The following is a 72,089-nucleotide window of genomic DNA, read 5'->3' as shown; positions in this document are numbered from 1 at the left end:
ATCCACACTGAGCGCATAACGTGGCACCTGTCTCTTGTTGTTGTGACTTCCCTCTTCTTGATGGCTTACTTACTTGCCATTTGCCCCCGACACACACATCCTCCAACTTCACCCGTTGCATGGGGGCTTCTAACTTGCGCTGCTGCCTGGAGATGTCCATGGCCGGGGCACGCACCTCCCCCAGCTCCTGTGCGCAGCCCAGTTCTAGGATCCCGTCCAGACTCAGCCCTGGATCCCTGAGGACCTGCTTCCGCAGCTTGGCAGAGCTACCGCCATAAATTATCTGAGCCCAGACCTTGTCATCCTCAAATTTGCCCAGAGCGCAGGACAACGCGATGCTCCGCAGCTTACCATGAAACGCATCTAGGCTCTCCAATTCCTCTTGCCTCATGCATCTCACCCTGAACCGTTCATAATCCTGGTTGACCATGGGCATAAAGTACTCATTCGGTGTGGCAATAGCTGCAGTATACGATTGGTCTCTGGGCAGCAAAGTCATAAACAGTTTCTGCACTGCTGGGCCTGCTGAATATAGCAGAGTTGGCCTTTTGGCCCTTTCCTTAATCTCGACTGCCTCAAAGCACAGCTCAAGTTTCTCCACTCAAGCCGTCCACTGGGGTCCTACACTGGCAGGTTCTCCTACCACATCAAAGACATGCAGTGGTGCAAGCTGTCCATTCTACTGATACGCCCCTTGGGCGTCATTTTCCTCATCCCCCATGATGGGTTTGTGATGTTGCACGGAGTCCTGTCACACGGGTGCGCAAGCACCCCCCTGGGAGCCGCAACCATGTGCCCAGCGCAGCCTTCAGGGTCCCTGGGTTCGACCACTTGACGTCACTTGAACCTGCAGAGTGTAGTCCTCCCCAGCGCCTCAGCACCAAGCTCAGGCCTGTATTTGCCCCTCTTACTGCACACTCCACCTGGAAAAAAACGTTCACCCTCCCTCTCAGATATGGGCAAGAGGGGCGTGGGCTCTTCTACCCTTCAGTCTTTGCACCACCCCAGGGCCAAGGGCACTCACCACCAGACAGCCCGGCTAAATAGCTGGATTTAGTGTCCTTTTCCTTGGAACTGTTGGCTCAATGTCCCAGCACCCAGCAGCCACACCGCTGGCTGCAGTGTCTGTTTGTCTCACCGCCGCTCGGCCTGGACATGGAGATGGGCCCAAGCGAGACATGTGGCTCCTCCGTGTTGGTGTAATTTCTTTCCATGCTCCAGGGACTGCTGGCTACCCTGATTCCCATGAAAACAGCCACCCCTGGGTGTGGGTATAGCTTGCGCACACACGTGGCTCCTCCTAGTGCGTGCGCCTACTGGCGTACCGCAAATGAGGACTTCAGGCCCTCATGTGTTTTTCTCCAACAATCCGGGGACGGCTTGCATCACTTCTCAAAGCTCTAGTACGGAGAGCGTACCTTCCCGGGGGTGGGTGCTCATACACGCGGCTTCTGCTTTCACTGCCGGTGGGCCACAGGCAGGGGCCTACGGACAGGCCACAGTCACATGGCAGACACACCTTTCATAAAGACTCAAGACACAGAGTTGCTGCTTCCTGGGTCTCGGCTGCAGTTCCTGACTCGTATTCTTAAAGGGCCAACATGCCCCAGTTAAAGGGGCAACACACAACACCTACATCCTATTATTGCTTTACTACTCTAGCTTTCACTACAAGTAATCCTAGCTACCCTCTAACCGCAAACATTTCCTTCCCAGCTATTGAAAACCAGTGGTATTGCTCCTGGCGCTTCAAATTCCAATAGCAGAATGTTCCGAGTTTCTACTTGCATAGCTTCATTTGGACACAAGTTCAAACTGGTAGCAGCACGTATCTCTAATTTCATGGAAAGCACAAAACGTTCTTCCTGTTTGAACCAGTTGAAATTCTAGGGGTTTGGTTTTACACATCCTTTTGGGCTCAGGATTGGCATGTTGAATAGGTCCCTTTTTGTCGCATAGCTACTCTGTAATACATTACTGAGGGCATGATGATGAAACCTCAGGTATAATGTCAGACATTTTGTAGAAGCTAGTGGAACTATGTTGGTTCGGGAGACAGCTGCGTTAGGGATGTGACTGTGATAGATGAAGTGCTACAATGGAGGCAGAGAAAGTGAGGGGCAGAGACAGGTTGGCAGCGAGGGAAACATGTTAGCTAGAAGGCAGATGAGAGGTAGGTTAATGCCGTAACTCAGAGGCGAGGACATAGGCTTTTAGTTTGGTTTTGAACAAATCAGTGTGGACTGTTTCTGCGATGTCCGGGATAAGATAATTTCGATTCAGGTGTAGCAAAAACAGAGAAAGAGCAGAAGGTAAGACACGGAGGGTGAGGTGCCACAAGGGGAGTCGAGGAGGCAGAGCGGAGATAATGAGAAGGCATGTAGAGATGGATACAGTGGTGCCTTATCATGGATAGATTTGTGAACCAGGACAAGATATTTAAATCTGACACTGTTTTTTATCATCACCCATCCAGCCCACTGACAAAACGAGGAACTAGGTGTGAAGTGAGGGAGTTCAAAGGGGGTCCTGGTAGCAAAGGTAAATAATCTTGTCGACAGGACAGAAATCATAGTTGCTGAGAACAATGAGAATGCTGGCACATTAGTCCTGTTTAGAGAAGACAGAAGTGGTTAAGAGAAAGGACGGAGGTGCCTGATTTTCCTAATATTTAGGAAGTTGAGGCGAGCTGCCATTTCCTATTTGGAGATAAGTCTCCAAGTAGAGAGGATGTCGGAAGGGTCATAGATGACGCAGAGGTTTCTAGCTGAAGAGGAGTGGATAGAGTGTCAGGTGAGTACTGGATAGGGAAGGAAAGGGATCAGATGGAGTACTTCACAGGGAAGAAGAGCACCTCTGTGTTGGTAGAGTTGAACATCAGAGAGTGCAAAGCGATCCAATATTTAAAGACGGAGAGACAGCTGGAAAACTTTGATAGAGAGATCAGAGCACAGTTCAAGAAAACAGAAGAAGATTTGTGTGTTGCTTGAGGAGAGTTGGTACGAGAACCTAAAGGAGGAGATTAGTGACCAAGAGCAGGGGAGTAGAGTGTAAAGAGGAGGGGCCCAAGACAGAGCCTTCTGGAACACCAACAGTTAGAGGAGTGAGTTGAGAGGTGTTGTTTTTCCAGGAGACAGAGAATTGGTGAGGTGCCAGGTAAGATTCAATCCAGGGAAGGCTTGATTGCGAATCCCATGAAAAGAGAGTATTTAGGAGATCAGAGTGATTGCCCGTGTCAAAGGCTGCAGACAAGTCAACGAGAATTAGGATAAAGGATAGGTTGAAGTGCTTAGCAGAGGCGATGAAGTTGAAGACATTCATGAGAGCAATTTCTATGGAATGAAAGGATGGGAAACCTGCTTGTAGGGGGTCTCAAAGGTTGTGGATATCTAAGATCTTTGTAAGATGGATGAACACAACCCTTTCGAGTACTTTGGAGTAGTGCAGATGGAAAGACACAGGGCAAAGTTTAGCCGATACTTTCGGGACAGCCCTTGGCTTTTTAAGGAGAGAGATGACCAGAGCCGGTTTGAAAATAGAGGAAAAGCAAGCAAGTTTGAAGAGTTCAGCGAAGTGAGAGGCCACAAACGGGGCAATAGGCTTGACTAGATGTGGAGCAAGCAGGTCTGATGGACATCCTGTCCTCACTCTCCTCCTATCAACTCGCTCCCTCTATCCCCTGCTCTTCCTTTGGCCTTTCTGCTACAACCCCCCTCCCTCCCTCTTTCCCTTTCCCCTTTTTTCTGCAGACAAGGTTTCTCGACAAGTCCGATCTATGAAAGTCTCATCAAAACAGGTTCACCCCTGTTCCTCCAAAACTATCAAGGACCACATTGACTCCCTGCCTCCTGCCCTGGCTGATTTCTGCAATCGCTCCTTCACCGCTGGAGTCTTCCCATCCCCCCTGAAGCACTCCCTTGTGTACCCTCTTCTTAAGAAACCCTCTGCTGACCCCTCCTGCCTGGCTAACTATAGCCCAATCTCCATCACTCCCTTCCTGGGCAAGCTCCTGGAGAAATTGGCCATCTCCCATCTTAATCCCCACACCAAATCTGTTGGTTGTCTTCATGACCATCGTTCTGGCTTCAGGGCTGCCAGAAGCATGGAAACTGCTCTCCTGAACATCTGTGAAGACCTTCTCTCTAACCTCGACTCCAACACCCCGTGTGTCCTTATCTTGCTTGATCTCTCTTCTGCCTTTGACGCTGCCAACCACGCTATCCTGCTCAACCGTCTCCGTGATAACCTGGGTATCACTGGACAGGCTGTGGTGTGGTTGACTTCTTTCCTCTCCGACCGACCCTCCCAGGTCCAACTTGGGTCCTTCCTCTCCGATATCTTTTTTTCTACCTGTGGCGTTCCCCAGGGTTCTAACCTCTCTCCTTTGCTGTTCAACCAATAACTGGCACCCCTTGTCCACCGTATCACTGCTCTCTGCCCAAATTTTCAGTGCTATGTGAATGATACCCAGCTCATTCTCAGGCTACCCTCGGCCTCCTCCTCTCCTTCCCTCATCTCTGACTGTCTGTCTTCTATCTAGGAGTGGTGTGCTGCCAATGACCTCTGCCTTAATGCCAGTAAGACCAAGATTCTACTCATCGGCACTCCCTCTCCCTCCTTCCCTTTAGCTCTCTGGCCGGCCTCTCTTGGCCCTCTTCCTGCTCCCACCTGCAAAGCTAAAAACCTCGGGGTCATCTTGAACTCCACACTCTCCTTCTCTCCCCACATCTCTGACGTCTCTAAGAAGTCACACTACCAGCTGCACCTCCTCAGAGGTATTCTTCCTCTCCTCTCCTTCCCCCAGAAGCTCACCGTCTCCAGAGCCCTGGTTCTCTATAAGTTGGACTATTGCAACAGCCTCTATCTAAATCTGCCTGCCTCTACTTTCCACCCTTTGCAATTTATCAAAACAGGACTGCGAGACTTGTCCTTGGCCTCAAGCCCAGGGATCGTATCTCTCCAGGACTGAAATCTCTGCACTGGCTCCCAGTGGCTGCAGGGATTAAGTTCAAAACCCTCTTCATTATCCACAAGGCCTTCTGTGGCCTGGGGCCGCATTACTTCAACTCTCACTTCCTAAATACCTTCCTTCTCGGGCTCTTCGCTCATCTGCCTCCAACTCCCTCAGGGTTAGCCGCTTCTCCAAGCAACGAGTTGGTGGTCGATCTCTCTCCTCGGCTGGGGCCTCCCTCTGGAAGAGCCTTCCGGCCTCCCTGAAACTTGAGGAGAACCATCTCTGGTTCCGGAAATACCTCATAACATTCCTCTTTGCTTCTGCTTTCTCTGCCTCTCTCCCCTACTGAAATTTCTGCAGATTCTGCACTGGTTACCTGGTCACCCTTCCTGATCTTTGGTCAGGTCCCACCTTTGAACTCCTCCCCTGCCTCCCTGACAACCCCCTGCACTTAGGGACTGTTTCGGTATCCCTTCAGTCCCCTTCCAGCACTTATGTCTGCTCTTAGCTTGCACTTGCCACCATCCGGCCGTTTTATTTATCGTATTTATTCTTCTTTCCCATGTACTGCACTTTCCCCTTTCCCCTTCCCCCTGGCACTCTTCCCTTTCTCCCTACCCTCGCACTTGCGCGATCTGATTGACACCTGGCCTAGTAGGATCGTTGTCTGTCTTCCACTGTTTTCCCCTCCCATGCCTCGTTGCGCCTTGAAACACTGCGCCATATCATATCATATCACAAGAAGTGGTAGCCTTCATCAGTAGAGATAGGACTTTGTCAGTATTAGTGTAACTAAAGTGGGGCATAGAGTCAGAGGAAAATGGTAGGTGGAGTGGAGAATGTAGGAGATGGGAGTGTGAGGGAAGTCAGGAGAGAGTCTCTAGTTTGAGAAATGTATTCAGCTAGGTAATTATCTGTGAGAGTGGATTTGATAGTCATAAGTTTAAAATTTAAATTTAAATGTTTTTTTATTTATAGCTCTGAAGAGCTTTAACATACTTTACATTACAAAAAGTCGAGAGAAAAAAAGTTATTTCATTATATATACAGACACTGACAATATCATCAGCAATGACTCTCAGAGGATAAGCTTAATTACGTTTTATAAACTTTCCAGTAGCCAACAGAAAGGGTCCCAGCAGCGTCATATACAAGGGTCCATGTTCCTGACACTCTGTAAGAATGTGTCGGCCAGTTTCAAGTTTTTGTTTTAAGCCGCATAAGCGGCAGAACCTGACCTCTTTTGGTGTACCATGTTCAAGACCACTAACTGCAAGCACAGGTAATTTATATACATGTAAAATTAACAAGACATTCTTTAGCTCAGCAGATCGGCACAGTTTCAGATAAGTTTGTGGGATCTTAAATGTATGTATGAAATTCTATATTGGAATATGATAGCTTTAAAACGATGCATCATTTTTAGAATTGGCATACCAGTCCCACTGTTCCAATTTTGATATCATCCCCCCAATGGTGTGGAAGTTATCCTCCCAATTTGGTTTCCACGCGATCATCTCAAAGGTCTTATTGTCCGACATCTCAAGTGTAGAGCAAGCAGGACGCCCATGTTTCCCCATCAATTGGAGCAGAGGGCAAAGTGGACTTTTCTTTGATTTCAAGTATAATACGTACCTCCTTTTGGGTGTCATGGTGCTTAATACTATTAGCCGAGTTCAAGCTGTATTCTTTCCATCGGGATAAGGGATAATAGGCCCCAACTGTAGGATTCCATACCAAAACGTGCCTTCAATTACCCTGCGCCAGGAGAGACCGCCAATGCATAGAGCATCTAACCCGTAGAACACAGTGGCACAAAAGCTTGGTTTATACATAGTTAGTATACCCAATAAGCTAAAACTAGATGCTGCACCAACACCTCTATATATCGCGTTCATTAACGCGATTGCCTTTTGTGTCTTTCCCACAATTATAGTCTGGTAACCCCCCCCTCGAAATGTCATCTCCAATCCTAGGTATTTGAAACAAGTAATGTCTTCAATATGTTTGCCATTGATGTTCAAATGCGCATAGTATCCCTTTCGGATGGCAAGCCTAGACATATTTTTGATTATTAATGCGTCTATGCCATCAGCCGTCAAATAAGAAGCCTGTTCCAATAGGCATTCAGCATTTTCAAGATGAAACTCATTTGCTGCATTAATGCTCCTAGCAGTCCAAGCCAGCCTGTTACCACCAGTATTAATGTCTAGATCACTCTCACTCACCTGGTTATTAAGGTCATGATGTGCACCACATTCTATTTGGAGGGTAAGCAGGGAATGATCACTGAAAAGAGTTTCCTTCACCTCTAGTTGTCTAATGTATAGTAGGGCGAGCTCATTATAGAAGAAATAACCCAAGGTAGAAGACCTTAGACCATTCTTCCAGTTTTTTCTGCCGGGACTGTCCCCTTTCACGCGCCCCTTCAACAAACAGCAGTCCAATTCAGAGAGCATTTCCATCCAAGCATTAGCTTTCAAAGACGTTTCCAGCTTATTCAAATCAGACATGCTAAGCACATAATCAGTGTCAGTTAGTGTATGACGGCAACACCAGCGCGCATTAAAGTTGCCACCTATAATAACTATTTCCTGTTCAGCGTAGCTTTCAAGTTCAGAAATTAGTTCTATGACTAACTCTGAAATACCCTCAGTCTCTAATGAACCAGCGGGGTCAAACACAGTCAGGATGACTAATTCTGAGTGCTAGGATGGATGGATTTTCAGCAGAAAGTTTTATCCTCTCGGCCCTCCAATTTTTCATTACGCCAATCACGACCCTTATTTGCTAAAATTTGAAAAAAGTGAAAGCCATTCAGCCTAAGATCAGAGAGCAGCCAGCATTCTTTTAGGAAAAAAATATCCTTTTGTGATAATTGTTTTAAAGACCCATCTGCATTCAGTAAAAGTGTGAATCTGCAAGTATTCCAAGAACATATTCCGTTTTCAGAAGTAGAAGGAGAGTTAGTGTTTTGCAAAAGCCAAGTTAAAATCCCCATGATGTTTTCCTGTATCTTGTTGCCGTTATTTGCCTTTCCCACACCGCCATTCTTCAATTTGAAAGTATCCCACACAGCCTGCATACGTAGCGTGTCATTCCTATCTATGGACTCAATTTCCTCCTTGGCATCAAGTTCAAATCCAAGTTCCAAGTACCTAGTTTTGTACAACGTTATCAAAATTGCTGTTTCGCTGAAGCAGCAATGTACCCTACTAGATTGATATTAAGTATTTTTAATAGGCTTGAAAAACTCAAAATCCTTGCCTGTTTCCCTCCATTTGCTTCCCAACTCCTACCTTTCATCAATCCCGCACTCCTCACTGCCCCTGCCGGCCTTCCTGGGCATTGATTGGTCGTGGGTACTCCAGGTGTTCAAAACAGTGATATGTCAAATGGCCATGAAGATCTCCTCTCTAACCTTAATTCTAACCTTCCTTCTGTCCTCATTCTCCTCAATCTTTCTTCTGCCTTTGATATGGTCAACTATGCCATCCTACTCAGTCACCTCTGTGATAACCTGGATATCACTGATCAGTCTCTGGACTGGCTGAACTAATTTCTCACTGACCGACCCTCCCAGGTCCAACTGGGGTCTTTCCTCTCCTCTATCTCTCTCTACTTGTGTTCCACTCAGGGGTCTAATCTCTCTCCATGGCTTTTCAACCAATACCTGGCACCTCTTGCTCAATGCATTGCTTACTTCTGCTCCAACTTTTAGTGTTATGCAGGTAGCACCCAGCTTTCCTTCAGACTCCCCTCAGTTGCCTCTTTTCCTTCTCTCATTCCAGATTGTCTGACCACAATTTAGGAATGGTGTGCTGCCAATGATCTCTACCTTAATGCCTAGTGACTGGATTTCCTGCATCAGGTGACAGGATTTTCTGCATCTGGTGACTGGATTTCCTGCATACGTTGACAAGATTTCATGCATCTGGTGATTGGATTTCATTCATCTGGTGACAGGATTTCATTCGTATGGTGACCGGATTTCATTAATCTGGTGACAGGATTTTCTGCATCCGGTGACAGGATTTCCTGCATCTGGTGACTGGATTTCCTGCATCTGGTGGCAGGATTTCATTCATCTGGTGACAGGATTTTATGCATATTGTGACTGGATTTCATTCATCTGGTGACAGGATTTTGTGCATCTGGTGATTGGATTTCATTCATCTGGTGACTGGATTTAATACATCTGGTGATTGGAATTGCTTCATCTAGTGATTGGATTTGCTTCATCTGGTGTCATGAATTCATGCATCTGGTAACTGGATTTCCTGCATATGTTGACAGGATTTCATGCATATGGTGACGGGATTTCCTGCATTTGGTGACAGGATTTCCTGCATCTGGTGACTGGATTTCCAGCATCTGGTGACAGGATTTCATGCACCTGGTAACTGGATTTTCTGCATCTGGTGACAAGATTTCCTGCATCTGTTGACAGGATTTCATGCATATCGTGACTGGATTTACTGCATTTGGTGACAGGTTTCCTGCATCTGGTGACTGGATTTCATGCATATGGTGACAGGATTTCATCCATCTAGGACCTTAGTTGCATGAACAGCAGCCCTCACCAGACAATACCAATAAAAGCTGGCCCATTTATTAAAAGGCTCCATTGTGTGCTTCAGAGCTGGAGTCAACAAACTTCTCATTGTTAAAGAGTCTAGTGTCCGTTTCCATTTATTGGACCCTGCAGAACATCCGTTACCGCACAATTGCTTCCTTCATCTGGACTCGCCGGACTCCTCAAGTCCTTTCCGCTGCCTTTGCGACTCTCTTACTCTTTCTATCCTGCCCTCTGGCCCCACACACAATGCGGGCCACAACTTGGATGCTCTCATCTCTACTGACATCTCTCTTTATTGCTCTCACTACCTCCCTCTCTTGGACTGACCACTCTCTTCTCTCAACACACCTGAAGCTCTCCTCTCCTCTTGCAGCAATACATCCGGCACAGCCACTAGGCTTCAAAGTCACCAGACCCATGAAAAAAGTGACAGTGGCTGCCTTTGCCGCCTCCTACTCTCCACTACCCACCATTCGGCTGACTCCCACCCTGCCACAGCCCTCTCTAACCTCATTCTCTCTATCTCCAACACTCTTGACATTCTTGCCCCTGTCATGAGGGTCCGACTGAAGCCTTCCAAAAAGTGCAACTCTTGGTACAACTCTGACCTGGCTGCCCATAAAGGCAAGTGTAGGGCAGCTGAACGGAAATGGAATGTGTCGGGCGACCCATCTGACAAACTGGCCCGCCCTCTCCTGCAAAGGCATTATCGACTCTGCATCCGCACCAAGAAAAGAGACTTTATTCAAGACTGCATCTCCGCGGCATCAAACAACATGGCCAAACTTTTCAAAGTCTGTAAGGAACCGCCCAATCCTGCAGCAGCCTCTTCTCATGTCACACCCACCCAGGATCTTTGCTCGGCCCTGGCTGCACATTTCACCACAAAAACCCAAGTCATCCTTTGCACCCTCTCTATCACCCCACAGCCCCCACCATCAACGGAGCCTCCCTAGAGCCCCTCCTCCACTTACCCTCTCTTCTCTCTCACCCGTCACACCTGATGAGGTCAGAGACAAGTCCAGTCTATGAAGGCTCCATCCAAACAGGTGGACCCCTGCTCCTCCAAAATCATTAAAGACAATATCGACTCCCTCGCCCCAGCCTTGGCTGATCTCTGCAATCTCTCCTTTTCCACTGGAGGTTTCCCAATGGCCCTGAAGCACTCCCTTGTGCACCCTCTGCTCAAAAAACCCTCTGCCGACCCCACGCCTCCGGCAAACTACCGCCCTATCTCCATCACTCCTTTCTTGGGCAGACTCCTGGAGAAACTGGCTATCTCTCAGCTGACCCTCCACACTGAATCTATTGGTTGCTTCCATGACCATCAATCTGGCTTTAGAGCATCCTGAGGCACGGAAACTGCCCATCTGATCACCCGTGAAGACCTGCTCTCAAATCTTGACACTAACACCCTATCTTTCCACATTCTCCTTGACCTCTCCTCTGCCTTCGAAACAGTAAACCACGACATCCTGATTGCACGTCTCTGTGACATCCTAGGTATCACAGGTCAGGCTCTGGCGCAGTTAACCTCCTTCCTCTCCGACCGACCATCCCAGAACGAACTCTCAGCCTTTCACTCGACTATCACTCTCTCAACCTGTGGCATTCCCCAGGGATCTAACCTATCCCCCTGGTTCTTCAACGTCTATATAGCTAGCCTGGCATGTATGACTGCCACTTCCACCTCTAACTTCCAGTGCTACTTGGAAGAAGCACAACTATCTTTCAGGCTATCCTCAGCTGCCTCTTCCTCCTCGCTCTTATCTGACTGTCCACTATTCAGTCATGGTGTGCTGCAAACAACCTCTGCCTCAATGCTATGAAGATTGAGATTGTTCGCTTTGGGACCCCTGCACCCGCTTTCCCACTCTCGCTCTGGTCGGTCTTTCTTGGCCCTGCGCATGCACCCAAATGCGAAGCAAGAAACCTGGGGGTCATCTTTGAGTCCACTCTCTCCTTCTCCTCTCACATTTCAGAGACCTCTAAAAAATCAAACTACCAGCTTCACCTCCTCAGAGGTACTCTACCTTTTCTCACTTTCCCCAGAGGCTCACTATCTCCAGAGCACTGGTTCTCTCCAGTCTGGACTATTGTAACAGCCGCTTACTCGCCCTCCTTGCCTCTGCTCTGCACCCTCTGCAACTCATCCAGAACAGAACCGCAAGTCTTATCCTTGGCCTCAAGCCCAGGGACTGCATCTCTCTGGCGCTGAAATCCCACCCCTGGCTTCCTGTGGCTGCAAGGATCAAGTTCAAGACCCTCTGCATTGTCCACAAGGCTTTCTGGGGCCTGGGACCTACCTCCCTGCAACACTGCCTATCTAAATACTGTCCCTCACAAGCCCTCCGCTCATCTACCTCCAACCTTCTGTGAGTGAGCCGCTTCTCCAGCAGAGATTTGGAGGGAGATCCTTATCCTCAGCAGGTGCCTCCCTCTGGAAAAGCCTCCCTGCCGCCCTCCGTCTTGAGCCGGATCTCCTTAAATTCAAGAAAATCCTCAAGACTTTCTTCTCCCTTTCCTTCTCTCTCCCTCTACCCTGCTAAGCCAGTTCTGTTTTCCCTCTCTCCCCTCATCTTCCTTACAGCACGCTGAATGGCCGTCGGGTGTACCTCAGAGTCTCACTGGTCCCTGGCACCCCGCCAGTCCTCTTTCGCACTTGCCTCAGGGCCCTACACCTCACCCACACTCATTGCACTTGAGAAATGTACCCTAGAGAGTGGCTCACTATGCCCCAGTCTCAACCGACCTAGTGCACTTGATCCTCCCTTCCCACCTCTGTGACCCTCTGTGCACTTGCTCGACCCGCACGCACCACGCCTGAAGATCGTATGTCTGTTCTCCCTTTTCCTCAGCCCTTAATTGAACTCTTAAAGCTGCATAATCGCCGCCAGGCCTATTTGCTTTCTCCCAAACAGTTAAATGTATTTTTTACTCACTTACTCTGCCTGTGCAGAGTATTATCGCCTCAGAATTTCAAGAGCGACTGTTGTTTTTTCCCCGTGTTCCCACCATCCTTGAGCGCTTTGAAACACTTGCCTGTGTATAGGAGCTATATAAATAAACAATACCATACCATAACGGGTGCTGCCGCGTGAAGGGGAAATGTTTGGGCAAACAGCCAGGCCAAAAGCTTACGATGAAAAACAGAAAAAGAAGGGCCAAGACGTATATCCAGCGGGAGGGAGTTCCAGGGAGCAAGGCCCAGAACTGAGAATCTGTTTTTTTGCTGTAACAGATTCATTTGCGTATTTGTCTGTTTTCGTTTTGCTTTGTTTGTTTTTTGTCTCTTCGTGTCCTATTGCTGGCGTTAAGCGCCCCTATGCCTACAGGCCCCCAAGATGATGCTATATAAATAAATTACATTAAAAGGCGTGACCTCCCTTCAAGTACGCGTTGATATTTGGGCAGAATAACAAGCTTTAAACAAGAAGAATGCAAAGTTCTTACAAGAAGAATGCAAAGTTCTTGTTGGGGAATATGGCATAATTCTTATAAATGGAATAGTGTGGGCTGTTGCAAAGAGGCTGTGTAAGATAGCACCCCGACTCTTGAAATGGGAGGCAGGACGTTTAGAGTCAAGCCGCAGCTGTGTTGTGTAATAAGCAGGTTGGGTAATTCGCTCTGGCACAAGAGTGGGCACAGACCGGTGATGCCAGTACACGTGTCTCTCTTTGCAAACAGTTGCCCTGCATCACAAACAATCACCGTCCTGTTCTCACGGCCATACATCGCCTTATTGTGTTTTTAAGTAGTGCGTTATGACGGTTTGTATCCAATGTAGGGCTTATGTAATGTTGTGGCGATGTTACACTCCATGAAGGTCTAAGAGCAGCGCCTTATAGGTTTTCTTTAGTGTCAGTTCCCTGTTTCTTAGTCCATGTCTTCAGTTCAGCTCTTTTATGTACATTCTGGTCCTGGGACCCCCACCCCACTTGCCCCCCCTGCACTAGTTCTCAGAATAGTCTCAGTTCAGCTCTTTTATATACATTCTGCTCCTGGGACCCCGGCCCCACTGTCCCCTCTCCACTCTAGTTCTCAGAATAGTCTCAGTTCAGCTCTTTTATATACATTCTGCTCCTGGGACCCCGCCCCACTGTCCCCTCTGCATTAGTTCTCAGAATAGCCTCAGTTCAGCTCTTTTATATACATTCTGCTCCTGGGACCCCCTGCCCCACCTTCCCCTCCGCACTAGTTGTTTATATGCACATTATTTGGAGGCCATGGATTTGTGAACTTTAGTATTCCAATTGTTTGCAAATATTCTAATAATACAGCGTTCTGGCTTTTGCTGTGGACTACTACCTGGTAACCCTTAGGGAGATTAAGACCAGCGTGCCCCCCGCCCCCACACAAGCAATTCACATGCCCTAATAAGCCTTTCGCTTATGTTACAGGGGGCCCGCTATGGACATCAAGTGGGCTCCCGTAGTGCCATGAACACCAGAACTAGACAGGCCCAATGCCTGTGGGGTTTGGACCCTGTCCTGGTCATCCAGCAGGCCCCATGGTGCTATTGGACTCCAGCACCATTGGGGGAGGGGGCACAGCCAGCCATGCCCATGACCATGCTGACCTCTGCCACCGTACTAGCATGAGGGTCCCACTGCATCAGGGCATGCAGGCCCGTGCCTCCACGTGTAGGCCTGAAGGCCTACATAAATGAGACACAGTCTCAGTCGTTCCCCTTGGGAGTCTGCAGCCGTTCTGGTGCACGTTTCTGCAGAGGCTCCTTTTATTAGCTTGGACCATGATACAGTCATGGCCCATGTTAAAAGGGCAATACACGGGAGGGACACATTCCCCTTAAAGGGTCAACACACTTGGGGAGGATCAAACACCACACTCCTCCTTTTCCATACAAACAAACAAATGTTACTAAAACATAAACAATCCCCTCCGCCTGTTGCAGAACGACATTACTTAGGCTACTTCCGAAACATAGGACCAACACCACTAGGAAATGCCACTGCTACAACAGGAGATCACACAACACATATCAACACATAAACCGCAGGTTGTCGGACTGCCGGTGGAGATGATGACAGTTCAACCACATACTTCAAACCCTTTATTAACCTGGGGACAGTGGAACTTCCACCACTGAATGATGCAATTTCTAGCTCCGGGCACCATTTAAAAGATGCCTACAATCTTACGGGAATACAGCAGCACATTAATTTAACTAGACTACATGAAACACATGCTTTCCATAAAGGCCTCCATTATTTAACTCATGGTTACTGCATCCTCTCTGGGTGCTTGCAGGATTGCAGGCGACCAGTTCACGGTGTTCCAGTGTCCATTCAGGATAGTAATTCCCACAGGTCCAGGTGTGTTGATGTTATAGTTCAAAACCGGTAAAGCCGCACCTGGTGGCACCAGGGGGCACCTCGGCTTAGTCCCTTGATGTTGGGGAAGTCAGCACTATGCCAGTAGCAGGGTAACCCGGTGATCCTTCCCTCTGTCCCTCCTCACCTTGGTCTTCTGATGGACTTCCTGAAATGTCTGTCTTCTTTCCTTTTTTCTTGAAGAGATAAGGGCGAGCTCCCCAGGAGGCCACCTTGCCCGAGTTGTGAACACTATTAGCTATTAGCGCCATGGTTCATGCCGGTAAAATACCGGCACCGCCTTGGCAGAAAGGGGAATTACCGCCCCATTCCAAGGTTGGCGGGGCGGTAATTCCCCCTTCCACCATTGCCCTTCCCCATTCCCATTTTTACCCCATAGGGCTCAATGGGAATGGGGAAGTTGCTAATTACGGTACCGCAAATTGTGGTACCGTAATTAGGTCCCTGGGTCCCTTTGTGGGTTGGTTTTTAAGGCCTGCAAAAAGCAGGCGTTAAATCCCCCAACCCGCAAAGGGACCTCGTAGTAAGGCGGTAAGGATTTACCGGTACCGGTAAATCCTTACCGCCATCCGTGTAATGAGGCCCTATGAGCGCAATGACCTGTGAAACATGGGTTGCAACGGTCGGAGCCTCATACTGACGGCTGGTAAATAATGGCAGTGGCCATCTTGGAAATAAGCTAGACTGCTCATCTCGCAACGTGAACGATGTTGCCACATAATGCAATGGAGCTGCCAGCGCTTCCAAAGCTGTCATGGGCGGAATATGACACCCGGCTGCACCAGATGATGATGACGACCGGGCAGGGGTGGCAGCGCTTTGTTCACTCCCCTCTTCCTTGGCCATGGTCCCCAAACAGGAGTGTCTTGTCACAGGAGGGTACACAAGCACTCGTACTAAGCTGTAGCCCTCTCTTGTTCATAGCACTTCTTCTTCCAGGTGGTGGACTTGAAGTCTGCGTTGGCCGGACACCGATGACTGGGTGTAGCCGGGTGTCTGGGCCACTTTACTGTCCATCTGGCTCCCACATGGAGCACATTCTAGTCCACCACCATTTCGGCCCCGGGATCATCAGTTGGAGCAGGGGCCTTCCTTTGATCATCACTAGCACCGACATGGAAGCCTTACCCCCTGCATTGCAGGTTGCTGCATTTCTTGTCCGTCTCTGTCCTTGATGTGGGGCGCTTCGGGATGCCCGGGAACCCTGCAAGGGTTTGCCTGTTCCTTTGTTTTGCCTTCATAGTGCCGACGTGCAGCGCTTTATTTTCACCCTCACATTGGCCCGGCCATGCTGCAGCTGGGGCTACTGGCCCAGCAGAGTGCTGCCTGTGTTGCTGTTGAAGGCGGGCATCTTCTGCGCACTGCTCTCACTGCTTGGTGAACCGGGCTATTGCCAGGGCTCCTGTGCTTCCAGCCCTGACACTAGAGTACCCTTTGTTCAGCAATTTACAGATGTCGCTCTTGAATTGGCAGATCATAAAATGCAGGCAAAACCAAACAGCATGCAGTAATTTAGGATAGACCCACACTCCGCAGCCAGAGCACTAAGTAGGGAGGACAAATTATGGCAATGACTTCCTCCTCTCCTGCATGCTTGATAAGGTACATGTCACCGCTCCCAGGGTCCCGGGACACTGCAGGAGCACAAACAAACGGCTGAACCCCTTGGCATCAGCAACCGGGCTACTACTGTGTTTGCAAGTGTGGCTGATCATGTTTACGGGCCACTGCCCCGGGGCCGCTTTTGCAGGGTTGTCACATTTGCTTTGTATGCTTGGCATAGATGGCATTAATTTGCTTCTTCAGTTTGAGGATTTCCTCGGCATGGATGGCAATGTCTGTGGCCTGACCCTGCATGCCGCCTGATGGCTGGTGGATCGTGATACGGGAGTTTGGTAGAGAGTGTCACATGCTCATAGATCCTGCAGCGAGATGCAGAGACCCCATTCTGGCCGCCTGCCCCACCCACCATGTACAGATGGGGTTCAGGATGTACTGCATCGTGTCATAGATCGCTAAGCATGATGTCACAGAACCACCCGGGCTGCCGATGTACATGCGGATAGGCTTCTTGTTGCTTTCAGAATGCAGACAAAGAGTTGTGCGGTCACTAGACTGGCCAAGGAGTCATCGATCGGGCCCATAAGACAGATGATACTTTCCCTCAGCAGCCTGGAGCAGACATTGTTTGCCCGCTCTCTGTGCCCCGTCTACTCCGCCATGATGGCGATGAGTGGTCTGCGGCATAGTGAGGTCTGATGCAGCTTCCAACATGGTGACCCAGCAAGGCTCCCTTGCTGGATACCCTAAGCACTCCCAACATCACGCAGCCGCCGCTCATTCACCTCTATCTCTTTCACTGCGCTTGTTGTGGAGCGCTATCTTCTTTATTTCACTGCAGGGTGGCCCAGGAGGATCTGTCCTGGGCAGTAGGGTCTTCATTTTAACTGCTGGCGGCCCAGGCATGTCGGTTTCATAGGTCTGACCCCGGATCATCTTTCACTTCAGCTCCGACATGGAGCTGCTGTACTTACAGTGCCGGCGGCCCGCCGCATAGCCACTCTCTGCCCCATCTTTCAGTGCTACGCGGATGACACTCAGCTCATTTTCAGGCTCCCCTCAGCCACCTCTTCTCCTTCTCTCATCTCTGACTGTCTGTCCGCCATCCAGGGGTGGTGTGCCGCCAATGATCACTGCCTCAACGCCAGCAAGACAGAGATTCTCCTCATTGGCACTCCTGCTCCCTCCTTCCCTGTCTCTCTCTGGCTGGCCGCTCTTGGCCCTCTTCCTGCTCCCACCTGTGAGGCCAAACACCTTGGGGTAATCTTCGACTCCAAACTTTCCTTTTCTCCTCACATCTCTAAGAAGTCACACTACCAACTGCACATCCTCAGAGGTATTCTTCCTTTCCTCTCCTTCCCCCAGAAGCTCACTGTCTCCAGAGCTCTGGTTCTCTCTAGGCTGGACTACTGCAACACCCTCTTTTTAATCTCTGCACTGGCTCCCTGTGGCGGCAAGAATTAAGTTGAAAACCCTCTGCATTGTCCACAAGGCCTTCTGGGGCCTGGAACCGCAATACCTTCAACTTTCTCTCTCTAAATGCCTTTCTTCTCGAGCACTTTGCTCATCCACCTCCAACTCCCTCAGGGTTAGTCGCTTCTCCAAGCAGCAAGTTGGTGGTATATCTCTTTCCTCTGCTGGGGCCTCCCTCTGGAACAGCCTCCCTGCCTCTTTGAAATTTGAGGAGAACCATCTCCGGTTCCGGAAGCACCTCAATACCTTCTTCTTTGCTTTTGCTTTCTCTCCCCCTCTCCCTTGCTGATCTCCTGGCCGAATCTGAAACTGCACTGGTTTACCTGGCTGCCCTCTGGTCTTGGGCCCAGGTGCCCTCCCCCCCCGGCCAGTTGCACACCTGCACTGCCCTCCTGGCAACTTTTGCACTCAAGGACTGTTTCTGTATCCCTACAGCCCCTACTAGCACTTGACACCTTATGCCTGCACTTACTCTTGCACTTGCCACCAGCTGGCTGCACTTCTTATCCTATTTATTCTATTCATTATCCCCATTAATTCACTGTTCATCCCATGTTCTGCACTGCCCCCCCTTGCACTTTTCTCCTTCCCCCCTCCACCGCACTTGCGCGATCTCAATGTCATCTGGCCTAGTAGGATCGCTGTCTCTGTCTTCCCTCTGTTTCCCCTCCCTTGCCTCGTCGTGCCTTGAAACACTCGTGTATAGGTGCTTTATAAATGCCATATCATATCATACTGCTTTCGCTGGGGCCGCCGGCACAACAGAGTGCTGGCGCCCTGCCCATGCAGCGAGCAGCCCATGTGCACAGCTTTCACCACCCGGCCTGGGACACTTTTGTTTACTCCCCAGCTCCGGGCTGGAGCAACGCTGCACCACCAGTCCCCTCTCCCAAGCGGGAGACGTTGCTTTCTTCAAGCAGCGCCGATGAGTGCCACTACGGGACTCATCTGGGTCGGGCCTCCCCTGACTGGAGCGACAGCTGGAGTATGCATGCACACCACCTCCCTCTCTGGCAGGTGGTGTATTTCTTCTTTTGGACACCAGTTGCCACAGGGGCCGTGAGGCCCACAAGGGGGGGCTGCGGGTGGACCCTTCCCAGGCCACACGAGCCACAGCCAGGGAGGGTCCACCAGCAGGGTCTGGGTCTCCCTCCTTTTTTTAGTTGTTGCGGCTGGAGTTACTCCATTTGTTCTTGCAGCCACTTCTTTCATTGCTCCGGGAGGGGGTGGGTGCTCCCCTCCATATTTCTAGCGGCACACCACTGCCTACGGTGGTGGGCGGGTGCTCCATAACTTTTCGATCTGCAACGGAGCACATCCCACTCACCCTCTCTTTGCGGTGGATGCCGCAGAGGGGCGTTGGGCAAACTCCCACCCCCAGCCGCACGTGCACCCCCTCAGAGGGCCGCGGCCTGGGGAGATCGCTGGCAGGGCTTCCCCATCATTTTTCTCCACCACCCCGACGGGGATGGATGCCACTCCTGCTCACATGCAGCAAAGGCTGCTGCATTAGCTCCCCAAGGTGGGGATAACTCTGTTGCTCCTTCCAACGAACACACACAAAGAAACAAGAGAACAAGAATACAGGAACCGAAGGGACAGGGGTTCTCTGTCTTCGTCACCAATGTTACAGCGGGCCTGCTATGGGCATCGAATGGGCCCCGTATTGCTATGAACACCAACACTAGACAGGCCCAGTGCCTGTGGGGGTTGGGGCCTGCCGTGGTCATACAGCAGGCCCCATGGTGCTTTTGGACTCCAGCACCATTGGGGGCACAGTCAGCCATGCCCATGACCATGCAGACCTCTGCCACTGCCTACATAAATGAGACACGGAGACACAGACTCAGTCGTTCCTCTTGGGAGTCTGCAGCCATTCTGGAAGGTTCTGCAGAGGCTCCTTTTATTAGCTTGGGCCAACAGTCATGGCCGATGTTAAAAGGGCAATACACAGGGGAGGGACACATTCCCCTTAAAGGGGCAACACACTTGGGAGGGTCGCACACCACAGCTTCCTCGCCTTCAAAGTTCATGTGTGCCTAAAACTGTTCTGGCATATGGCCCCACCTACACAATGCACATGGGGTTCTCCCCACTTTGACCGTATTTGTATTTGTATTTGTATTTATTTCATTTATAAAGCGCAGCCAGGCCCGGGGGCATATGGGTGCGTAAGTTAGATCTGGTTACAGTTACAATTAGGTGCAATAAACAAGGGTTACGTTACAGTTACAGAAAGTTACATACTTAGTATTGCAAATACATACATACGTAATCTAAGATAAATACATTAATTACAAGAGTGTGCCGTCAGCAGTCAATCGTGCTGGGATCAGGACGGTTAGGCTGTCATAGAGTCCATGTTGTGAAGCCAACTCTTCGTGTTGTGTTTGAATAGGCTAAATGAAGGTTCTGCCCTTAAAAGCGCGAGGAGTGTGTTCCATAGTTTAGAAGCTTCTACGGGGAAGCTGGCTCCACCCGAGTTATGGAGTTTGAATCTCGGTATGGACATAGTGACAGCTTGTGCTGCTCTAAGTGGTCTTGATGATGTGTGAGGTGTAAGTTGGTTGGTAAGGTATGCTGGTGCAAGGTTGGCCCTGGCTTTGTGTGTAAGGGCCAACGTTTTGAGGGATATTCTGAGTCTCCTGGTTTCCCTGCTGTACCTCCAGCCATAAATCATGTGCTCCCCCAAACATGTTCACCTAATTCCCTAACCCTACCTACGTCCTATTATTGCTTTAATACTCTAACTTTCACTACAAGTAATACTAGCTACCCTCTATTTTTTTATTTAAAATGTATACAGTGCTAACTAAGGCCCAAAAGGGGGTAAAGTTGCTGGCAGGAACGGGAGGGGAAGGTTCAAAAGAACTAAAAGCAACAGATTAGCAAGAAGAAAAGAACCGCTTAAACAAATGTGTTTCAAAACTCTCCTAAAAACAGCATAGTCGGCCAGAATTCTCAGGTCAATAGGAAGCGCATTCCACAAGCTGGGTGCCAACACGGAAAACGAACGACCTCCCAAATGTTTCCGACAAAATTCAGGAACATTTAGAAGCAGATGCAGAAGCAGATGCAAACTTGGGCGCAGGTTTCTTGCTGGCCAGTATTTTTCCAATTTGTATTTAAATAAAATGGGGGCCAGCATCATAAAATTCTCGATGGACTACACAGAGAGTCTTAAACTCAATGCGAGTAATCACAGGGAGCCAGTGCAGGCAGAGAAGCAGTGGCAGGGACAAAGTCAAGCGAGAGGCCACAAGTGCCAAACAGGCCGCAGCATTCTGCAGGACTTGCATCCACTGAATTTGATACTTGGGTTGGCCCAAGTATATACCATTACAGTAGTTTAATGAACTAATTACTGTGGACATCATCAAGGATATCCTATTATCTGCGGGAAGCAGAGGAAGACTTTTTCAGAGAGCCTTCAATCTCCCAAACCCTGCACTACAGACAGTGGAAATCTGGGCTTCTCGAGACCCATTGGGGAGAAGTTTGACTCCAAGATTCTTGACAGAAGCACATGGGGCGGGGAAGGGGGCAAGGGACTCAGGCCAATAAAGCGAGGTCCAAAGATGGTCTCTCTGCTGGGGACCCACCACCAGCACCTCCGTCTTACTGCAATTCAATTGCAGCCAATTAGCTGTCATCCAGATTCCCACTTTCTCAAGGCAATCTCATAACCTTTCAGGGGAAGTCAAGGCAGAATATGAGCTGAGTATCATCTACATAGGAGTAAAAAAAAAGTACTCCACATGCAGTGATAAGCTCGGCCAAAAGCTGCACATATAGCCCCCTAGAGTTTTCACCGGTTCAAACAGGAAGAATGTTTTGGGTTTTCCATTAAATTAGGGATAAGTGCTGCTAGGGGTTTGAACTTTTGTCCACATGAAGCAATATGAGGAATAACTCGGGACACTCCGCAGTTGGCACTTAAAGAGCCAGGAGCAATGGCACTGGGTTTTCAATAGCTGGGAAGGAAATGTTTGCCACCCAGCCCAGTGACAGTGCAAGGAAGTAGGTGTGAAGTGAGGGAGTGGCGAAGGTAAATCATCCAGTCGTCAGGACAGAAGTCATAGTTGGGGAGAACAAAGAGAATGCTGCCACTTTAGTCCTGTTTAGAGAAGACACAAGTGGTTAAGAGCTGTTTGGCAGTGTTGAAAGGAAGGAGGTGTCCGACTTTCCTAATATTTAGGAGGTTGAGGTGAGCCACCATTTCAGTTTTGGAGATGAAAGTCTCCAAGTAGAGAGGATGTGGGAAGGGTCATAGATGATGCAGAGGTTTCTAGCTGAAGAGGAGTGGGTAGAGTGTCAGGTGAGTACTGGATAGGCAAGCTGCGAGATCAGAGGGAGTACTTCACGCGATCCAATATTTAAAGACAGGGAGACAGCTGAACATTTTGATAGAGAGATCAGTGCAGAGTTCAAGAAAAGAGAAGAAGATTTGGGTGTTACTTGAGGAGAGTGGTACGAGAACCCAAAGGATGACATTAGTGACCAAGAGCAGGGTAGTAGAGTGTAAAGAGGAGGGGACCCAAGACAGAGCCTTCTGGAACACCAACAGTTAGAAGAGTGAGTTGAGAGGTGTTGTTTTTCCAGGAGACAGGGAATTGGTGAGGTGCCAGGTAAGATTCAATCCAGGGGAGGCTTGATTGTGAATCCCATGAAAAGAGAGTATTTGGGAGATCTGAGTGATTGCTGGTGTCAAAGGCCGCAGAAAGAAGAATTAGGATAAAGGATAGGTTGAAGTGCTTGGCAGAGGTGATGAAGTTGGAGACATTCATAAGAGCGTTTTTTATGGAATGAAAAGAGCGGAAACCTGCTTGTAGGGGGTCTCGAAGGTTGTGGATGTCTAAGATATTTGTAAAATGTATGAACACAGACCTTTTGAGCACTTTAGAGTACTATGTAAAGAAAGACATAGGGCGAAGTTTAGCCAGTAGGTCCGGGACAGCCCCTGGCTTTTTAAGGAGAGAGATGACCATAGCCGGTTTGAAAATAGAGGGGAAAGCAAGCAGAGTCAAAGGACAGGTTGAAGAGTTCAGCGAGATGAGAGGCCACTAAAGGGGCAATCGGCTTGACTAGATGCAGAGGAAGCGGGTCTGATGGAGCACAAGAAGGGGTAGCCTTCATAAGTAGAGATAGGACTTATTTAGTATTAGTGACTAAAGTGGGACATATTTTATTTATTTATATTTGTAAAGCGCTGACTGCCCTCGTACATCGCAGCGCTGTTAAGATGGATTACTTAGTTACATAAGTGCATTTGAAGGCACACATGCATGTTGCTTCATACAGTTACAATAAGTGCTTAATATTGCTTCCATAGATTGGTAGGCAAATATATGGTGCCAGCCACATCTTACACAGCGGCATCTAACATAAAGTTGCATGGTCAACATCAGTAAGCAAGAGGATGGTGCCAGCCACTTGTTGCATGGCGGCAGCTACGAACACTTGCGTGGTCAAAGCTAGTATGCATAAACAAGGTGCCAGCCACAAGTTACAAGGCGGCAAAAACACATGTATGCGAGGTAGAGGAAAATGGTCCAGTAGGTGGAGAGGAGAATGTAGGAGGTGGGAGTGTGAGGAAAGTCAGGGGAGAGTCTCTAGATTGGGAAATTTGTGCAGCAAAGTATGTAGCTAGGTCATTATCTGTGTGAGTGGAGTTGATAGTCATAGTTTTTCATTTATTTCATTTAAATGTTTTATTATGTTTATAGCTCTGAACCGGGATAACCAACCCAGCCCTTTAAGATGAGGTAGCAATACTTTGAGATGAATGGGGATGGAGAAGATACTCAAATATCAATAATCAAAACAACTCAGGAAGTTGGCAAAGATGACTGTTTTAATATCAATTATCTAAAACAGGGCGTACAACAGACATCAATGGACGTCTCACAGCATATCTCTCAAAGAAGTTAATCAAAAACATTATATTTATAGCAAAAACTCATCATTGCCTACGTTAATCTGCACATTTGCAAACGTCAGCCTGAGTGGCAAACTACAAAAACCTAGTGGCAAATGCGATAGGCTTAAAGGGAACATCTAGGTATACGTTCCATACTAGTCTAAGAATGTGATAGGCTCCTTAACATCAGGTGGGACTATTAACCCCACCCTTCAAAGAGGTCACTATGAGCATCACTAAATACAAAATGTCCCATTGGTTACACAAGCTATAGGGCTCTTAACTACACAGCCCCCTATAATTGGTTGGCACCCTTACATCTGTCAGTAGTTTTCCATCTATGCCAGCAGCACAGAGGCTGGACTTCTAGGTTCTGGTGGGCTGGTCATCACCATAGCTTCCCACCAATTAGCATATCATCTATCATAACCTCAGTGGTCTGCACGTCAATGAAGGCTTTCAACTCGGCCTTGACAATGTTCTTTGCTCTGGAGAATACGAGGGAGTGGAGGCACGCTTGTCTCCTTGCATAGGCGTGGTTCATCATGTTTGTCCATCCCTCCACATGACTGAACACCACAAATTTGAGCTCTGGTACATTTAAAATACTATTATTTAATGAACTTCTGACGTCTTCCATGTTTTCGTTCACGTCTTCTGAACAGGAGTTTCCTTCTTTTACACGATTGTAACTTCTGTCTGATCATCCCAGCCAGATACGACCTTGGCTTCCTGGGGATGGTCCAGTCTCGCCCTTCTGAGATTCACTTTTGTAATTCAATTGCTTTCTTAACTGCAACACACTAAAAAGAGGTCTTCCTTTTCTGGTCCAGCTCTGCCATAATGCGTAGTGGAAACATTCACACATCACTTATGCCTATATATATTACATGGTCTGCAGTAGCGGCCATGTAGTTATGGTTAAGTTGCCAATCTCATAGGAAGAGCACTTTTTGGATGGCTTATAACTTAGCTCCCCCTGGACGAATCCTCACCATACTTTGCAAATAATGTATATGGCCCACTCTGAATTCTTTTGCAAAGTTTGGTGAGGTTTGCTCCAGGGGGGACAAAGTTATGGGGGGGTCTGAAAATTTTATTTTTTCCCATAGACATAATGTTAAAAAAACTTTGCTCACGCCTACAGCCCAAACCGCTGGATGGATTTTAACCAAATTTGCCGCAGGAGCGGCAGCTTGGTCCCGAAAGCGTGCTTTTGTTAATTTGGTGTACATCCGTCCAGTAGTTTTCTTTTAAACGACCACAACGTAAGGCAAAAAAATTAGTGATATCTATGTCCGATCTGCAGACTCACTTCCCTGCACTGTCCACGGACTGGGCTCTGATTGGCCAGAAAAATTTGCTGACTTTTGCGTGGTCCACGGACATCGGGACGCGGCCACTGATTCGGTGGTGAGAAAATGTGAAATGCGTCGGTTTTCCTGAAACGCCCGCCATCTTGGATTGGCAGACTTTTTTGGAGCGGTGAAAACATTTTTAAAAAAGCAGCATTGCACTTGTTAAACTCAACAAACAATCTCTGGGGATGTGGAGGGGATGAGGATTGGATTGGATATGGCCATGAGAAGCCGAGAAGCCAAAAAACGGGTTGTTTCACCCTCCGCAAGTCTGCGAACACTCCAGATGTCCTGGGGCAGTCCTGTGGTGTTCGTGGACACTTCAGATGTCCTGGGACATTTGTACCTATTTCTACATTACAGGGTTGGGGAAAAGCAGTTTTTGGATGCCTTAGAACTTTTGCACCACGTGTCCCAAAATATTGTAAAGGCATATAAATGTGGTGTCATTTGACGAATCTGCACAACATTTGGCAAAACGATTTTGGATCTAGATATAAATGGTTTTCTAAAGTTTGGTGGGATTTTCTCAAGAAGGGGAGAAATTAGAGGGGGGGTCTCAACATTTTTAAATGGCTTAAAACTTTGTTGCCGTTTGACGAATGTGGACAAAAGTTTTGAGAAAGATTATAGACCCAACCTTCAATGTTTGTGTAACGACTGAATGGATTTTGTCAGGTGGGGGCTAAGTTATATGACTATTGTATATACATACATTTTGACACTTTTTAAAAAATAAAACATGGGCGGATTTCAAGCAAACTCGTATGGAGCATTGGCAAGGACATTAAAGCATGGTTTTGCAAATGTGCCTGTGTTTTATTTTTTGACAAGTGTAATAATGTAGGTACAAAAATGTGTCATATACCTTAGGTGACTGAGGTATAGCTTGTGGTCGTGGCCAGTAGCCAGATTGTCTGCGTCATGGCATAAGGTTATGACACGGACAATCTGGCTACTGGCCATGACTGCTAGGGACGAAAAATGGTGTCTAAGTGGCTATGTCTACCTGGGACCGGCTATGTGGTAAAGTTATTTAAAGGTAGTATAGGTTTGAAAGGGGAAAAAAGGCCTTGTGGTAATATGTTGATAGGGTTTTGCAGGCTCCCATGGCAAGGGAAGAGGAGCTGTGCACAGAGCCCCACCTTCTCTTTCCATGTTGGCTGTCTTGGAAAGGTATTTTCCTTCCTTCTTACAGCTGGACGCCGCAGGCATCCCGCTATAGGAAGACAAATCTATGTTTCAGCACCCTGAGTTCCCGCTTTGGGAACCAGGGGTGTTAATGGCCTTTATCCCCCATTTCAGGGGCTGCAATGGATGATAATGGTCCGTAGCCCCTCTATTTATTTATTTATTCATAACACACAAATGCCCGCAGACATCAGGCTGTGTGGTTACAGTATTTGTTGAGGAAGATGAGGTGGAGGAAGACAGCTTACTACTTGCTGAGAAAGGAACAACCTTTCTGAGAGCATTGCAGTCATTGGATTTGGTGTGGTGGTGCATGGAGGTGGTCCCGTAGGAGTACTGTCTAGGTAGTCTGCGACTGAGTACAAAATTGCACTTAGTGCATTTCACTTTGGTAGCTTTAGCCTTTGGGACACTCCCAACAGTAGCAAAGAACAGCCACACCCATGATTCGATCTTGGTGCTAGAAGTAGGCACTTCCTCTACCTCATCTTCTTGGTCCTCTTCATTGTCTTTGGAAATATTGCGCTTTTTTTGTCGTGAAGGTCCTCCAGCTGGTGGTGGTGGTGGCTCTTGGGGAGGAGGGATGGCAATAACTGATGCCACTTTTAAGATAAATAGCAGTTTTGATAGAATTCTTCCAAGTATGTACTGTGTACTAGATTGGTAATGGATAATGAGTACGAAAAGGTGTCGTGGTGTGTAAGGGAAATTTTGAAGTTGAAAGTTCCTAGATCAGTAGAAAATGCAGTTCCGAACTGACCACGAAGTATTGATCTTATTGTGAAGTGCGGACTGGTTCTCAGACACGTCATCATGCCACGCGCCAGCGTATGGTCATGTGGCACTGTCCAGAAGGTCCGCAATGAAGTCAAATGTTCGTAGACCTCTACGGATGCAAAACTAGTTGAAATAGTTGCAAAAAGTGTATAGAAGTGTTAAAAATGATTCTAGAAGGTGGAAAATAACAGAGTTTTAAGGTGACACTTTGTGAATTGGACACAAATATTGTTATATTTGGTAAATATGATATTAGTAAGTTGTAGGAAAATAGCATGCACTGGTAAAAACCCATGAAATTCACTGAAAAAACTTTGTCAAAGGGACGTTATGGTTAAGTTGCACTAATAAAAACCTATGAAATTCACTTAAAGAACTTTGTTAAAGGGACATTATAGTTAAGTTGGACTAATAAAAACCTATTAAATTCAATGAAAAAACTTTGGTAAAGGGACTTTATGGCTAAGTTTCACTAATAAAAACCTATGCAATTCAGTAAAAAAATGTTGTTAAAAATACGTTAGGGTTAAAATGGAAAAACCCCTGAAATTCGCCAGTTATGGTAAGCTAAGCAACCGTAACTCACGCCACTACCGTGCACTGCTAAGACTAACACCCAGCACACCCAGGACATTAAAGATGACATCACAAATATCATTGATGACATCACTTCTCTAACCTTGATTCCAACCGTCCTTCTATCCTCATTCTCCTCAATCTTTCTTCTGCCTTTGATATGGGCAACCATGCCATCCTACTCAGTCGCCTCTGTAATAACTGATTAGACCCTGGCCTGGCTGACCTCCTTTCTCACTGATGACCCTCCCAGGTCCAACTGGGGTCTTTCCTCTCCTCTATTTCTCTCTCTCCACTTGTGGTGTTCCCCAGGGGTCTAACCTCTCTCCATGGCTTTTCAACCAATGCCTGGCACCTCTTGCCCACTGCATCGCTTCCTTCTGCTCCAACTTTCAGTGTTATGCGGATAACACCCAGCTTTCCTTCAGGCTCCCCTCAGCCTCCTCTTTTCCTTCTCTTTTTCCATATTGTCTGACCGCAATACAGGAATGTTGTGCCACCAATGATCTCTGCCTTAATGCCAGCAAGACTGCTATCCTCCTCATCTGATTACCAGCTCCCTCCTTTCCTCTCTCTCTGACCGCCCACTCTGGGCCCTCTTCCAGCTCCTAGGCGAACAACCTTGGGGTAATCTTTGACTCCACCCTATCCTTCTCTCCTCGCATCTCTGAAGTCTCTAAGAAGTCACACTACCAGCTGCACCTCCTCAGAGGCATTCTTACTTTCCCCCAGAAGCTCACTGCCTTCGGAGCTCTGGTCCTTTCTAGGCTGGACTACTGCAACAGCCTCTTTCTAAGTCTTTCTGTCTCCACTGTCCGACCTCTAAAACTTATCCAGAACAGGACTGCAAGAGTTGTCCTTGGCCTTAAGCCCATGGATTGTATCTCTCCAGCTCTGATATCTCTTCATTGGCTCCCAGTGGCAGCAAGGATCAAGTTCAAGACCCACTGCATCGTCCACAAGGCTGTCTGGGGCCTGGGACCGCACTACCTCTAACTCTCTCTTCCTAAACATCTCGCCTCTTGAGCTCTCCACTCATCCACTTCCAGCTCTCTAAGTTAGTCACATTTCCAAGCAGAGAGCTGGGGGCAGTGCTCTATCTTCAGCTGGAGCCTCCCTCTGGAACAGTCTCCCTGCCTCTCTCAAACTTGAGCAGAACCACCTCCGGTTCCAGAAGCAACTCAAGACATTCCTCTTTGCTTCCGATTTCTCTCTTCCTCTCCCCTGCTGATGTCCCGACTGCTCCACACGCTGGTCACCTGGCTACTCTCTGAACTTGGGCCCAGGCTCCGGCATGTCCAGTTGCACTTCGCACTGCCTCCCGGTTCCCCTAGCACTTGTGGTCTGTATCTGCAACCCTACAGTCCCCTCTCTGCACTTATTAGCCACCCGTTGGCTGCACTTTTTGAGTTACCTGCACTCCCCTCCCACTCCCCCTCGGCACTTCTCCCTTTCCACTTCCCTGCACTTGCGTAATCTGAATGACACAGTGCCTCGTAAGATCGTTGTTTTGCCTCCCTATTTTTCCCCCTCCTTGTCTTGTCGCTCCTAGAAAGGTCTGTGTACAGATGCATTATAAATGCCATGTGATGTCATATCATTTATTCACCATCCCTGGCTCCTCTCCCGTATACTTTCCAAGTACCACACACACCCTATTGGGCCATCCAAACTAGACACAAAACACACATCCAGCATAACAAACTGTTATGATGAGCTTTCAGGTTTATGCAGAAGCATGTGATGTAATGGAATGTTATGGTGTGGATGAGAGAATGTTTGTGGTGAGGGTTCTAAGCCCAGGCAGTTGGAGATCCCCTGCCTGGGTGATGGGAGCCAGTGCCTTGATCCTTGTAACTGTTCCATGCTAAGCTAACCTGATGTAACTCAAGAAGATGTAATAAACCTTAATTGAACTTACCCTCAACCTAAGAAAGTCACTTTGTTTAACTGGCGACGAGGATGGTCTTCAAGAAGACAAGTAACGGACCTGCAAAGCAAAAGAGAAATGTTTTAAGTGATCAATCTGCTGCAGGGGGTGCAGAGAAATAAGAAAGGGACTACTGCCCCCAGACAAGTAAGTCCCATCACCGAGCCCTGCAGAAGTGAAGAAAGAGGGGAGACCTTGGGCCCCGCAGAAGTGAAGAAAGAGGGGAGACCTTTGGGCCCCGCAGAAGTGAAGAAAGAGGGGAGACCTTTGGGCCCCGCAGAAGTGAAGAAAGAGGGGAGACCTTTGGGCCCTGCAGAAGTGAAGAAAGAGGGGAGACCTTGGGCCCCGCAGAAGTGAAGAAAGAGGGGAGACCTTTGGGCCCCGCAGAAGTGAAGAAAGAGGGGAGACCTTTGGGCCCCGCAGAAGTGAAGAAAGAGGGGAGACCTTTGGGCCCCGCAGAAGTGAAGAAAGACGGGAGACCTTTGGGCCCCGCAGAAGTGAAGAAAGAGGGGAGACCTTTGGGCCCCACAGAAGTGAAGAAAGAGGGGCACAGTTGAAGACTCTGAGATGATCAGGGTAGACCCCAGTTAAAGCAAGGTCACCCAGGGGAAAGGGAAAGGAAGTTAAAGAGGGCCACAAGTGAAGAAGCACTATCCCAGCTCCACATGTTGAGGAGTGAGTGAGGATTGCAGGGAAGCGGCAGCGCTGCTGTACATTTTTACACCGATGTGCAAGAGACTCCGAGCAGAAGAAAGAAGGAGCAAGTGCCAGTGTCAATGACGTTCAAAGTAGTGCCAAACATATGACGCAGGGCAGTGCTAAGGGTAGATATTGCCCCAGTATGCTTCCCCGGCGTGGGCATGGAGCAGGTCCCGGGTGTAGGGCAGAGCGCCTTGTCCCCAGCGTCTCGGTGTTGCCATGTAAGAATGCTGCTTATTCAGCAAAGCCTCCTGGCCTGAGTAACCAAGGTATTGTAAGCCCTGGGAGAGTTGTAGCATCTCAGGGGCAGCGTTGACCTTGTGCCTTGCTGCCTGATAACGAGGATGGCACAGGAGGGCACCCGTGGCTGCTGGAGAATGGGCGCTCCGCGACCTGGCCTTGGCTTTTGATAATGGTGACGTCAGATGTAGGACTGGGGGAGATGGCAGTGATTTTTGAATGTGACGCTCCCTGCGTTGAGATGCAGCGAATGGCCAGTGTAACGCCATCAGGGGTGCTGGGCTTCTGGACTGGAATAAAGGACCAGAATCACGCTCGGAAGGGGATGTGTGTATTATTGCAGGAAGTGGGAAGAGCACAACATGAAGGTTTAAGCACTGCCATCGCATGGCTCTATGTTGAGGGACGTGAGAGACTCTGTAAAGAGTGTATGCAGTCCATTATGCAGGATGCCAGGGGCACCGCTTGTGAACGAGCTTCAGGGGCATTAAGAGTCAGATCTGTGGAGAACCGTTGCCTTGGATGTGATCTTAAACGGTTCAAGGCGCTGGACGAAGCATTGGAGGCGCTGCTGATCAGACTGCCACGTGCTGAACAGGGGGGTTTTTGTGCGGCGAGGAGTAGCAATGGTAAGGTGTGGCACCAGGCAAAGAAGCTCTCACGCATCGAAGAAAGGCCAAGGCAGTGCTGAGCTCACGAACAGTCCCCTTTCTGGATATGGTGATAAGAATGACGTTGTGGGCCATGAAATGAGTGATAGGGTGCAGTCAATTGTCATATTGGTACAATAAATCTGTGTGCACTTTTAGGTCAATAAGAGAGTGATGGAAGCGAATGAGGTTAGTGTGAGTACATTAACTTAGCTATTTTGAGGAAGTTTCAGTTTTTAGTGTTGCCTGCATCAAGGATTTATAGGTGTTTGCGAAGCATGGTCTTTTAGGGTGCGGGGTGTTAGGACAGTTTTTCTGAAGTCGAACTAAGGGCTTAGAAAAACCATTCAACTGAGGCAGTACAAGACTCCACTCTTAGTATAAGGCCTTACCACCTGAGTTCATGGTAGCGTAGACAGAGCAGCCAGGCTTATCTCAGGAGGGAAAGAGGGCTGTGAAATCAGTGAAAGTGAAATTGTCATAGAAATGATCCAAACAAACACTGAATCGCTATGGGGGCTATTACAAGTTGGGCGGTAAGGGGTTAATGGCGCCGATAAAGGTGCCGGAGCCGTCAACCCCTTACCGCCCTATTACGAGGTCTCCGCGCGGGACCCGCAAAGGCCGCCTGGTAAAACCAGGCATCCTTAGCGGGTCCCGCGAGGAGACGAGCATGCTAACAACGGGCCCATTGTTAGCATGCTCCCCATTCCCATTGAGCCCTCTGGGGGCTCAAATGGGAATGGGGATGCAGAGGGTCTGGATTCCGTGAATGGGGAATTACCAGGCCCTCCAAGGTTGGAATGGCCCAGTAATTCCTCATTTAAGGAACCCGGACCCGGTACCAGGTACCCGGTAAGGGGTAGCCATGCCGCTAATAGCGGCATGGCTACCTCCTAACTCGTAATGACCCCCTATGTATGTAAAAATAAAGGATTTATTTAAATACAAGCATGCCCAGATAAATCTAGGAGTAAATAAGTACTAAAACATTATATGAAATCACGATATAAAAACACAACACTATACTTGAAAGTACACAGACCCAAATATAGACCTTATTTGAAGTACCTAACAGTAGCAATAGGGAAGTTAAAACCTTTTCATACACATTAAGTATAGGTCAAGCCTATTCTTGGGGAGTAAAAACCAATGGTTACTTTTTACAATTACATTCAGTAATGCAAGGGCAGTAGACCCTTCCAGTTGTATAATGATGCTTTGCAAAAATCACTTAATTAGTCAACTGGACAAAATACCTTTGGTGAATAGTGAAACACTTATTCTAGGTGCAGTAAAAACCTAGAACTACATTTGTTATAGCACACAATTATACTAGGTAAGTAAAACATAATGATGTAATATACAATTACAGGTGCTTTTGAAATCACAGAACCCCAGATTGAGGTAAACAGTAACTCTTTTAACTTATTGGGATGGCACACAAGGTAAGTAAAATCGACATACTTTGTTTAACCTCACAATGGAGGGGGGAAGTAAAACTCAATGTTACACTACTGAATAGTTATTCTAGATAGGCTACAACCTAATGCAGACTTCTTAAGAACAGGCTAGCAAAAAGTCAAGGGAAGCCAGACCCAGTTGGGGGACACTCATACAATTGTCCTCAAGGGACTAATCTGGTCATACCAACCATTGGCGGACACTTAAAATCACCCTGCAGGAATAATCTGGTGAAACCAACACTTTACGTTTGGGAAAAGGCACAACCTAATCACAGAAGAGTAAAATACCTTCACATCTACTTTCTATTAGACTGGCAAAACAGTGGCTAAGGAAGAAAAGATGTTAACCATACTTTTAAGAATAGTGTGTCATACATTCAAGATCATTAAGAACTTCTGTAACTGTTCACTCTTAGAATTACAATTACCAACCAACTCTTTACAAGTAAGTAACTTTTGAAACACTTATTTATTTTTCAAGGCAGAAGTCCCAAACCCTTGACAGTCTTTCCCATATTTGTGGAGTGTTCTCATTGGCAGAAGGGGGTTCACTAGGACTAGTGACCAACAGGCAGTGTCAGAATAGGTTCTTTACGAGCAAAAGTCAGAGGGGCTTCGCAGAAGACACCCTAGCAGGATTCTAGCAGTGGGACTGGGTGCACTGGACGAGGGGCCTCCCAATCACAGAAAACACCACTTAACTACATAGAAATCCTAACAGGCTTAAGGTTAGTACATACCCAAGCCAACACAGTACCTCAGCATTGCAGAAGCTTTTGCAGCAGGAGAACTTCATGATCTGCAGCCGAATACCCGGTCAATAAACTCCTTGTCGTGGAGACTGAAAACAAGACCTCAGACGAGACTTTGCAGCAGGGATCAATGAAGAAGGCTCTAGCCAAGGTTTCCCTTGTGGCTAAAGGCGGTTCTGTGGATTTGGCACCTTTTCAAGCAGCACAGAAGAAGACAGCAAATCGTGGTTGAATTCTCATCATTTTAAAGATCCAGCACTCGGGTGAGGGGGTTTTCTGGACTGGAATCGTGTCTTCGGAGATCCAGCAGGATGCCCATGAAGTTTCAGTGAGATTTGGAATTCGGAAGACTGTGCACTGCATGATGGCTTGAGGTCCCAGGGTATTGGGGTATTGCAACAACGCAAGGTCGCAGCAATGCCTGGGATGGCTCAAAATGCAGGTTTTCTTGATTCACGTGGGTCTCACTAGGTTTCGGGTCGGGATAATCATTTTCGGAGGGCGCAGGTGGATTGGAAGGAAGGGCTACAGCAGGCTCCGGTTACACAGAAGGCTCTCGTTTTTGCCGCTTTCCTTTTGTCATCCTCTTCAGTTTAAGTTCCAGTGGTCGACATGTCTTCAGGTTCCAGGTTTGCAGTATTTATCAGGAATTACAGCACAACCTCTGCATTCGCTCCCCATATTTCACAGGAAAGGGCGGTCTGGTTGTCTCCATTCAAGCAAAATGTGATACAAAGGGCTGGAGAGTTTTGGACTCCTCCCTCACTTCCTGCTCTCACAGACAGACTGGAGCCTGGGTGGGGTGTCCAGGGTACTCCCACCAAAGACAAAGATCACACAAAGGAATTTCCCACTCTGGATGTCAGGTGAAGGAACAAGAAATGACAAGAAATACTAAAATGGCGAAAAAAGAAGACAAGGGCCAATTTGGAAAAAATGTACACCCTTAGGTCCCTTTACTGCAGCTGTGAACACAGCCCGCTGTAAAGGTGCACCAAATTAATACAAGGTATCACTGCCACCAGCCATTGAAGGTGAGCTTGTCACTGTAACAGAATTGTTACAATTTTAATGTGAAAGGGGATACCTTGTATCTCCCCAGAACTCCACATAAGGTGGGGTGTGCTGGTTTCACAGAGTAAAAAGATCCTTTCTGCCCTTGGGAATTGTAGTTCATTCAAGGTAAGCACAAGAAAGTTAAAAGGGGAGCCCCTAGGGCACCCCAGCAACAACAGGCACTTATTGCCAATAAGTTGTTAAAAAGGATAACTTTAAAAATATACTATGGTGAGTCTTAAAAATGACACCCAAAAAAAGATTTAAAGATTATGTGAGTGTGGAAAAAAGTTCCCACTCACTGAGGTCTTAATGGAAAATATCTCACTAATAAAGCAAAATGTTCTGGGGTTTGAACCAGAAAAGGGAGATTTACTAGTTCTTTGCAAATCTTACCTAACACGGGGCAACATGGACTCCTAGGCCAATTACCACTCTGTGGGTCATGATATTAGGATGGCATGCAAGCGCAGTGGGAGTGGTTAGATTTTGAGTGATCAGACTCATAGGGACTAACATGTTTCTAGAATTTGCAGGTTAGAGCTATTTCAGCTACGGACATATAGGGCTAAGAAATGGGCGATAAAAATGTGGTGCGCTAAGTATAACGATTTTGTCAATATGCTAAAGAGTGGAGTACCGACATGGTGAATTCCCAATGTGAAGTTGGGCTATGTGAGTGGTTGGGATTGTGTGTGTCCCACCATAGTAGATAAAGGGGTGGGCTGGGAGGTCATGCCTTCCGTAGTATAAATGGATGGGAATTTGATGTTTCCCATTGGGGTAGATAGGGGGGTCATGGCTTCTGTAGTATAAGTGGATGGGACTAGTGTGTTTCCCACCAGGTAGGAGGGTCATGCCTTCTGCAGTGTATGTGTGGGAAACATGTGTTTCCCACCATGGTAATTAAGGGGGAGTTATTGTTAGTGATTGGGATTATGTGTGTCCCACCAAGCGTATTTAAGGGGGGGGGGTCATGCCTTCCGTATTATAAGTGCAAGTGATTCTGTACATAGTGAGTGGTCCTGCAATTTCGCACCAACCTGCTTTGATAGGGGTGTGTTGCATCTCGCTATGTTATAATAGTGCTGCATTAAAGGTCAGCAAGAGTAGAAAGGGGGATGCGTTGCGGATTCAAGTTCAAGAAGGGGGGACGCCTCCCATTGTTATTTTGATAAAGTTGCATCTCTCTCTAAAATTGGCGCACCGTGTGATTGTTTGTGTATGTGGCAATTTGGATCAAAGGGAGATGTGTTGTGATGTGCTTTGTGTGTATGTGGTCATCCTGGAAGAAAGGGAGATGTGTTATGATGAGCTTGCAAGTGTTTGCAGAAGCATGTGATGTAACTGGAATGTTATGGTGTGGATGAGAGAATGTTTGTGGTGAGGGTTCTAAGCCCAGGCAGTTGGAGATCCCCTGCCTGGGTGATGGGAGCCAGTGTCTTGTGACTTGTCACTGTTCCATGCTAAGCTGACCTGATGTAACTCAAGACGATGTAATAAAGCTTAATGGAACTGACCTGCGGCCTAAGGAAGTCACTTTGTTTCACAAAAATTATCAGAACACAAACAATCCCGGACACTGGGCCTCGCCCCCATGTGGATAAAAAAAGCCAGTGCACACAATCAAACTCATTTAAAAAAACAACACGCAAACAACGTCAGTTCCTCCTGGTTCCTCAATCACCAACAGAAAAGCACTACTTCCATCCTATCGGTCTTCCCTCACTAACCCTCCCCTCCTTTCTTGCAGAGCCGTGTGAGCGCCAGGAGACTATGCCAATGCTAACAGTACTGGTATAAGACAACATAACAAATGCATTTCACCTAGATGGGCCCTTTACCAGCCCTTCTCATTAATATGCTCTCACAGCAATCACGTGGTTCCTGAGAGCCTGTCATACATTAGTGTCGGGAGCGCTCTCCCAACACTAATGTATGCAATGGGGCTGCACACTGCATCCTCGCGCTGTTGTCCTGTCCCTCGTGAATGCTCAGGTGATCTTGGAGAATAAGATGACCTGAGCATTTCAGCAATGAGTGCAAATCACACAGGCGCATTCCTCTGCTCATTTCATTTGCACTCATTTTTTGCAAATATGGCCCTTTATGTCTTAGTCATTTGTTTTCTTCGGTAGCGATTTGCATCCTGTTCAAGTCTCCATAATATTGCAATGCTCAATGCAGTGTTTCTGTATCATTTATCAAATTTAAATTTTCATTTATAGATGCCCAAAATTAGACAGACCGAGCTGCACCTGGGCGTGAAAGAAGTACGAAACAGGCAGAAGGGAGAAATACAGAGAAGGGAATAGTTCTAACCGCGCAGATACTATTACAAGACTTTAGAAAAATGTGCAAGCGGATCAGCTTTGCGTAGCGGCCAGGAGGTGATTCCATAAACAGTCCATTCCATGTTGCATTCCTCTCTGATCTATATTGCAAGGACATGTTTTGTTGCTGTTATGGTTTTATCTGCCATGCCCAGGATTTCCTGCATCTGGTGGCAGGATGTCATGCATCTGGTGACAGGATGTCATGCATCTGGTGACAGGATTTCATGCATCTGGTGACAGGATTTCCTGCATCTGGTGACTGGATTTCCTGCATCTGGTGACAGGATTTCCTGCATCTGGTGACTGGATTTCCTGCATTTGGTGACAGGATTTCATGCATCTGGTGACAGGATTTCATGCATCTGGTGACAGGATTTCCTGCATCTGGTGACTGGATTTCATGCATCTGGTGACAGGATTTCATGCATCTGGTGACAGGATTTCCTGCATCTGGTGACAGGATTTCCTGCATCTGGTGACTGGATTTCCTGCATCTGGTGACAGGATTTCCTGCATCTGGTGACTGGATTTCCTGCATTTGGTGACTGGATTTCATGCATCTGGTGACAGGATTTCATGCATCTGGTGACAGGATTTCCTGCATCTGGTGACAGGATTTCATGCATCTGGTGATAGAATTTCATGCATCTGGTGATTGGATTTCATCCAGCATTGCCATTAGACCTTAGTTGCATGAACAGCAGCCCTCACCAGACAATACCAATAAAAGCTGCCCCATTTTTTAAAAGGCTCCATTGTGTGCACAGCACCTTCAGAGCTGGAGTCAACAAACTTCTCATTGTTAAAGATTCTAGTGTCCGTTTCCATTTATTGGACCCTGCAGAACATCCGTTCCCACACAATTGCTTCCTTCATCTGGACTCGCCGGACTCCTCAAGTCCTTTCCGCTGCCTTTGCGACTCTCTTACTCTTTCTATCCTGCCCTCTGGCCCCACACACAATGCGGGCCACAACTTGGATGCTCTCATCTCTACTGACATCTCTCTTTATTGCTCTCACTACCTCCCTCTCTTGGACTGACCACTCTCTTCTCTCAACACACCTGAAGCTCTCCTCTCCTCTTGCAGCAATACATCCGGCACAGCCACTAGGCTTCAAAGTCACCAGACCCATGAAAAAAGTGACAGTGGCTGCCTTTGCCGCCTCCTACTCTCCACTACCCACCATTCGGCTGACTCCCACCCTACCACAGCCCTCTCTAACCTCATTCTCTCTATCTTCAACACTCTTGACATTCTTGCCCCTGTCATGAGGGTCCGACTGAAGCCTTCCAAAAAGTGCAACTCTTGGTACAACTCCGACCTGGCTGCCCTTAAACACAAGTGTAGGCAGCTGAACGGAAATGGAATGCGTCGGGCGACCCATCTGACAAACTGGCCTGCCACCTCCTTCAAAAGCATTATCGACTCTAGATGACAATAAAAAGAGTCTATATTCAAGCCTGCATCTCCGCAGCATCAAACAACACGGCTAAACTTTTCAAAGTCTGCAAGGAACTGGTCAATCCTGCAGCACCTCTTCTCATGTCACACCCACCCAGGACCTTTGCTCGGCCCTGGCTGCACATTTCACCACAAAAACCCAAGACATCCTTTCCACCCTCTCTTCCACACCACAGCATTCACCAACACCATAGCCTCCCTTGGCCACACCTCCTCTTACCCTCTCTTCTTTTTCGCCCATCACACAGGATGAGTTCACCAGAAAAGTCTGATCTATGAAGGCTTCATCCAAACACCCCTCCAAAACCATTAAAGACAATATCGACTCCCTCGCAAGAGCCTTGGCTGATTGCTGCAATCTCTCCTTTTCCACTGGAGCTTTCCCAATGGCCCTGAAGCACTCCCTTGTGCACCCTCTGCCGACCCCACCACTCCGGCAAACTACCGCCCTATCTCCATCACTCCTTTCTTGGGCAAACCCCTGGAAAAACTGGCTATCTCTCAGCTGACCCTCCATGCTGAATCTATTGGCTGCTTCCACAACCATCAATCTGGCACGGAAACTGCTCTTCTGAACATCTGTGAAAACCTGCTCTCAAATCTTGACACTAACACCAAATCTATCCTCAATCTTCTTGACCTCTCCTCTGACCTCGACCCAGTAAACCACAACATCCTGATTTCATGGCTCTGTGACACCCTGGGAGACAGGTCAGTCTCTGGTGTGGTTAACCTCCTTTCTCTCCAACCGACCATCCCAGGTGGAACTCAGAGCCTTTCACTCGACTATCACTCTCTCAACCTGTGGTGTTCCCCAGGGATCTAATCTATCCCCCTGGTTCTTCAACATCTATATGGCTGCCCTGGCATGTGTGATTGCCGCTTTCACCTCTAACTAGCAGTGCTATGTGGATGACACACAACTATCTCTCAGGCTACCCTCAGCTGCCTCTTCCTCCTTGCTCATATCTGACTGTCCGCTATTCAGTCCTGGTGTTCTGCAAATAACCTCTGCCTCAACACCACTAAGACTGAGATTGTTTGCAATGGGACCTCTGCTCCTGCTTTCCCACTCTCACTCTGGCCGGCCTCCCTTGGCCCTGCGCTCGCACCCAAATGCGAAGCAAGAAACCTTGGGGTCATTTTTGACACCACACTCTCTCGTTCTCCTCTCACATTTCAGACATCTCTAAAAAATCTAACTACCAGCTTCACCTCCTCAGTGGTACTCTACCTTTTCTCAATTTCCACCAGAGGCTCGCTGTCTCCAGAGCCCTGGTTCTCTCCAGGCTGGACTATTGCAACAGCCTCTTCCTCAACCTCCCTGCTTCTGCCCTGTGCCCTCTGAACCTCATCCAGAACAGAACCGTTAGACTTATCCTTGGCCTCAAGCCCAGGGACAGCATCTCTCTGGCGCTGAAATCCCACCCCTGGCTTCCTGTGGCTGCAAGGATCAAATTCAAGACCCTCTGCATTGTTCACAAGGCTTTCTGGGGCCTAGGAACCTTCCTACCTCCAATGCTGCCAACCTAAATACTGTCCCTCACGAGCCCTCCGCTCATCTACCTCCAACCTTCTGCGAGTGAGCCGCTTCTCCAGCAGAGATTTGGAGGTAGATCCTTATCCTCAGCAGGTGCCTCCCTCTGGAATAGCCCCCCTGCCTCCCTCCTCCGTGAGTCGGATCTCCTTAAATTCCAGAAACTCCTCAAGACTTTCTTCTCCCTTTCCTTCTCTCTCCCTCTACCCTGCTAAGCCAGTTCTGTGTTCCCTCTCTCCCCTCATCTTCCTTACAGCACGCTGAATGGCCGTCGGGTGTACCTCAGCGTCTCACTGGCCCCCGGCACCCCCAGCAGTCCTCTTTCGCACTTGCCTCAGGGCCCTACACCTCACCCACACTCATTGCACTTGAGAAATGTACCCTAGAGAGTGGCTCACTATGCCCCAGTCTCAACCGACCTAGTGCACTTGATCCTCCCTCCCCCCAACCCCTTGACCCTCTGCACACTTGCTCGAACCATACACACCACGCCTGAAGATCATATGTCTGTTCTCCGTTGTCTTTACCCCTTACTTGCACTGTTAAAACTGCAGAATCGCCGCCAGGCCTATTTGCTGTCTCCCAAAATGTTAAATGTATTTTTTACTCACTTACTCTACCTGTGCAGACTAGTATCGTCTCAGAATGGCAAGGGCTTTGAGCGACTGTTGTTTTTTCCCCGTGTTTCCACCCTCCTTGAGCGCTTTGAAACACTTGCCTGTGTATAGGAGCTATATAAATAAACAATACCATACCCTACCATACCTGGTGCTGCGGCGTGAAGGGGAAATGTTTGGGCAAACAGCCAGGCCAAAAGCTTACGATGAACAACAGAAAAAGAAGGGCTAAGATGTATGTCCAGCGGGAGGGAGTTCCAGGGAGCAAGGCCCAGCACTGAGAATCTGATTTTTTTTGCTGTAACAGATTCATTTGCGTATTTGTTTGTTTTTGTTTTGCTCTGTTTGTTTTTTGGCTCTTTGTATCCTATTGCTGGCGTTAAGCGCCCCTATGCCTACAGGCCCCCAAGATGATGCTATATAAATAGCGACCTCCCTTCAAGTACGCGTTGATATTTGGGCAGAATAACAAGATTTAAACAAAAATGATGCAAAGTTATGGTGGGGGAATATGGCATAATTCCTGTAACTAGAATAGTGGGGGCTGCTGCAAAGAGGCTGCATAAGATAGCCCCCCCCACTCCCTGACTCTTGAAATGGGTCCGTTGAGAAATCCAGAGGCGGGGAGGTTCGGCGTCAAGCCGCAGCTGTGTTGTGTAATAAGCAGGTTGGGTAATTTGCTCTGGCACAAGAGTGGGCACAGACCGGTGACGCCAGGGCTCGTGTCTCTTTGCAAACAGTTGACCTGCATCCCAAAACAATCACCGTCCTATTCTCACAGCAATAAGCCAGGATATTGTGTTTTTAAGTACTGCATTGTCGTTGTGACGGTTTGTATCCAATGTAGGGCTTATGTAATGTTGTGGCGATGTTGCACTCCATGAAGGTCTAAGAGCAGCGCCTTATAGGTTTTCTTTAGTGTCAGTTCCCTGTTTCTTAGTCCATGTCTTCAGTTCAGCTCTTTTATATTCATTCTGCTCCTGGGACCCCCACCCCACTGTCCCCTCTGTACTAGTTCTCAGAATAGCCTCAGTTCAGCTCTTTTATATACATTCTGCTCCTGGGGCCCCCTGCCCCACTTGCCCCTCCGCACTAGTTCTCAGAATAGCCTCAGTTCAGGTCTTTTATATACATTCTGCTCCTGGGGTCCCCTCCCCCACTGTCCCCTCCATACTAGTTCTCAGAATAGCCTCAGTTCAGCTCTTTTATATACATTCTTCTCCTGGGACCCCCCGCCCCACTTGCCCCTCCGCACTAGTTCTCAGAATAGCCTCAGTTCAGGTCTTTTATATACATTCTGCTCCTGGGACCCCCGCCCCACTGTCCCCTCCATACTAGTTCTCAGAATAGCCTCAGTTCAGCTCTTTTATATACATTCTGCCCCTGGGACCCCCGCCCCACTTTCCCCTCTGCACTAGTTTTTCTATATGCACATTATTTTGAAGGTCACAGAGTTGTGAGCTATAGTATTCCAATTGTTTGCAAATATTCTAATAATATAGCGTTGTGGCTATTGCTGTCGACTGCATCCCGATAGCCCTTAGGGGAGATTAAGATCAGCATGCCCCCTGCCCCCACAATACCCCTCACACAAATCACGTGCACCTAATATGTGCCTAAAACTCTTCTGGCATATGCCCCCACCTACACAATGCACAAGGGGTTCTCCCCACTTTCCCTGCTTCACCCCCAGCCATAAATCATGTGCTCCCCAAACATGTTCACCTAATTCCCTAAGCCTACCTACGTCCTATTATTGATTTAGTGCTGCTCTAACTTTCATTACAAGTAATCCTTGCTACCCTCTAACCGCAAACATTTCCTTCCCAGCTATTGAAACCCCAGTGGTATTGCTCCTGGCGCTTTAAGTGCCAACTGCAGAGTGTTCCGAGTTACTACTCACCAGGGGAGCCGACTTATGAATTTCCCCGGGGGGGCCCAAATACAGGAAGTGACATCACTGGCAGTTATATAACCGCAAATTTGCATGTAGTCACCCACCTGGTGCAACGGCGCGCAGGGGAGGGGGTGGGGGCGCGCGCAGCGCAGAACTGTGGAAACATTGGCTAGCGTGTACTGCATATACTAAAGTCAAATAAGAAGGAGATTTAAGCCTTTGAGTTGCATTCCAGTAAGCCATCACTGCCCCTACTCCACCCTTCTATAATCATCCAGGTTGTAGTAGCCCTCCCTCAAAAGGCAAAGCAGCACAACTAGGATGGGAGAATGAAATGCTTGCTAAAGAGAAGGTACAGCTGCAAGGTGGCGTACCACCACCACCACCAAAAAAAATTCCCAATCCAAGTAAAGGCGTTTCCCGATTAAAAACTACCAAGCAAGACGTGTGCGGTGCCATAGTTCAGTAAAACATCAACAATTCCAACTTACAATAGTGCTGCTGTAGATTGGCCAGCCACAAGCGACATTTGCTAAAATGTTACCTCTGGGTAACCAGATAAAGTTAGGGATGTAGTTTAATCTTAAACCTTTCAGTGGACACATCAGATGTGCTGCTGAAGTATAATGCAATCCTGGCTGAAGTATAATGCAATCAAGTGTGGTTTCAGACTTGGGGGGGAAGAGTGTTAACTGCTTTTAACATTGTAGTTTACCAGAAATTCTGGTAAAGTAGTGTACAATGTTAAAAAGCAGTTACCCAGGCTCACCCTGCACCCAGGTGATGTTTGGGACTGATGGAAGCACTCACGTCTTAATATTGTAGCCATGGTTGTCTCCATGTTTTAAAAACTCCCACTTTCCTGGTTCCTTATTCAAAAAATGAAGGAGTCAGTAAAAAAGTGCACCCCACTTATGCTTAATAACGTCTTACCTTCAAGAAACGAGCATGCACCTCATTTGTCAGGGACCGCTATTAGAGGCCCTGGTACTCGCACCATTTTGCACCTGCTACAATCAATGGCCAGTTAATACCACTATGGCTGTGCCTGGCAAGTGCCTTTCCCCTGCCTGCACAAAAGTCCAAACGGTTGGTATTGCCAATGCTTGTTTGAGGTTACTGTAGGCAGATGAAGAGAGAATTAAAGTGGGCAAAATAAAAAACGGCATTCACCGAAATATTCCAAATTGCGAACACTTGGGCAGTCCCACACCACTGCTGCCACCCAGGCCAGTTTCTTGGCCCGGGCGAGGCGGGCAGCTGCCCGGGGCACAATTGCACTGGGGGCGCAATTGCCCCGGTCCCTGCCCCTGGCTGGAGGGGTTCACATGTCTGGGTTTGTGGCGGCGATTTCCGACGGCAGAGAGTTTGGCAGCGCCGTAGCAGGTGCTGGCGCTGCCTCTTCTGACTGTAATGTCACATAGTACACAAGTACTATGTGACATTACGGAAGTCAGAGCAGGCTCCCAGCCCACCCCCTCCCTTGACTTTCGCACCACTTGGGGTGGGGGTGGGCGTGTACTAAGTGTGTGTGTTTGTGTCAGCATGAAAGTATGAGAGTGTGTGTTTTCACTGGTCCCCTTTTCCCACTGTGTGCCCCCACTGTGTCCCAATGTGTGCCCCCACTGGTCCCCGTGTCCCAGTGTGTTCCCCCACTGGTCCCCTTCCCCACTGGTCCCCTTTTCACACTGTGTGCCCCCACTGGTCCCTGTGTCTCAATGTGTGCCCCCACTGGTCCCTGTGTCACAATGTGTGCCCCCACTGGTCCCCGTGTCCCACTGTGTCCCAATGTGTGCCCCCACTGGTCCCTGTGTCCCAATGTGTGCCCCCACTGTGACCCAATGTGTGCCCCCACTGGTCCCCGTGTCCCAGTGTGTGCCCCCTCTGGTCCCCTGCCCCACTCGTCCCCTTTTCACACTGTGTGCCCTCACTGGTCCCTGTGTCACAATGTGTGCCCCCACTGGTCCCCGTGCCACAATGTGTGGTCCCACTGTGTCCCAATGTGTGCCCCCACTGGTCCCTGTATCCCAATGCTGTGCCCCCCACTGGTCCCTGTGTCCCACTGTTGTGCCCCCACTGGTCCCTGTGTCCCAATGTTGTGCCTCCACTGGTCCCCGTGTCCCACTGTTGTGCCCCCACTGGTCCCCGTGTCCCACTGTTGTGCCCCCACTGGTCCCTGTGTCCCAATGTTGTGCCCCCACTGGTCCCCATGTCCCAATGGGTGCCCCCACTGGTCCCCTGCCCCCACTGGTACCCGTGTCCCAATGTGTGCCCCCACTGGTCCCCGTGTCCCAATGTTGTGCCCCCACTGGTCCCCATGTCCCACTGTTGTGCCCCCACTGGTCCCTGTGTCCCAATGTGTGCCCCCACTGGTCACCGTGTCCCACTGTTGTGCCCCCACTGGTCCCCATGTCCCACTGTTGTGCCCCCACTGGTCCCTGTGTCCCAATGTGTGCCCCCACTGGTCCCCGTGTTCCATTGAGTTTGGGAGGGGCATGCGGGGTGCGGTGGGAGTGGGGTGCGGTGGGAGTGGGGCACGAGGTGGGGGGGCGCATTCCTAGTGTTTCCCCTGGGCACCAAATGGGCTAGAAACTACCCTGCTGCCACCACCCATAGTGCGACATTAGGAGCCTATTCATGAAGAAAATAAAAAGCCCACACCTTCTTGTGTCTTCATAAATAGGCTGTTGATGGAGACCCAGGCCTCACAAAGGCCCGGCCCCTGTCGCACTAAGCATGTGTGGCAGGGGCCGTGGATCGGGCTGCTGCTTGTTGATGAAGCAACAGCCCGACCCTTTGGTAAGTTTTTCTTTTCAAACTGTGGATGCGCGCCCCCCCTGGGCATGAGGCTGCAGCCCACCAGACGGGCACACCCCACAGTTTGAATACCGCTGCCTAAGCCCTCCCCTCCAGGACCATACACCAATATGAGTCCTAGAGGGGAGGGCTTAATCGGACATGTTTGCACTTTTACCCGGCTGGAGAGAAATGAAGCAGTATCGATGGAAAGGGCCATCCATGCTGCATCACTTCTCTCTGGCGGGGGGGGGAGGGGGGGGCTCAGCTCCAACTTGATTTTGCGGGGGGGGGGGGGAGGGGCTCGTTTTAAATCTCTCTGTCGGTATATGAGAGATTTAAAACGATTTAAAATGAGTTCTATGACTAACTCTGAAATTTCCTCAGTCTTTAATGAACCAGGGGGGTCATACACATTTATAACATTTAACTTCCTTTAACAGTCAGGATGACTGATTCTGTCTTCCAGGATATATGTATTTTCAGCAGAAAGTTTTATCTTCTCGGCCTTCCAATTTTTCATTACGCCAATCACGGGGCCCCAAAGCAGGCGGCACTGGGATCCTGATTTGCTAAAATTTGGAAAATGTGAAAGCCATCCAGCCTAAGATCAGAGAGCAGCCGGCATTCCTGTAGGAAACATGCTTCTCTTTGTGATATTAGTTTTAAAGACCCTCCTGCATCCAGTAAAAGTGTGAATCCGTGAGTATTCCAAGAACATATTGATAATAGTCCGTTTTCAGAAGTAGAAGGAGAGTTAGTGTTTTGCATAAGCCAAGTTAAACTCCCCATGATGTTTTCCTGTATGGTTTTGCAGTTATCTGCCTTTCCCACCCCTTTGTCCTTAAATTTGAAAATATCCCACACAGCCTACATACGTAGTAGCGTGTGGATCTTACCTACGGAGTCAATTTCCTCCTTGGCATCAAGTTCAAATCCAAGTTCCAAGTACCTAGTTTGTACGACGTTATCAAAGTTGCTGTTTCGATGAAGCAGCAATGAACCCTACTAGATTGATAGGCATGAAAATCTAAGGTTAGATTTAACACGTCAATGCCATGAAATCAGATCCGTTAACATGTGTTTCTGTCCTAAAAGTATCCTACACTGTTCTCTTAATAGTGAAAACAGGCGAAGTGTCCAACGTTGCCTCTTCCGATCGGATACCTACATCAGATCTCCCCGGTACTGTGGTGAGTGCAGGTTGTGAGTATCGCACGCCAGTATTTGGCGGGGGCTCAGAAGGCATGATCGGCAAAGGTATGGCACAAAGTAAAGAATCAGATGGCTAATTAAGGGAGGCGGGAGCTTGAGAAACCGCCACAGGTAGGCTTGTTTCATCAAGCAGCCAGCTTGTAAGGGTGCCTTTGCTTTTAGCTGCCTTCTTTCACTTTCCGATAACCTTAGAGATCTTCTTTTGCTGTCCATTAGCTGCGACCACCTCATTAACGCTCTGTTGAGCTTGCAAGCACTCATGCCGCCGTATCAAAGAGGCAAATGAAGATGTTGCCACTTCTTTTACCTGCATCGTTTTCTAGATAGATATTTAGTCGAAGTGTCACAAATGACGTCCGCCTTATGCGCTTGTTTGTCCTGCCTATAATGATCACCCTCTATATTAATAGCCCCTGAGTCTACGTCCCTTGCTCGCTGATCAGCACTGATATCTGCCTGCAGCTCAACCACTGCGATCAGGGCATCCAAGTCTTTTTCACCTGCCTCGTGGTTCCATTTGGCTATAGGCAGACACGCTAGGTCCTCTATGATCTTCCCACACATTCGCTGAAGGACCGTCATAGCGAATTGCTGAACAGATAGTTGTTCTTGCGTCTCGCTGTGTTGCATCGTCTTATCTGACGATATATCGAATGCCGCCAAGATTCCGGGGCTACTTCCAGCTGGCACATATTAGGAGATGCCGATAGTCTCTTCCTTGTGCCATCGGTTTCAGAGAGATTTTGCACTCCTGTCAGTGGAGCTGGTGCTACCATGTTCTCCTCAGGAAGTGGTCGAGAAATAATTATTTCAGGTGTTTCCAGAATCTTCAAAGCCGAATGTTTGTCTGAGGTGAGAGTGTCTTGTAACGAGTAACATGGAGAAAGGAGAGAGTTATTGTTATCAATAGCAGAGAAGGAGGGATCCGTGCTGTTAATGGCTTGCTCCGTGCCAGAGGTTGATAAGAGCTTCATCCGCTTGTTCTGTTAAAGCCATAGGCAATATGGCAGCCTCTGGGTGAAAGTAAGCCGTAATTGTAACCGTTCCCGCTCCACCCTCACTCATTTGTTCACCCCGGGGCGAGCTGGTAGATAGTTGTTTCGGATATGCACGTCTCTTCTCCCTGGAGAGTTAGCAAGAGCCTAAGGCAGTCTGATCTTTTTTATATGGGGCGTTTTTACTGAAGTTATAATTGTTCACCCTGGGCTTTAATTTACCAGGCATTGTGTGAACTAAAACCAAAAATTCATCAGTCTACATTCCAATATGATGTTGCCATCCCCACTTAACACCTGTCGCCACAGCTATAATAAACAACAAATCAAACATTAAGCAATGTGTATTCCTACCAGATGCCGTGCAGGCGGGGCCCTGCGATACAGTAGAGTGTTCAAAAAGGAGCCTGGCTCAAAAGTTCCTGCAACATTGCAAGCACTAGCCATTACTCTGGAAGGGCCCAGTGTGTGAATTCACCAGTCGCCAAGCCACCGGTGAATACCGTGAACACTCCCTCCACACTCCACCACGCCCGCTTAGGAGTGATGTTTGTGAAGATCTGCTCCTCCTTTTCTCCAGCAGTACTGAAAAAAGACTGATATGAAAAAAAGATCTGGATAGAGTGTAACAAGGTAGCACACTGTGAACACACCCTCACACTAGGTTTAAGAGGAGTGAGTTTAGGGTGCCCTGTAACCAACAACGATGATTGGAGTGAGAGTCAATGAGGGTGATGTAGAATTCCATTTTTGCTCTATCAAGAGAGGACTTGAGAGATTTTAGGGCTGAGAGGTAGAGTTGCAGGTCCTCATTCGAGTGGGTATGTCTCCATTTGTGCAGCAGCCGACACATGTTTGTGTGGAGAGAGCGAATGAATGGGACGGCCCATGGTTGAGGATGCTGTGACTTGGAGGTGAAAGTCAGCAGTGGGAAGTAAGAGGCGAATGAGTCAAACAGTAGGGATTGGAAGCTGGAGAAGGCAGTGTAAGTGGAAGAGGCATTAGCTGTGAAGCCTGGCTAGAGTGGAGAATGTTCAGATTTCTGAGCGGTAGTTGGAAAGGGAAGGTTAAAGTCACCTACGAGAACGAGGTAATGTTTAGTGGAAAGAGAATCAAGGACTTGCCGAAGTTCATAAAAGAATGGTTTAGTGGGACCAGGAGGGCGATAGATGGAGATGATGTAACCTCAACCCATGCTTCCTATTGTATCTACATATGTCACACAATGGCTTTGAAGTGTTACGCTTGCAAAGCAGTGCATTACAAAACCCATATATTAATTTGCCCTCTAAGGATTTTGAGTAGGCAAATGGGATAGAATAATTTCGGGCTACAACACAGCACTAACAATCGAGGGGTTCAGGTTGTGGAAAGAAGTGACCTTATGAGCTGTTAGCATTTTTAGCCTACACTGTTTGGCTTGTTGTGATGGGCGTACCTTTTTTTATTGTCCTGTTCTTTTTCTTTTCGTTCTTTCATTCAATTCTGTTCTTTTTTTCTTCTTTTTCTTCCCTTTTTATATTTGTATCCCTTTTTTTATCTTCTTCTCTTCTTTGTCTAAGCTTTGAGAAGGAATTTGAAACACCTGCCGCTGCTCACTATTCTATGTTGCTCCTAGGGGTGCAGGATACGTCACTTTTTTATTTTTTCAATTTTTTTGCTTATGCCAACGCTGATGCTAAATTATGAATGAAAGAAAGAAATGTTTTTTATGATCTGGAACAGTACTGGGTTAACTATTTTTATATTTAAATGTTCTTTTTAGTAATGTAATCTCATTATTAGTTTGATTTGAATATTAAGATGATTAATCAATAGCTGTTGTATTTGTAAAGGTTTTGTATACCCAAATAAAAATAAAATGTAAAAAAAGAGTAGGCAAATTGTCATGCTCAGCGTCTCCTACTTTGGCATTGCTAACATGACCCTGTAAGTGGAGAGCAACACTGCAATGTTGTTTACTTGGCCTGTAAAGGAATTTGAAACACCTGCCGCTGCTCACTGTTCTATGTTGCTCCTAGGGGTGCAGGATACGTCACTTTTTTATTTTTTCAATTTTTTTGCTCATGCCAACGCTGATGCTAAATTATGAATGAAAGAAAGAAATGTTTTTTATGATCTGGAACAGTACTGGGTTAACTATTTTTATATTTAAATGTTCTTTTAGTAATGTAATCTCATTATTAGTTTGATTTGAATATTAAGATGATTAATCAATAGCTGTTGTATTTGTAAAGGTTTTGTATAACCAAATAAAAATAAAATGTAAAAAAAGAGTAGGCAAATTGTCATGCTCAGCGTCTCCTACTTTGGCATTGCTAACATGACCCTGTAAGTGGAGAGCAACACTGCAATGTTGTTTACTTGGCCTGTAAAGGAATAATGGGTATGAGTCATGCCTGGCCTTATGCGTATATATTATTAGGGCTACAGATATAGAATGCTTTCCAAACAATCTGCACGTTTGTCAAATGTTCATAGTTCCGTTGGGCATAGACCTTAATAAATGATATGGTAACTCCCTGCCATACACAAGCAGTTTCCCTCAGCACTTGGATAACCCTACCCCAACAGTATGAGGGTGGGGTATGTTGCAATGAATCTTGTATGTACAGCAAAATAATTGTGAACATGCAGATTCATGACATTTTCTTAAATTGACCATAATTTCATGGCGAGGACTTCCATATGTGATGCTTGCAAAGTATTGTAGGCATGCAAATATCCCAGTGAGTGTTTTACAGCCACAATCCCTCACTTTTTAAAAAGCCCTATCGACTAGCATTGCAGGCTCGCACAGGAGCCAGGGAAGGGTATGTGAGATGGGCACATGAGAACACTTGTTGGGGGTGAAGAACAAACCAAGGCAGACATTTGGGTATTTTAGTACAGTGAAGGAGATGTGTTGTTTCTTGGCTAAAGTTAGGGAACTCCACTAACATTCAAGGGAACTCCACCTTCTTTCTCTTTCTATGCTCAGCTGCTGAGTGCTGTTCAATATAGCGGTGTGTCCTGCGTTAATTGCCACCACCATCCCAATACATCCAGTTCACTTGATAACGGGGAGCTGCAGAAGAGGGGGCCCCAATTTACAGAAGCAGGCACTTAATCTGTTGTGCCTCAGAGTGTTGCTGCTATTTACATATGGTCTTCATCAGGGCTGCGTAAGAAACCACAGTAAGGCTCTTGTTGAATTGTGTCGAGGTTGGCTTGATGAAAGGTGGGCAAATAACACTAGGATGTGTCATACACCCTGTCACATGACTTCCTGTTTCTGGGTTACAAACAGGACGCTAATAAGATGTAACTCCCTCATTAAACTCAGGTGCCTTTGAGAGAGTAAAACACGAATTAGCTTTGCCAAATGGAATACTGTACGCTTATTAAAAGGTGTTCTTTGCCCTTAATATTCGTGTTGAGATCGGGCCGTAATGCTCTGATTACTTACCGGTAATCTTCATTACTCCTAGTCCTACTCTTCCTCGTCACAGTACTTACTTCATGAGGCACCCGCCTCCGACACAGGACCTTCTTCTATTTCTTTAAATCCCTATAACTCCTCCCCCACATCCATGTCACTCAGTTTCATATTACCAAGCCGGAGCATGGGACCTTCCCCGCAGGGAGGGTGAGGAGGGTCGTCAGTACTGTGACGAGGAAGAGTAGGACTAGGAGTAATGAAGATTACCGGTAAGTAATCAGAGCATTACCTCCACGTCCACTCTTCCTCGTCCCAGTACTTACTTCATGAGGAATACCAAAGCATCAACGGGGAAAAGGTCCCAATGAGACAGAGCCAAAAACAGTGCAGCAAAACACACCCACAATAACTCTTAAATCACATCCCCACAGACAAAAACTCCAACCACGAAGGAACCAACCCCCGAGTGGGAGAAACTCAACCCATAGCGGTTGATGAAAATGCCTAGACCAGCCAAGGCGGCAGCCATACAAATCTCTTGCAGAGAAAAACCCTCCTTACATCGGGCCAGGAAGCCGCGAAACCCCTGGTAGACCGCCCCTGATTGTGCGCAGGCACAGGCAGGCCAGAAGCCACACAGGCCCTAGAGATCACAACCCGGAACCACCGGAAAATGGAAACCACAGATGCGTTATGCCCAGCCCCAGCCAGACCACAAGCAATCAGAAGACTATCAGATTGGTGGAAAAGGCAAACCAAGCCAAATACTCCAACGCGTCCCGCCGGACATCAATGTTAAGCCGAGCCACCTCCTCAGGCGTTCTTGGATCATGAAAGAAGTCAGGGAGAACCAGACCCTGAGAGGTGTGAAACCCGAGAGACAACTGAAGGGAGAAACTTCGGACCACACCCCGGCACCACCGAGTCTGGCAGCACCCTCAGGAAAGGAGCGTGACATAAGAGAGCCCCAATCTCCCCAAGCCTACGGGCAGAAGTGAGGGCAATAAGAAAAGCAGATTTCAGTGTAAGATGTTTGATATCAATCTCGGAAATGGGCTCAAAAGGAGGCCCATGAAGGAACCGTAATACAAGAGGGAGATCCCAAAAGGAAAGCCCTTTATCAGCACAAGGAAGGGAAGAAGAAAAACCCTGGATCAACTTCCCCACCAACACCTCCCCATCCAAGTGACCGTCAGAGTCCCCCAAAAGGAATTTCATGGAGGCCCGCTGAGAGCAAAGCCTGGAAAAACTGCCAGGCCCCTGTCAAAACCCCTCCTGGAGGAACCGAAGGATAGCAGAGGCCAGAACGCAGGGGAGGGATCCCAGACTGCCCATACCAGTCTCGGAAATGGCCCCAATGTCTGCCTAACACCTTCAGAGTGGAGGGTCTAAGAGCATCCATTTGGACTCAACTACAGGATCTGAGAACCCCTGAGATATCAACCTAGACTGAGCAATAGCCACACCGCCCATTGCATCCGGTGGAATTCTAACCGCAGATCCCCTTGAAGGGGACACGGCCACCTCGGAACCAGCCAAGGTTCCTAGGAACGAAGCTCCAACAGAGAGGGGAGCCAACTCTGGCGGCACCAGAACAGAGCTAACAACAACACAGTCACCCTGGACACTCAGATGCGCCAAACCACCCGGGGCAGAAGGGGAATAGGCGGAAAGGCATAAAGGAAAACCCCAAGGCCACTGTACAGAGAGGGCGTCCATCCCCCAATCCCCTCAACCTGAAACCGAGAGCAGAAGAGGGGAACTTCTGCTGAGGCCGGGGATGCAAACAGGTCTAGAACCAAGGACCCTAATCTGACACAGGTCACCGCAAAGACCTGGGCCAACAGGACCAGTTCTGCAGAGGAGTGAAAACCGGCGTCTGAGAAGATCTGCTTGAACATTGTCCACCCTTCTGATCCGTGAGGCCAGCAGATACACCAGATGAGATTCCTCCCAGGTGCCTATCAGCGCTGCCAGAGCATTCAAGGAACAGCCGGAACCCCTTTTGCAGTTCACATATGCCAAGGCCGTCGTATTGTCCTGATCGGACCAAAAACCGCCGACCGTCCAGCAACTCCTCGAAGTACACCAGAGCTTGCACAATGGCACAACTCTTGCCAATTGGATGATCACTGGCTCTCCCCAGATCTCACAACCCATGAGCTGAGAGGACCCCCAATGTATACCCTTTCTGCTGGTGTTGGTAGTAGGAGAGGTCACAGGAGGAAGGACCATGCACACCTCAGCCTGTAGACCTGAAACCCCCCGCCACCATAGCAGGGACACTCGCAGCGCTGGGGACACTGAAAACAAAACTACGAAAGCCGAGATGTCGGGAGCCAGTGGGAGAGAGTATAAGACACCAGGAGACGTAACCGAAGACAGGCTCAAGGAACTGGAAAACATGCAAGACGCCACGTGCCCCGTAACTTCAGCAACAGGTGAGTCGAGACATACTGCCTTCTGAGAACCCAGCCCAGAACAGCCAGCAAGCGCCCCCCCCCTGCACAACATCCAGAGTACGCTCTCCCCAGACGTCCGGACAAGCAGTGCAGGGTCTTGAGACCCATAAGCAGGTGACACATCCTAGAAGGCATTGGGACCAGGAACACCCGCAAGTAGAAAACTTGACCCTGAACAGGGAGAGGAACGGGCAAGACGGTAACCCACAACAACCGTTCGGAGAGAACGGATCCCATGGCCAACTACTTGTACCGTGAGCTGGGTACCAAAGTCCTAACCATGGAAACCTGGACAGGAGGAGGCAGGAACGGCAACTGATACCCCCTCCAGACGGATCCCATTACCCAGGAAGCCGAACCCCACCGGTCCCATACACCTCCGAGAAGATAGAGACGAGGAGCCAGGGAAAACCGCCAGTCACTGCACTTGCACCAGAGGGAAATCACAGGACGTTGAAACAGGCCTGCGCCACAATATAACAGCATGCTTGTCAGCCCACAAAAAGATTTGACCTATCAAAAAGGAAGATACTGGACAGCCCAGAAGTCCAGCAGACTATGGCCCCCTCAGCCGACAGAGGAGCCACCAGGCTGGCGTCAAAAGGGCAGAGTACTGTCACAAAGCGGGGCAAAGCAATCCATCCCGGATAGCCGACATCAAAGGCAACCCCCTACCTGAGGTATGCCTATACTGGAAAACCCACTGAAGTGACATCCCCTCCACCGGCACCAGGGGCTCTGAGAACCCCTCTAAGCACAGACATGTGCCACCATGTGCCCTATCACTTCCCACAAGTCTGAGAGGAGGCGTGAAAGCAACACGTCAGCACCGGAGGACCTAGGGCCTAAAAGAAGAGACACTGGGAACCCCCTGCATGGCCGTTACTTCCATGATCATTTTCCATAATCCCATGCCGGACAAGGGAAAAGCAAATCAACTCCTTTGACTTTCCCTTGCGCAGTTTAGAGGAAGAGGACAGGACAAGGAGTCTGCGTCCATAGCTAGCACAGACCCAAACACACCACATGACTGAGAGGTGGCTTGAGCCCTGTATCCAGTAGCTGGTAGCCCCATGCTCTAAATCGTTCCAATGCATCGGTCTAGGAAGGATGAAGGACCGAGTCAGCACCACTGAGACTCGAACCCGAAGTGTAGACTATGCCAGGCCGGTACCCTTCCGGCCGCTTGCAGATGGTTCCAAAATCTGCGCCGTCTTCACAGGCAGCACGCAAGGAATGCAGCCAACATCCGGTGCATACTGGGCTGTGTGTGTCTGAGGAGCTGGTGGTATGTAACATGTCTGTGACAGAACAGAGCCCCGCACTTTCAAATACTCTGTCACAGTCACCCCACGACAAGAAGCAGAGAGTCCTCACAGCAAAAAAGGGAGGCTAGCCCATACTGCCAAGTGCTTGCCATCATTTCCAATAAAGATGTGTACACAGAGCACGAGGTAACGGCCTTTCAAAGGAGTCAAGATGGCCATACCAGCAAGAGAGGGGAAAACATCAAGCACAGTCCTCCCCTCTCCTTACCTTCCCCCAGAGAATGCAGCTGACATCCGGTGCATCCTGGGCCGTGTGTCTCTGAGGAGCGGGTGGTATGTGGCATGCCTGCGACAGAACAGAGCCCCCGCACTTTCAAATACTCTGTCACAGTCACCCCACGACAAGAAGCAGAGAGGCCTCACAACAAAAGGGAAGGCTTAGCCCATACTGCCAAGTGCTTGCCATCATTTCCAATAAAATGTGCACACAAAGCACGAGGAAAACGGCATGTTGAAGGAGTCAAGATGGCCACACCAGCAGGAGAGGGGAAAAATATCAAGCACAGTCCTCCCCTCTCCTTACCTTCCCCCAGATAATGCAGCTAACATCCGGTGCATCCTGTGCTGTGTGCGTCTGAGGAGCGGGTGGTATGTGACATGCCTGCGACAGAACAGAGCCCCCGCACTCCCAAAGACTCTCTGCCACTGTCACCCCACGACAAGAAGCAGAGAGGCCTCACAACAAAAGGGAAGGCTAGCCCATACTGCCAAGTCGAATCAAGATGGCCAAAACAGGAGGAGAGGGGAAAAACATCAAGCCCAGTCCTCCCCTCTCCTTACCTTCCCCCGGGCCGTGCAGGACCCGGGACACAATGCTCACGCTGCGGTCCGGAGCCCAGCAAAGAACCGAGCGAGGCAATCCAGCTCAACTGTGACCCCAAGCCCCGCAGGGGGCCCAGGAGCAGTGCCGCACCTGAGGGAGCCGAGGGCCCCGCCACACAGCCCCCCCCAGGGGGCCAGCAATCGGTGCTCCCCAGTGCCCCGCACCGGGAAGAAAAAGTCCAACCTGCCGGAGGCAGGAAAAATTTAAAACTGAGTGACATGGATGTGGGGGAGGAGTTATAGGGATTTAAAGAAATAGAAGAAGGTCCTGTGTCGGAGGCGGGTGCCTCATGAAGTAAGTACTGGGACGAGGAAGAGTGGACGTGGAGGTAATATCATTAGAGTTCCTTCCTATGCCACAGCTCTGTGGCTCACTGCTTTGAAAATATCAGCTGAGCTTTGTGGGTAGAAGCAGGGGCGAGGCTCCTATATGTGCATTGTACCCTGCTCATGTCGGGCGCTTTGCCTGTTTTTAGGGAGTGAAAGTGGGTGCTGCATATGCCTCTTAGGGCAAGGCTGACTTTGAGTGAGTGTTGTTACAGATCTGTTCACAGGACAATGCGATGTGGATAGTAAGCAGAGGCCAAGGATTTCTGATCTGCATATGCCGTGCTCTGACCAAGGCTCGGTGCCGGTAAAGACAGCTTTATTTGCGGGTAGGGCGATTGCCTGGAAGTAACACAGGTGCCCCACCGGCAAACCTGCAGTCGGGTGGTCCGGTAAAGTGCCGATATAAGTTAACACCCGCACTTTAATACCAGGCCTGCCGACTTATACTGAGGCCCTTTGATTTGCTCTGCGTTCACTTTTAAATGTGTTTATAGTGGCAAGTTTACATTTCAAAGTTATAACTTGTATGTGAAGAAGAGCAGAAAGTATTGCGATGGAGAGGAGGAGAAAAGAGAGGTGATGGCGGTTTAGCAACCCAAATTGCAGTGCTCAGCAAGAAAATTGCGATTTCACAGGAACTTGCACTGAACCTTCTCTGATGAGAAAGGGCGCGGCTGCTGATGACTGGAGATAGAACAGGCTGCTGATGCCTGGAGATAGAACAGGCTGCTGATGCCGGGAAATAGAGCAGGCTGCCGATGCCTGGAGATAGAGCAGGCTGCCGATGCCTGGAGATAGAGCAGGCTGCTGATGCCTGGAGATACAGCAGGATGCTGATGCCCGGAGATAGAGCAGGCTGCTGATGCCTGGAGATAGAGAAGGCTGCTGATGCCTGGAGATACGGCAGGCTGCCGATGCCGGAAGATAGAGGAGGCTGCCGATGCCTGGAGATAGAGCAGGCTGCTGATGCCTGGAGATAGAGCAGGTTGCTGATGCCTGGAGATAGAGCAGGCTGCCAATGCCGGGAGATAGAGCAGGCTGCCGATGCCGGGAGATAGAGCAGGCTGCCGATGCCTGTAGATAGAGCAGGCTGCTGATGCCGGGAGATAGAGGAGGCTGCCGATGCCTGGAGATAGATCAGGCTGCTGATGCCTGGAGATACAGCAGGATGCTGATGCCCGGAGATAGAGCAGGCTGCTGATGCCTGGAGATAGAGAAGGCTGCCCATGCCTGGAGATAGAGAAGGCTGCCGATGCCTGGAGATAGAGAAGGCTGCCGATGCCTGGAGATAGAGCAGGCTGCCGATGCCTGGAGATAGAGCAGGCTGCCGATGCCGGGAGATAGAGCAGGCTGCCGATGCCTGGAGATAGAGAAGGCTGCCGATGCCTGGAGATAGAGAAGGCTGCCGATGCCTGGAGATAGAGCAGGCTGCCGATGCCTGGAGATAGAGCAGGCTGCCGATGCCGGGAGATAGAGCAGGCTGCCGATGCCTGGAGATAGAGAAGGCTGCCGATGCCTGGAGATAGAGCAGGCTGCCGATGCCTGGAGATAGAGAAGGCTGCCCATGCCTGGAGATAGAGAAGGCTGCCCATGCCTGGAGATAGAGCAGGTTGCCGATGCCTGGAGATAGAGCAGGTTGCTGATGCCTGGAGATAGAGCAGGCTGCTGATGCCGGGAGATAGAGCAGGCTGCCGATGCCTGGAGATAGAGCAGGCTGCCGATGCCTAGAGATACGGCAGGCTGCTGATGCCGGGAGATAGAGCAGGCTGCCGATGCCTGGAGATAGAGCAGGCCGCTGATGCCTGGAGATAGAGCAGGCCGCTGATGCGTGGAGACAGAGCAGGCTACTGATGCCTGGAGATAGAGGAGGCCGCTGATGCCTGGAGATAGAGGAGGCCGCTGATGCCTGGAGATAGAACAGGCCACTGATGCCTGGAGATAGAGCAGGCTGCTGATGCCTGGAGATACAGCAGGATGCTGATGCCCGGAGATAGAGCAGGATGCTGATGCCTGGAGATAGAGCAGGCTGCTGATGCCTGGAGATAGAACAGGCTGCTGATGCCCGGAGATAGAGCAGGCTGCTGATGCCTGGAGATAGAGAAGGCTGCCCATGCCTGGAGATAGAGAAGGCTGCTGATGCCTGGAGATAGAGAAGGCTGCCCATGCCTGGAGATAGAGCAGGCTGCTGATGCCTGGAGATAGAGCAGGCTGCTGATGCCGGGAGATAGAGCAGGCTGCTGATGCCTGGAGATAGAGCAGGCTGCTGATGCCTGGAGATAGAGAAGGCTGCCCATGCCTGGAGATAGAGAAGGCTGCTGATGCCTGGAGATAGAGAAGGCTGCCCATGCCTGGAGATAGAGAAGGCTGCCCATGCCTGGAGATAGAGCAGGTTGCTGATGCCTGGAGATAGAGCAGGCTGCCGATGCCGGGAGATAGAGCAGGCTGCCGATGCCTGGAGATAGAGCAGGCTGCCGATGCCTAGAGATACGGCAGGCTGCTGATGCCGGGAGATAGAGCAGGCTGCCGATGCCTGGAGATAGAGCAGGCTGCTGATGCCTGGAGATACAGCAGGATGCTGATGCCCGGAGATAGAGCAGGCTGCTGATGCCTGGAGATAGAGCAGGCTGCTGATGCCTGGAGATAGAGAAGGCTGCCCATGCCTGGAGATAGAGCAGGTTGCTGATGCCTGGAGATAGAGCAGGCTGCTGATGCCTGGAGATAGAGCAGGCTGCTGATGCCTGGAGATAAAGTAGGAACTTGCTCAGAGCCTTCTCTGATGAGAAAGGGCGAAGCTGCTGGTGCCTGGAGATAGAGCAGGCTGCCGATGCCTGGAGATAGAGGAGGCTGCTGATGCCTGGAGATAGAGCAGGCTGCCGATGCCTGGAGATACGGCAGGCTGCTGATGCCAGGAGATAGAGCAGGATGCTGATGCCCGGAGATAGAGCAGGCTGCTGATGCCTGGAGATAGAGAAGGCTGCCCATGCCTGGAGATAGAGAAAGCTGCCCATGCCTGGAGATAGAGCAGGTTGCTGATGCCTGGAGATAGAGCAGGCTGCTGATGCCTGGAGATAGAGCAGGCTGCTGATGCCTGGAGATAAAGTAGGAACCTGCTCAGAGCCTTCTCTGATGAGAAAGGGTGAAGCTGCTGGTGCCTGGAGATAGAGCAGGCTGCCGATGCCTGGAGACAGAGGAGGCTGCTGATGCCTGGAGATAGAGCAGGCCGCTGATGCCTGGAGATAGAGCAGGCCGCTGATGCCTGGAGATAGAGCAGGCCGCTGATGCCTGGAGATAGAGCAGGCTGCCGATGCCTGGAGATACGGCAGGCTGCTGATGCCAGGAGATAGAGCAGGCTGCCGATGTCTGGAGATAGAGCAGGCTGCTGATGCCTGGAGATACAGCAGGATGCTGATGCCCGGAGATAGAGAAGGCTGCCCATGCCTGGAGATAGAGCAGGTTGCTGATGCCTGGAGATAGAGCAGGCTGCTGATGCCTGGAGATAAAGTAGGAACTTGCTCAGAGCCTTCTCTGATGAGAAAGGGCGAAGCTGCTGGTGCCTGGAGATAGAGCAGGCTGCCGATCCCTGGAGACAGAGGAGGCTGCTGATGCCTGGAGATAGAGCAGGCCGCTGATGCCTGGAGACAGAGCAGGCTACTGATGCCTGGAGATAGAGGAGGCCGCTGATGCCTGGAGATAGAGGAGGCCGTGATGCCTGGAGATAGAACAGGCCACTGATGCCTGGAACTAGAGCAGGCTGCTGATGCCTGGAGATAGAGGAGGCCGCTGATGCCTGGAGATAGAGCATCACATTGAGATTCTGCAGGAGGTGGAAGCCAGGCCACCTTGACTCTGAGCCCCCCTGGTGCACCACTCATGATATATATGCACACCTATTAAGCCAGTCCACCTTGACCCCGAGCCCCCGTGGTGCACCACTCATGATATATGTGCACACCTATTAAGCTAGGCCACCTTGACCCAAGCCCCCCTGGTGCACCCATCATGATATATGTGCACACCTATTAAGCCAGGACACCTTGTCCCCGAGCCCCCCTGGTGCAATACTCATGATATATGTGCACACCTATTAAGCTAGGCCACCTTGACCCTGAGCCCCCCTGTTGCACTACTCATGATATATGTGCACACCTATTAAGCCAGGCCACCTTGACCCCGAGCCCCCCTGTTGCACAACTCATGATATATAGCCACACATATTAAGCTAGGCCACCTTGACCCCGAGCCCCCCTGGTGCACCACTCATGAGATATATGCACACCTATTAAGCCAGGCCACCTTGACCCCGAGCCCCCCTGGTGCACGACTCATGATATATGTGCACACCTATTAAGCCAGGCCACCTTGACCCCGAGCCCCCCTGTTGCACTACTCATGATATATATGCACACCTATTAAGCCAGGCCACCTTGACCCCGAGCCCCCCCTGTTGCACTACTCATGATATATATGCACACCTATTAAGCAAGGCCACCTTGACCCCGAGCCCCCCTGTTGCACTACTCATGATATATAGCCACACATATTAAGCCAGGCCACCTTGACCCCGAGCCCCCCTGGTGCCCCACTCATGATATATATATATGCACACCTATTAAGCCAGGCCACCTTGACCCCGAGCCCCCCTGATGCACTACTCATGATATATATGCAAACCTATTAAGCCAGGCCACCTTGACCCCGAGCCCCCCTGTTGCACTACTCATGATATATAGCCACACATATTAAGCTAGGCCACCTTGACCCCGAGCCCCCCTACTGCCCCACTCATGATATATATGCAAACCTATTAAGCTAGGCCACCTTGACCCTGAGCCCCCCTGGTGCCCCACTCATGATATATAGCCACACATATTAAGCTAGGCCACCTTGACCCCGAGCCCCCCTACTGCCCCACTCATGATATATATGCAAACCTATTAAGCTAGGCCACCTTGACCCTGAGCCCCCCTGGTGCCCCACTCATGATATATATGCACACCTATTAAGCCAGGCCACCTTGACCCCGAGCCCCCCTGGTGCACCACTCATGATATATGTGCACACCTATTAAGCCAGGCCACCTTGACCCCGAGCCCCCCTGTTGCACTACTCATGATATATAGCCACACATATTAAGCTAGGCCCCCTTGACCCCGAGCCCCCCTGGTGCACCACTCATGAGATATATGCACACCCATTAAGCCAGGCCACCTTGACCCCGAGCCCCCCTGGTGCACCACTCATGATATATATGCACACATATTAAGCCAGGCCACCTTGACCCGAGCCCCCCTGGTGCACCACTCATGATATATATGCACACCTATTAAGCCAGGCCACCTTGACCCCGAGCCCCCCTGTTGCACTACTCATGATGTATATGCAAACCTATTAAGCTAGTCCACCTTGATTCCAAGCCCCCCTGGTGCCCCACTCATGATATATATGCAAACCTATTAAGCTAGTCCACCTTGACCCCGAGCCCCCTGGTGCACCACTCATGATATATATATGCACACCTATTAAGCCAGGCCACCTTGACCCCGAGCCCCCTGGTGCACCACTCATGATATATAGCCACACATATTAAGCTAGGCCACCTTGACCCCAAGCCCCCCTGGTGCACCACTCATGATATATATGCACACCTATTAAGCCAGGCCACCTTGACCCCGAGCCCCCCTGGTGCACTACTCATGATATATATGCACACCTATTAAGCCAGGCCACCTTGACCCCGAGCCCCCCTGTTGCACTATTCATGATATATAGCCACACATATTAAGCTAGGCCACCTTGACCCCGAGCCCCCTGGTGCACCACTCATGATATATAGCCACACATATTAAGCTAGGCCACCTTGACCCCAAGCCCCCCTGGTGCACCACTCATGATATATATGCACACCTATTAAGCCAGGCCACCTTGACCCCGAGCCCCCCTGGTGCACTACTCATGATATATATGCACACCTATTAAGCCAAGCCACCCTGACCACGAGCCCCCTGGTGCACCACTCATGAGATATATGCAAACCTATTAAGCTAGGCCACCTTGACCCCGAGCCCCCCTGGTGCCCCACTCATGATATATAGGCACACATATTAAGCTAGGCCACCTTGACCCCAAGCCCCCCTGGTGCACGACTCATGATATATGTGCACACCTATTAAGCCAGGCCACCTTGACCCCGAGCCCCCCTGGTGCACCACTCATGAGATATATGCACACCTATTAAGCCAGGCCACCTTTTACCCGAGCCCCCCTGGTGCACCACTCATGATATATATGCACACCTATTAAGCCAGGCCACCTTGACCCCGAGGCCCCCTGGTGCACCACTCATGATATATATACACACCTATTAAGCTAGGCCACCTTGACCCGAGCCCCCCTGGTGCACCACTCATGATATACATGCACACCTATTAAGCCAGGCCACCTTGGCCCCGAGCCCCCCTGGTGCACCACTCATGATATATATGCAAACCTATTAAGCCAGGCCACCTTGGCCCCGAGCCCCCCTGGTGCACCACTCATGATATACATGCACACCTATTAAGCCAGGCCACCTTGACCCCGAGCCCCCCTGGTGCACTACTCATGATATATATGCAAACCTATTAAGCCAGGCCACCTTGACCCCGAGCCCCCCTGGTGCCCCACTCATGATATATATGTAAACCTATTAAGCCAGGCCACCTTGGCCCCGAGCCCCCCTGGTGCCCCACTCATGATATATATGTAAACCTATTAAGCCAGGCCACCTTGGCCCCGAGCCCCCCTGGTGCACCACTCATGATATATATGTAAACCTATTAAGCCAGGCCCCCTTGGCCCCGAGCCCCCCTGGTGCACCACTCATGATATATATGCAAACCTATTAAGCCAGGCCACCTTGGCCCCGAGCCCCCCTGGTGCACCACTCATGAGATATATGCACACCTATTAAGCAGGCCACCTTGACTCCGAGCCCCCCTGGTGCACTACTCATGATATATATACACACCATTAATGTCTACGCTAATGGGACTGTCGTGGTCCAAGGTCCTCAGGCCAACCTTCACCTCTTTGATAGACGCTTCCCACGCCTCATCAACTTCCTTTCCTCTCCTGCTGTCCCCCCTCATCTGTCCTCGGCTACCTTGCCTCTACCCTCCCTCCCTGCCCCCTCTATTGCTCCTTCTTCACCTCCCTCTTCTACACCGCCGCAGGGCGTACCTCTGATCTGTACCCCTCCCCGGAAATCCTTCAAGGATGGCAACCTTCTCCACATTGCCACACTCAACGCTCGCTCTGCCATCAGGCGTTCCTCTGATATCTGCCGCTTTCTTGAGGAACTGGACATTGATGCCCTCGGTCTTACTGAGACATGGTTCACGGCCAGCTCTGTCACCAGCTTTGACACACTCCTACCTGATGGCTACAAGATCCTCTCCCTGCCAAGACCCAACCGTGCAGGGGGGGGTAGCCCTTATTTTCCCGGAGTGGATTCCTGCCACTGTCACTCCTACGCAGACCTACTCCTCTTTTGAATATCTTGTCTGCCGACTCTCTCTCTCTCCTAGCCATTCCCTTACCGTGGCTACTATCTATCGGCCACCTGGTCAACTTTCCTCCTTCCTCTCTGAGTGGGCTGACCTCTCCTCCTCACTCCTGTCCTCTACCACTCAACTCCTCTTTCTTGGTGACTTCAACATCCACCTGGATGCCTCCTGTCCCCCCACTGGACTCTTTCGTGACGTCTGCGACTCTCTCTCACTCTCTATTCTCCCGTCTGGGCCTACTCATTCTGCAGGGCACACTCTTGATGCTCTGATCTCTTCTGACCTTCCCCTCTCTGTCCCTCTCTCCACTCCTCTCTCCTGGAGTGATCACTTTCTCCTATCCTCCCACCTCACCCTCCCTACCCCACAGGCAAAGCCACCCTCATCATTGCCACCCACCTTCTCGGTCATTCGACCCATGAAGCGCGTGTCAGTTGCGACTTTCGCTGCCACCTTCTCGCCCCCCCCTCCCCCTTCGGCTGACTGCCACCCTGACACAGCCCTCTCCTTGCTCCACTCTGCTATATCTGATACTCTTGATATCCTTGCCCCTGTAATGAAAATCCGCCTGAAGCCCAAAGCCAAATGTAACTCCTGGTATGATTCGGATCTCGTCACCCTAAAATGCAAGTGCAGGGTGGCAGAGAGGAAATGGCGTGCTTCATGTTCATCCTCTGACAAACTGGCCTGCCGCCTGCTCCAAAGGCAATACCGTCTCTCTGTTCTCACCAAGAAGAGAGCCCTTATCCAAGCCCGCATCTCTGCGGCATCTAACAACTCGGCTGAGCTCTTTAAAATCTGCAAGGAGCTTGCCAACCCTGTTGCAGTCTCTACCTCTCCTGTCCCCTCCCAGGCCCTCTGCACTGCACTGGCCTCCCACTTCATCTCTAAAACTCAGGACATCCTGTCCTCACTCTCCTCCTATCACCTCCCCCCCTCTCTTCCCTGCTCCTCCTCTGGCCCTTCTGCAGCCACCCCTCCTCCCTCCTTCTCTGCCTTTCCCCTTTTTTCTGCTGACGAGGTTTCCAGACAAGTCCGATCTATGAAAGTCTCGTCTAAACAGATTCACCCCTGTTCCTGCAAAACTATCAAGGACCACATCGACTCCCTGGCTCCTGCCCTGGCTGACTTTTGCAACCACTCCTTCGCCTCTGGAGTCTTCCCATCCCCCCTCAAGCACTCCCTTGTGCACCCTCTCCTTAAGAAACCCTCTGCCGACCCCTCCTGTCCGGCTAACTATCCCCCAATCTCCATCACTCCCTTCCTGGGCAAGCTCCTGGAGAAACTGGCCATCTCCCAGCTTAATCGCCATGCTGAAGCTGTTGACAGTCTCCATGACCATCAATCTGGCTTCAGAGCGGCCAGAAGCACGGAAACTGCTCTCCTGAACATCCGTGAGGATCTGCTCTTAAACCTCGACTCCAACACTCCGTGTGTTCTCATTCTGCTCGATCTCTCTTCTGCCTTTGACACTGTCAACCATGCCATCCTGCTCAACCGTCTCCGTGATAACCTGGGTATCACTGGTCAGGCTCTGGCGTGGCTGACCTCTTTCCTTTCCAATCGACCCTCCCAGGTCCAACTTGGGTCCTTCCTCTCTGACATCTTTTTCTCCACCTGTGGCGTTCCCCAGGGATCTAATCTCTCTCCCTGGCTGTTCAACCAGTATCTGGCACTCCTTGCCCACCGCATCGCCGCCCTCTGCCCCAACTTTCAGTGCTATGCGGATGATACCCAGCTCATTTTCAGGCTACCCTCGGCCTCCTCCTCTCCCTCCCTCATCTCTGACTGTCTGTCTGCTATCCAGGATTGGTGTGCTGCCAATGACCTCTGCCTTAATGCTAGTAAGACTGAGATCCTACTCATCGGCACACCCACTCCCTCCTTCCCTGCAGCTCTCTGGCCGGCCTCTCTTGGCCCTCTTCCTGCTCCTACCTGCAAGGCAAAAAACCTCGGGGTCATCTTCGACTCCACACTCTCCTTCTCTCCTCATATATCTGACGTCTCTAAGAAGTCACATTACCAGCTGCACCTCCTCAGAGGTATTCTTCCCTTCCTCTCCTTCCCCCAGAAGCTCACTGTCTCCCGAGCCCTGGTTCTCTCGAAGCTGGACTACTGTAACAGCCTCTATCTTAATCTGCCTGCCTCCACTCTCCGCCTTCTGCAACTCATCCAGAACAGAACTGCGAGACTTGTCCTTGGCCTCAAGCCCATGGACCGTATCTCTCCAGGACTGAACTCTCTACACTGGCTCCCAGTGGCTGCGAGGATTAAGTTCAAAACCCTCTGCATTGTCCACAAGGCCTTCTGGGGCCTGGGGCCTAAATACCTTCAACTCTCTCTTCCTAAATATCTTCCTTCCCGAGCCCTACGCTCATCCGTCTCCAACTCCCTCAGGGTCAGCCGCTTCTCGAAGCAACGAGCTGGGGGTAGATCTCTCTCCGCGGCAGGTGCCTCCCTCTGGAACAGCCTTCCTGCCTCCCTGAAACTTGAGGAGAACCATCTCCGGTTCCGGAAGCACCTCAAAACCTTCCTCTTCGCTTCTGCTTTCTCTCTCCCTCTCCCCTGCTAAATTCTTCACCAAAACTGCACTGATCCTGCAACTGGGCCACTCTCACCGACCTCGGTCCTGGACCCAGTCACTCTTCACTTGCACTGCCTCCCTGGCAACCCCTGCACTGCGGGACTGTCTCTGTATCACTACAGCCACCCCACCCCCTCCCCAGCACTTGTCTGCACTTACCTTGCACTTGCCACCAGCTGGCCCTATTTATTTATTATTTTATTTCTATTCTACTATTTGTATTGCACTCCCCCCTCCCCCTTCCCCTTGCATTTTTCCCTTCCCCCTACCCCTGCACTTGCGCGGTCCGAATGACACCTGGCCTAGTAGGATCGTTGTCTGTCTTCCCTTTGTTCCCCCCTCCCTGCCTCGTCGCGCCTTGAAACACTTGTGTATGGGCGCGTTACAAATGCCATATCATATCATATCACCTATTAAGCTAGGCCACCTTGACCCCAGGCCCCCCTGGTGCACCACTCATGAGATATATGCACACCTATTAAGCCAGGCCACCCTGACCTCGAGCCCCGGTGCACTACTCATGACATATATGCACACCTATTAAGCCAGGCCACCTTGACCCCGAGCCCCCCTGGTGCCCCACTCATGATATATATGCAAATCTATTAAGCCAGGCCGCCTTGACCCAAGCCCCCCTGGTGCACCCATCATGATATATGTGCACACCTATTAAGCCAGGACACCTTGTCCCCGAGCCCCCCTGGTGCACCACTCATGATATATGTGCACACCTATTAAGCTAGGCCACCTTGACCCAAGTCCCCCTGGTGCACGACTCATGATATATGTGCACACCTATTAAGCCAGGCCACCTTGACCCGAGCTCCCCTGGTGCACCACTCATGATATATATGCACACCTATTAAGCTCAGCCACCTTGACTCCGAGCCCTCCTGGTGCACCACTCATGATATATGTGCACACCTATTAAGCCAGGCCACCTTGACCCGAGCTCCCCTGGTGCACCACTCATGATATATATGCACACCTATTAAGCCAGGCCACTTTGACCCGAGCCCCCCTGGTGCCCCACTCATGATATATATGCACACCTATTAAGCTAGGCCACCTTGACCCCGAGCCCCCTGGTGCACCACTCATGATATATAGCCACACATATTAAGCTAGGCCACCTTGACCCCGAGCCCCCCTGGTGCCCCACTCATGATATATATGCACACCTATTAAGCCAGGCCACCTTGACCCCGAGCCCTCCTGGTGCACCACTCATGATAAACATGCACACCTATTAAGCCAGGCCACCTTGACCCCGAGCCCCCCTGGTGCACCACTCATGAGATATATGCACACCTACTAAGCCAGGCCACCTTGACCCCGAGCCGCCCTGGTGCACCCATCATGATATATGTGCACACCTATTAAGCCAGGCCACCTTGACCCCAAGCCCCCCTGGTGCACGTCTCATGATATATATGCACACCTATTAAGCCAAACCACCTTGACCCCGAGCCCCCCTGTTGCACTACTCATGATATATATGCACACCTATTAAGCCAGGCCACCTTGACCCCGAGCCCCCGGTGCACGACTCATGATATATGTGCCCACCTATTAAGCCAGACCACCTTGACCCCGAGCCCCCTGTTGCACTACTCATGATATATATGCACACCTATTAAGCCAGGCCACCTTGACCGCGAGCCACCCTGGTGCACGACTCATGATATATGTGCACACCTATTAAGCCAGGCCACCTTGACCCCGATCCCCCCTGGTGCCCCACTCATGATGTATATGCACACCTATTAAGCCAGACCACCTTGACCCTGAGCCCCCCGTTGCACTACTCATGATATATATGCACACCTATTAAGCTAGGCCACCTTGACCCCGAGCCCCCCTGGTGCACCACTCATGAGATATATGCACACCTATTAAGCCAGGCCACCTTGACCCCGAGCCCCCCTGGTGCACGACTCATGATATATATGCAAACCTATTAAGCCAGGCCACCTTTTACCCGAGCCCCCCTGGTGCCCCACTCATGATATATATGCACACCTATTAAGCCAGGCCACCTTGACCCCGAGCCCCCCTGTTGCACTACTCATGATATATATGCACACCTATTAAGCAAGGCCACCTTTGACCCCGAGCCCCCCTGTTGCACTACTCATGATATATATGCACACCTATTAAGCCAGGCCACCCTGACCCCGAGCCCCCTTGTTGCACTACTCATGATATATATGCACACCTATTAAGCAAGGCCACCTTTGACCCCGAGCCCCCCTGTTGCACTACTCATGATATATATGCACACATATTAAGCTAGGCCACCTTGACCCCGAGCCCCCTGGTGCACTACTCATGATATATAGCCACACATATTAAGCCAGGCCACCTTGACCCCGAGCCCCCTTGTTGCACTACTCATTATATATATGCACACCTATTAAGCCAGGCCACCTTGACCCCGAGCCCCCCTGATGCACTACTCATGATATATATGCACACCTATTAAGCCAGGCCACCTTGACCCCGAGCCCCCCTGTTGCACCACTCATGATATATATGCACACATATTAAGCTAGGCCACCTTGACCCCGAGCCCCCCTGATGCACTACTCATGATATATATGCACACCTATTAAGCCAGGCCACCTTGACCCCGAGCCCCCTGGTGCACCACTCATGATATATAGCCACACATATTAAGCTAGGCCACCTTGACCCCGAGCCCCCCTACTGCCCCACTCATGATATATATGCAAACCTATTAAGCTAGGCCACCTTGACCCCGAGCCCCCCTGGTGCCCCACTCATGATATATATGCACACCTATTAAGCCAGGCCACCTTGACCCCGAGCCCAGCTGGTGCACCACTCATGATATATGTGCACACCTATTAAGCCAGGCCACCTTGACCCCGAGCCCCCCTGTTGCACTACTCATGATATATAGCCACACATATTAAGCTAGGCCCCCTTGACCCCGAGCCCCCCTGGTGCACCACTCATGAGATATATGCACACCCATTAAGCCAGGCCACCTTGGCCCCGAGCCCCCCTGGTGCACCACTCATGAGATATATGCACACCCATTAAGCCAGGCCACCTTGGCCCCGAGCCCCCCTGGTGCACCACTCATGATATATATGCACACCTATTAAGCTAGGCCACCTTGACCCCGAGCCCCCCTGTTGCACTACTCATGATATACATGCACACCTATTAAGCCAGACCACCTTGACCCCGAGCCCCCCTGGTGCCCCACTCATGATATATATGCAAACCTATTAAGCCAGGCCACCTTGACCCCGAGCCCCCCTGTTGCACTACTCATGATATATATGCACACCTATTAAGCCAGACCACCTTGACCCCGAGCCCCCCTGGTGCCCCACTCATGATATATATGCAAACCTATTAAGCTAGGCCACCTTGACCCCGAGCCCCCCTGGTGCCCCACTCATGATATATATGCACACCTATTAAGCCAGGCCACCTTGACCCCGAACCCCCCTGTTGCACTACTCATGATATATATGCACACCTATTAAGCCAGGCCACCTTGACCCCGAGCCCCCCTGTTGCACTACTCATGATATACATGCACACCTATTAAGCCAGGCCACCTTGACCCCGAGCCCCCCTGTTGCACTACTCATGATATATAGCCACACATATTAAGCCAGGCCACCTTGACCCCGAGCCCCCCTGGTGCCCCACTCATGATATATATATATGCACACCTATTAAGCCAGGCCACCTTGACCCCGAGCCCCCTGGTGCACCACTCATGATATATATATGCACACCTATTAAGCCAGGCCACCTTGACCCCGAGCCCCCCTGGTGCACCACTCATGAGATATATGCACACCTATTAAGCCAGGCAACCTTGACCCCGAGCCCCCTGTTGCACCACTCATGATATATATATGCACACCTATTAAGCCAGGCCACCTTGACCCCGAGCCCCCTGGTGCACCACTCATGATATATAGCCACACATATTAAGCTAGGCCACCTTGACCCCGAGCCCCCCTGGTGCCCCACTCATGATATATAGCCACACATATTAAGCTAGGCCACCTTGACCCCGAGCCCCCCTGGTGCACCACTCATGAGCTATATGCACACCTATTAAGCCAGGCCACCTTGACCCCGAGCCCCCCTGGTGCACTACTCATGATATATATGCACACCTATTAAGCCAGGCCACCTTGACCCCGAGCCCCCCCTGTTGCACTACTCATGATATATATGCACACCTATTAAGCCAGGCCACCTTGACCCCGAGCCTCCCTGGTGCACCACTCATGAGATATATGCACACCTATTAAGCCAGGCAACCTTGACCCCGAGCCCCCTGGTGCACCACTCATGATATATAGCCACACATATTAAGCTAGGCCACCTTGACCCCGAGCCCCCCTACTGCCCCACTCATGATATATATGCAAACCTATTAAGCTAGGCCACCTTGACCCTGAGCCCCCCTGGTGCCCCACTCATGATATATAGCCACACATATTAAGCTAGGCCACCTTGACCCCGAGCCCCCCTGGTGCACCACTCATGAGATATATGCACACCTATTAAGCCAGGCCACCTTGGCCCCGAGCCCCCCTGGTGCACCACTCATGATATATATGCACACCTATTAAGCTAGGCCACCTTGACCCCGAGCCCCCCTGGTGCACCACTCATGATATATATGCACACCTATTAAGCCAGGCCACCTTGACCCCAAGCCCCCCTGTTGCACTACTCATGATATATATGCACACCTATTAAGCCAGGCCACCTTGACCCCGAGCCCCCCTGTTGCACTATTCATGATATATAGCCACACATATTAAGCCAGGCCACCTTGACCCCGAGCCCCCCTGGTGCCCCACTCATGATATACATGCACACCTATTAAGCCAGGCCACCTTGACCCCGAGCCCCCCTGTTGCACTACTCATGATATATATGCACACCTATTAAGCCAGGCCATCTTGACCCGAGCCCCCCTGTTGCACTACTCATGATATATATGCACACATATTAAGCTAGGCCACCTTGACCCCGAGCCCCCCTGGTGCCCCACTCATGAGATATATGCACACCTATTAAGCCAAGCCACCCTGACCACGAGCCCCCTGGTGCACCACTCATGATATATAGCCACACATATTAAGCTAGGCCACCTTGACCCCGAGCCCCCCTGGTGCACCACTCATGAGATATATGCATACCTATTAAGCTAGGCCACCTTGACTCCGAGCCCCTCTGGTGCCCCACTCATGATATATATGCAAACCTATTAAGCTAGGCCACCTTGACCCCGAGCCCCCCTGGTGCCCCACTCATGATATATATGCAAACCTATTAAGCTAGGCCACCTTGACCCCGAGCCCCCCTGGTGCCCCACTCATGATATATAGGCACACATATTAAGCTAGGCCACCTTGACCCCAAGCCCCCCTGGTGCACGACTCATGATATATGTGCACACCTATTAAGCCAGGCCACCTTGACCCCGAGCCCCCCTGGTGCACCACTCATGAGATATATGCACACCTATTAAGCCAGGCCACCTTTTACCCGAGCCCCCCTGGTGCACCACTCATGATATATATGCACACCTATTAAGCCAGGCCACCTTGACCCCGAGGCCCCCTGGTGCACCACTCATGATATATATACACACCTATCAAGCTAGGCCACCTTGACCCGAGCCCCCCTGGTGCACCACTCATGATATATATGCACACCTATTAAGCCAGGCCACCTTGACCCCGAGGCCCCCTGGTGCACCACTCATGATATATATACACACCTATTAAGCTAGGCCACCTTGACCCGAGCCCCCCTGGTGCACCACTCATGATATACATGCACACCTATTAAGCCAAGCCACCTTGGCCCCGAGCCCCCCTGGTGCACCACTCATGATATATATGCAAACCTATTAAGCCAGGCCACCTTGGCCCCGAGCCCCCCTGGCGCCCCACTCATGATGTATATGCACACCTATTAAGCAGGCCACCTTGACTCCGAGCCCCCCTGGTGCACTACTCATGATATATATGCACACCATTAATGTCTACGCTAATGGGACTGTCGTGGTCCAAGGTCCTCAGGCCAACCTTCACCTCTTTGATAGACGCTTCCCACGCCTCATCAACTTCCTTTCCTCTCCTGCTGTCCCCCCTCATCTGTCCTCGGCTACCCTCCCTCCCTGCCCCCTCT

General features: G+C 49.9%; 1 pseudogene; it reads right to left on the bottom strand.

Annotated features, from left to right (window-relative positions):
- Positions 1-16,642: 16,642 nt before the first annotated feature.
- On the bottom strand, positions 16,643-46,978 carry LOC138452772 (ATP-dependent Clp protease proteolytic subunit, mitochondrial-like; annotated as a pseudogene).
- Between the last annotated feature and the right edge of the window lie 25,111 nt (positions 46,979-72,089).

Source organism: Ambystoma mexicanum, chromosome 4p, assembly GCF_040938575.1.
Source record: "Ambystoma mexicanum isolate Mex_15411 chromosome 4p, UKY_AmexF1_1, whole genome shotgun sequence".
In the NCBI taxonomy this organism is placed as follows: domain Eukaryota; kingdom Metazoa; phylum Chordata; class Amphibia; order Caudata; family Ambystomatidae; genus Ambystoma; species Ambystoma mexicanum.
Note: the sequence above shows the minus strand (reverse complement) of the source record. Positions and strands in the feature narration are given on the sequence as shown.